The sequence below is a fragment of the Oncorhynchus mykiss genome, chromosome 30 (assembly GCF_057628025.1).
Source record: "Oncorhynchus mykiss isolate SJ-2025 chromosome 30, ASM5762802v1, whole genome shotgun sequence".
In the NCBI taxonomy this organism is placed as follows: domain Eukaryota; kingdom Metazoa; phylum Chordata; class Actinopteri; order Salmoniformes; family Salmonidae; genus Oncorhynchus; species Oncorhynchus mykiss.
The window spans coordinates 40,489,833-40,561,921 of NC_143051.1; the positions used below are offsets into that span (position 1 = coordinate 40,489,833).

Sequence of the window (72,089 nt, forward strand, 5' to 3'; positions counted from 1 at the left end):
AGCTAGCTACATTTGCTCAGACTCTTAGTACATTTAGCAAGCTAGCTAGCCAGCTGACTAAACCAAATTATTTTAGCAACAACTTGCTAACAAAAGACAAACTAGCAGAGAGTAGTTTGCGGACAGTAGATACACAAACTAAGTGTATAGAATGCTTGTGCAAAGCGGCATGTCACCAACTTTGTTGCATCAATCTGACCATGCAGAGTGAACTTCTGTTTGAAGAACTGCGCTCTCCTTGTGTGACAGGGGGCTTGGTGTGGTTAGCGGCATGCAGCAGCAGGAGAGGGAGAGACGACTCAAGTAGCAAATGGAGTAAACTATAAAAACTGACATTATACGTGGCGGAGTTGCATATCACATTTAGCAAAACAATGAAAGACGGTTATAAAAGGTAAAGTAAAAACTCAAACCGTTCCGTGCAGCATTGCCAGCAGATAGTGCAATACAGAATACCGCCCAGCCATCTGGTAAAGTTCTCTGCTGAGTGGACTTTTAACTTGCAGAAATTCTCAACCACTAACAAACATAAGTGTTGTGTAATATGTGCTGTGTTGACACAATCCTGTCAATATCTATAGAAGCTTTACCTTTCACTTACACTAATAACCTGAGCAGACACTAACTTTACGTTGCTCTGGTTAAGAACATCTGCTGAATGTAAAAATGTAGGCCTACACAGCTGAAAGTGCAGACAGACTAAAGTATTTTTTCTAGCCTTTCACTGTTAGTCTACACCTGTTGTTTATGAAGCATGTGACAAAATGTGATTGGATTTGACAGCTATGTGTGAAAATACCACAAACACACAGCCTGGTATGTACACAAGCCTTCAAGACAGCAACAATGAAAAACACACACTTTGAATTCAAATTCATTTTTATTATGTTTTATAACCCCCTGCATTAATTCCAATGTCATTAAACTACAGTTTAGGACAGAGTGATAGAAGTATAAACATTTAAAATACGCTTCTTGTATTGCTTGTGATTCTAGGGAGACAGGGGGGGGGGGGGGGGGTATTGTAAGTGAATCAATGATGCCACTTTACCCATCGACTTTATCATCAGATCAACCATACATGTTCCAATATCGTGGCTGACTGGCTGACTACTCGTCTGATTTGTAAGACATCAGAAAACTACCTGGTCAAAGTGTCAGTGTTAAAACTGATTCTGTAATTCTCACTCCTGGGGCTGAACAGGTTTGAAAAGAACAAATGAGAAAGAAAAAGTTATAGCCACCAAGGTGTACATTCCCACATACAATAACTACAGAAAAAACAGGACAACTGAATTCCAAAATGGCTTCTCCCCCTGAAAATGTCTACAGAAAATGTTTTACTCGTCATTCAAGGTGTTGTGAACATTTTCACCAAACAAGTAATTTTGCAGTTAAAAATGGGTCATTTAAGGGTGTGAATTTTAGCAAGCAAATTAGAATTTCAGGACCAGTCGTTCCTATCCAGGTTCCAGGAAGAGAATACAAATCATTCTCTCCAGCTTTCGCAGAATTCAGAGTCTCACAGTTTGAATGCAGTCTCGGCATGTAACATGAGTCTGCATTAGAAAAGCACAACACAGCTATACATCCAATTCAGAATTGGTGCAACTGGAGATACATTTGAGGCGTCACTGTCAATTAGCTGTATTGCAATTTGGGGATCAGGGATATTGTGGTTTCAGAATTCTCTACTAGTTTGTTATTTTCTCCAAAACCAATGCTGCAATACTATCATTTGTTGCCTTAATTGCATTGTACCCAAAACCCCTTCTACCATTCCCCGCCATAGGCCTTATTGGCTAGTTCTTACTCGTGTTCTTAAAGAGTATGAACATGATTACCCTTTCCAAACATCTTGAATTTAAACAATCGAACCCTCCCTCCCTCCCCCATTTGTACTCATTCACACGGTCACAACTTGACTCAATGGTCAAGAGCATACACAGGACTAGACAGTGACATACAAAGACATTTACCCACTGACAGACCAAATACTCGATCTCAACACCTAACATTGCCCATTTTCTAGCCCCCTTTGTGCCAACTGATTGGAAAGAACATTAGGTTAGGGGAATCTGAAGCAAACTCTACCTTGGGCAAGTTTGGGGTTTACACTAGTGTTGGCGAGTGTTGACCTATTCTGTCAGAAAACAGGCCAGGAAAACAGAAATAAGGGTATTAAGACCTTGTATGTCACTCTCACAATCACTGACAAACAAGCAGACAGAAACACAGTTGCATACAGACATTCACATTCAGCCAATTGTACACCCACCCAAACAATCTTACAGCACAGTCATTCATATTCAGACACACAGGCAATCACATCCACACCAACAAACAAACGTGACACTAACTTATTCTCAAACACACCAACCAACCTCGTCTCTCACACACCACCCTTCTCTCTACAACACACACGCACATATAAAACCCTTACTGACAGTCACTCACGCAAAGCACACAAAAACATTAAATTATTCTTTTTTTGGTTTAGGTTCAATATAAATCCTGTAAGTCAGTATAAAAAAATGGATATATTTAAACTCTACCAATGAAGCAAATTCATACTGTTTTGTAAACGACTTGTGTGAACTATGAATCATTTACAAACCAATTTCCTCAAAATGATACCAACCACCTCGTAAAAAGATTGACCTAGCTAACCAGTATGACTGAGCTGGGGTAGCACTCTCCAGTATAAAAAAAACATGATCGAAATAATATACTTTCTTTGTAGTTTGGGAGAAATTACAAATGTGTTGAGTTTCAGATCTGTTGCAAACCCTATTGGTTGGTCCACTGTCGTGCTGGAGTTCTTAAAGTGGAACTGACAGCGTTTTAACTACTTTATAAGAGGTACTATTTGACTTAATTCCATGACTTACAATAAGGCATTATTGGTTGTTGAAAGAATAGATGAATGCAGTTCCATGCATGATTAATATGCATTAGGTAATCACAGCTGGCCTGGTACATTGCTGGCTGCCACAACCCACCGTTTCAGTTTCAATGACTCAATATTTTGAACAGAAACGGACGGCTGTAACTAAGAATGAGAATACAATAAAACTTGCAGGGGCAATGATCACAAGTCAGTAATTTACCTTTATTTAACTAGGCAAGTCAGTTAAGAACAAATTCTTATTTTCAATGACAGCCTAGGAACAGTGGGTTCAGGGGCCGGGGCAGAACGACAGCTTGTCAGCTCGGGGATTCTGGTTACTAGTCCAACGCTCTAACCACTAGGCTACCCTGCTGCACCAGTAATAATGTAGGCTAGTGCACGTTCCAAACACAAGGCCCGCCAGCCGAATAGGACACACAAGAGTATAAAATCAGTCAACAGTTGAGTCTACTTTATGAAATTACAGCCTCGTGGGCTCACGTCGGTCAATTCAACTTACATTTCGCTGCTTTCGTGTGTCCCGTTTACAGTTCACAGTGGAGGGAAAGTGTACAGACATGCCACTATGGGGACAATGTCACACCATATGTATTGAATTCAAAATTAAACAAATTGTGAACATGTAAAATAAAGTTGAGAACGTAAACGTTATATATTCGAGGACGGGGTGAAATAATGGATGTTGAAATCAAAAACCCAACAATTGAAAGCAAAATGTATAGAATTGTAAACAAAAAGACATCAAAAGCAAAAACCCAAAATAATTTTCAAGCGAGAACAAAACTAACAAATGCAAAAAAAAATTGAAAACGAATGCAAAAATAGTTTTTGGTTAAAAACTTTCTAAGCCACTATTGAATAGATTTTGCCTACGCTCTTGCCAGCACGTACTACCTTTTGGTTACGCTACTTGTATATCTTTTCTTTCACGGCCAGTCTTTTCGATTGCGAGTTTGGCATTATTTTTCCGTGAAGGAAGGGGTTTAGAGGGAGGCGTAGACAATGAGTCTCCATTGGTCTGCTAGTTTATAGTAACGGTTCGTCTTAACCCAATCAATTAACGTGATACAGGCTTTTTTTCTATTGCATACTTAAGTCTGACGTCACCTCGTTTTAGGGTTTTAGCTAACATACTTCAAAATTGTCAGTCACAGGTCAATAACGTGCGGCTATTAGAAGCATGTATATCTAATACATTTAATGACAAACTAACTACTTAAGTAAACATATGAATTACCTGTTGCACAACGTTCGGCGCAGGTGTATGGCGAACCAGTTACCAACACCCGCGCCGAATGTTGTTCGACAGGGAATTCAAATATTTTGTCAGAGTTTTGCTTGCGCTTTAAAATTATTTGCTTACAAGTGTATGGGTTTTGCATTTGATGTCTTATTTTTGTTTACAATTCTATACATTTTGCTTTCAGTTGTTGGTTTTTTGACATGTCAGCTGGTCCTTTTGTGGCAGGCGGAAATGTTTTTTGGGGATTCAGTTCATTTGCATGGCAAACAGGGACTTAGCAATTAATTGCAATTCATCTGATCACTCTTCATAACATTCTGAAGTATATGCAAATTGCCATCATAGAAACTGAGGCAGCAGACTTTGTGAAAATGTATATTTGTGTCATTCAACTTTTGTCCACGATTGTGTATTTCTATATTTATAAAAAAAAATAAAAAAAAGTGGGACACACTGTATATTGTAAAATTAGACTGTGTGACACCACACATTTAATATCCAACTTTTTACCTAAATTATTCATATATGTTAGTATTAAACTTATTTACTTTCTCAAAAACATAAGATTTGTCTGTAAAGCAAATGAGACATGATTTGGTTAAAACACTGAAGATGTTGGTGAAGAACCATTTAAGTCTACTGGCAGTACGCAATGAAAAGTTGACAGGCAGGTATTTTTTATTTCACTGAAAGACTAGCCAACGCTTGGCCGCTTTCCCACTCTAAACTGCTATATAATTTTGACAAATGCCTTACTATGTCATTCCCAAACATTCTATGAATTTATGAAAATGTCCGTATCTAAGTGCTCGATCGTCAGAAAATATTAAATATTCTTCCTGGGGGTGTATATGAACAGATTAATAAGGTTTCATGTTGCTGAAAATCTCAGTTCCACTAAGTACCAGAGTAAAGAAAATATTCAAGATGCCTCAGCGCCTCATATTGAAGACAATGTGGCTCGCAAACCCACACAAACCTAGTGCCCCAAAGCACTGCCCCCTCCCTGCTCAGCAAACATTTCCAAAAATAATTTAAAAGCAAAATTTTTTTTTTTTTTAAATAAACATTTTTGCGGGACAAAGAAAATATCACAGCTGCCAGTTTGAAGATGCTACAATTCGCTTTCATATATAATTCCCTATGCCTTGCACAATAACAAAACTGTCTGAAATGTAATAAAATAAAATAAAAAAAAACACCAGGGTCCTCCCACCTAATGAATAGCAGAGATAACAAATGAGAGGTCTGCCAAGTTCTCAGCTCATATGTATCAGAGCCAGAGGAACAGCACACTCAAGAGCTCTGAAGATTTTAAAATAAAAGCATGGTTTGTTACCTCGTTTTTAGTCAAAATACATTTTGGGCTTGGCATGCACCATTGGGCTGCACAGTAAATACCAACAATTAATACATTTAAACTTTAAAATTGCCATTGTGGAGATGAAAAAGAAACACACTTAGGAGATTGATTCTAATTAGACTCTTACCCTAAAGACATACCCACAAAACTAGGCCAGTCTTACCAACATGAAACGTCTACCTAAAAAACAAAAAAGATGAATTAAGGGACCCTTACATTGAGAAAGAAAAAGCAGGTCTTAAAAATATGTTAAACCATGTTGTTTTGCACAAAGTAAACTGCAAGATTGCCTCTAGGGCAATTCAGGCAGAAGATCAAGTTTGTTTCATTTGATATTTATTTTCGTATTATTTTGTGTTTGCTTTTCAAGTATAGTGTAATTGATATGTATACTGAAAATATGAAATGCAACATGTTAAGTGTTGGTCCCATGTTTCATGAGCTGAAATAAAGATCCCAGAAATGTTCCATACGCACAAAAAGCTTATTTCTCATTGTTTTTATACACAAATCTGTTTACATCTGTTAGTGAGCATTTCTCCTTTGACAAAATAATCCAACCACCTGACAGGTGTGACATATCAAGAAGCTGATTAAATAGCATGATCATAACACACCTTGTGGTGGGGACAAAATGCCACTAAAATGTGCACGTGTCACAACGCCACAGCTGTCAAGTTGAGGGAGCGCGCAATTGGCATGCTGACTGCAGGAATGTCCAACAGAGAATTCAATGTTAATTTCACTACCATAATTTGCTTCAAATTTAGTTTTAGAGAATTTGCCAGTATGCCCAACCGCCCTCACAACCGCAGACCACGTGTATGGCGTCATGGGAGCGAGCAGTTTGCTGATGACAACGTTGTGAACAGAGTGCCCCATGGTGGTGGGGTTATGGTATGCGCATGCATAAGCTACAGACAATGAACACAATTGCATTTTATCAATAGCGATATGAATACAGAGATAACGTTACTAGATTCTGAGGCCCATTGTCGTGCCACTCATCCACCGCCGCCAACTCATGTTTCAGCATTATAATGCACAGCCCCATGTCACAAGAATCTGTACACAATTATTTGAAGCTGAAAATGTCCCAGTTCTGCATACTCACCCATTTAACATGTTTGGGATGCTCTGGATCAATGTGTATGACAGCGTGTTCCAGTTCCTGCCAATATCCAGCAACTTCACACAGCCATTGAAGAGGAGTGGGATAACATTCCACAATCAACAGCCTGATCAACTATGAAAAGGAGATGGGACCACCATTTGCCTCATGCAGCACGACAGACTGGTTTTCTGATCCATGCCTATTCATTTTTTAAAGGTATCTGTGACCAACAGATAAGTTTCTGTAGCCATAGATTATGGCCTAATAAATGTATTTCAATTGACTGATTTCCTTATATGAACTAATGCAGAAAAATCTTTGAAATTGTTGCTTTATATTTTTGTTCAGTATATATTAGATATGTAGTGTTTACTGATGTGTGCATGCAGGGCTCATCTAGGAAAGAGACCATGGTTTCAGCATGACTCCTTGCTTAAATAAAAGGTTAAAAAAAACACAAAAAAAACTGCTAATCGCCAACAATACCCTGTGCATCTTTCAGAAATTGGATGCGTACGACTGATCAGATGGTAAATTCCACCAGTTCTTTCCATAGCTGCAGACATGTGCCTATTTCATATAGTTCACTACTTTATGGGCCCTGGTCAAAAGTGCACTTTATAGGGAATAGGCTGCCATTTGTACCTAGCATCATAATAACAACATAATGGGGCCAGATCATGCACCCCACAAGTATGAAAGCCCAGAAAATGTTTACTAGTAAAATGCAGCACAAGCTCAGTAATTGGACACTACTGTAACTTTCTTTTTTCATGAACTGCTCCTGTACTGCTCTGAGATTGTTTATACATAGGGAAATTCTTGTCCTGTGCTATAGCAACCTAATTGTAGGCTACCATCCACAGTTTTTACAATGGGCCTAGTCTAGTTACCTATGCGGTCTTACATCGGATTTATATCTTATTTTCTCCACACAATTGATTACTGTGACAGGAAAACAATCACATTGCATCTAAGTAAAAGCTGCCCTTTTTTATTGCGAGGTTTATATTAAAAGTACTCACATTCTAGATGATGTCAGTCAGAGTTTGAGCCTTGGTTATTGAACAACATCTCGAACAGGAACAAGATTCCCTAGGAGTGCACACCGAACTTTCTACTTGCACAATGATCTCTGAATAAACCATTGTTTAGATTCAGCTTAAATTGTGCTTGTATTCTGTTTGTGGTGTGAGAGAGAAAGACAAAATGAGTGCATATGGGAGCGTAATCAAGGCACTTGAGTGGCAAAAGGCATGTGAATGTAAGCGGGATTGGATGGCTGGTGTGAGTGAGCCATTACAAGAATCTACAGTGAATTCAGAAAGTATTCATACCCTTTGACTTTATCCACATCTTATGTTGCAGCCCAAATCTAAAATTGATTAAATCCCCCCACACATGCATGCATGCATGCAAGCATACAGTTGAAGTTTACATACACCTTAGCCAAATATATTTAAAAACTCAGTTTTTCACAATTCCTGACATTTTAATCCTAGTAAAAATTCCCTGTCTTAGGTCAGTTAGGATCACCACTTTAAGAATGTGAAATGTCAGAATAATAGTAGAGAATTATTTTTTCAGCTTTTATTTCTTTCATCACATTCCTAGTGGGTCAAAAGTTAACATACACTCAATTAGTATTTGGTAGCATTGCCTTTAACTTGGGTCAAACGTTTCAGGTAGCCTTCCACAAGCTTCCCACCATAAGTTGGGTGAATTTTGGCCAATTCCTCCTGACAGAGCTGGTGTAACGAAGTCAGGTTTGTAGGCCTCCTTGCTCTCTCACACACACACACCTTTTCAGTTCTGCCCACACATTTTCTATGGGATTGAGGTCAGGGCTTTGTGATGGCCACTCCAATACCTTGACTTTGTTCTCCTTAAGCCATTGTGACACCTTTGGAAGTATGCTTGGGGACATTGTCCATTTGGAAGACCCATTTGCGACCAAACTTCCTGACTGATGTCTTGAGATTTTGCTTCAATATATCCACATAATTTTCCCTAATCATGTTGCCATCTATTTTGTGAATTGCACCAGTCCCTCCTGCATCAAAGCACCCCCACAACATGATGCTGCCACCCCTGTGCTGGATGGTTCTTTGGCTTGCAAGCCTTCCCTAGAAACAGATCTATTTTTGTTTCATCAGACCAGAAGACATTTCTCCAAAAAGTATGATCTTTTGATCTTTTTTATGGCAGTTCTGGAGCAGTGGCTTCTTCCTTGCTGAGGGGCCTTTCAGGCTAGTTCGATATAGGTCTTGTTTTACTGTGGATATAGATACTTTTGTACCCGTTTCCACCTGCATCTTCACAAGGTCCTTTGCTGCTGTTCTGGGATTGATTTGCACTTTTCGCACCAAAGTACATTCATCTCTAGGAGACAGAATGTGTCTCCTTCCTGAGCGGTATGATGGCTTTGTCCCATGGTGTTTATACTTGGGTTTGTACAGATGAACGTGGTACCTTCAAGCGTTTTGAAATTGCTGCCAAGGATGAACCACACTTGTGGAGGTCCACAATTTCTTTCTGGGGTCTTGGCTGATTTCTTTTGATTTTCCAATGATGTAAAAAAAAAGAGGCACTGAGTTTTAAGATAGGCGTTGAAATACATCCACAGGTACACCTCCAATTGACTCAAATGGCGTCAATTAGCCTATCAGAAGCTTCTAAAGCCATGCCATAATTTTCTGGAATTTTCCAAGCTGTCTAAAGGCACTGTCAACTTAATGTATGTAAACTTCTGACCCACTGGAATTGTGAGACAGTGAATTCTAAGTGAAATAATCTGTCTGTAAACAGTTGTTGGAAAAATTGTGTCATGCACAAATTAGATGTCCTAACCGACTTGCCAAAACTATAGTTTGTTAACAAGAAATGTGTGGAGTGGTTGACAAACTAGTTTTAATGACTCCAACCTAAGTGTATGTAAACTTCCGACTTCAACTGTACACACACACACACACACACACACACAACCCGTAAAAACTACAAAACAAAAACAGGTTGACATTTTTGCAAATGTATTAAAAATAAACTGAAAGATCACATTAAAATAAGTATTCAGAGCATTTACACAGTACTTTGTTGAACACCTTTGGCAGCAATTACAGCCGATTCTTATTGGGTATGACGCTACAAGCTTGGCACACCTGTATTTGGGGAGTTTCTCCCATTCTTCTCTGCAGATCCTCTCAAGCACGGTCAGGTTGGATGGGGAGCGTCACTGCACAGCTACTTTCAGGTCTCTCCAGAGATCTTCGATCGGGTTCAAGTCCGGGCTCTGACTGGGCCACTCAAGTACATTGAGACTTGTTCCGAAGCCACTCCTGCGTGGTCTTTCCCTCGATCCTGACTAGTCCCCCAGTTCCTGCCTCTGAAAAACACCCACACAGCACAATGCTGGCACCACCACCATGATTTACCCTGGGGATGGTGCCAATGTTTCCTCCAGACGAAACACTTGGCATTTCAGGCCAAAGAGTTCAATCTTGGTTTCATCAAACCAGAGAATCTTGTTTCTCATTGTCAAGAGTCCTTTAGGTGCCTTTTGACAATCTCCAAGTGTGCAGTCATGTGCATTTTACTGATGAGTGGCTTCTGTCTGGCTACTCTACCATAAAGACCTGATTGGTGGAGTGTGGCAAATATGGGAGAACCTTCCAGAAGGGCAACCATCTCCACAGAGGAACTCTGGAGCTCTGTCAGGTTCTTGGTCACGTCCCTGACCAAGGCTCTTCTCCCCCGATTGCTTAGTTTGGCCGGGCAGCCAGCTATAGGAAGAGTCTTGGTGGTTGCACACATCTTTCATTTAAGAATGATGGAGGCCACAGGGGACAGCCAATGCTGCAGAATTCTTTGACAATCCTGTCTCGGAGCCCTACGGACAATTCCTTCGACCTCATGGCTTGGTTTTTGCCCTGAAATGCACTGTCAACTGTGGGACCTTATATAGACAGGTGTGTGCCTTTCCAAATCATGTCCAATCAATTGAATTTACCACAGGTGGACTCCAATCAAGTTGTAGAAACATCTCAAGGATGCTCCATGGAAACAGGAAGCACCTGAGCTCAATTTCAAATATACTTTGTATGTGCAAACATTATGGAGTACTGTGTGGATTCAGGAAAAAAATGTATTTAATCCATTTCACAATGAGGCTTTAACGTAACAATGTGGAAAAAGTCAAGGGGTCTGAATACTTTCCGAAGGCACCGTATCTTGGGAGAAAGACAAGTTTAAATGTTTGAATGGGGCCATGTGTCCCTGCCAACAGCTTCAGTCCAGCGCACAAAGGGGGAAAGAAAAAGGAATCTCATTGAAATGCATTTATTTAACCTCTCTAGGGTAGGGGGCAGCATTCGGAATTTTGGATGAAAAGCATGACGAAATTAAACGGCCTGCTACTGTAAAACCAGTCTTCTCACAAAAACATTGGTTTTGGATGCACACTAATATGTCTCCTCTGTGGAAAGCTGAGACTCTCACGATGGTGTTCAGTTTTAGGACGCCCACAAGCCTCACGACTCGTCTGAAGGTCCCCGGTATCAGTAAAAAAAAAAATATTTTTAAGGAATGGAAGTATATGGAGATACTGTAGTTTAGTGCCTAAAATAAGAGAATAAGTACATGTAATAAAAAAACTAAAACATTCCCTGATCTTTCTTACATCTCTCAGATATAGGACTGAAACTTCTGAACAAACTTCCTTTACATTTTTGGGGCGACTATGTTATTCACTGCCTTTCTTTGACCATCTTAAACCAATTAAATATGTAGCTTAGAACCCACCCCTTTAGGGTTGGGTGCTATCCAGATTTTCATACCTTTTTTGTACCATACTGGGGTATACTGTATTACCGGAAGTGCACACAAGGGGCACTATTTGAAAAATACAATAGATTTTTTGAGACGCACAAAACAATTTAGGCAACAAGACTGACAAGACTGACAGACTGATTTTGTTTGGACAACATGTTTTAAGTTGCTCAGCAACCAGATACAAAAAAACTAGCAAAAAGATTAACATCCCTTTTTCAGGACACTGTCTTCCAAAGATATTTAGATTTTTTACGAATTAACGTCACAGATCTTCATTGTAAAGGGTTTAAACACTGTTTCCCATGCTTTGTCAATGAACCATAAACAATTAATGAACAGGCACCTGTGGAACGGTCGTTAAGACACGAACTGCTTACAGACGGGCAATTAACCTGTTTTGGAGGCTGGTTATTGTTCGGAATATCGGATGACTGACGTGCCCAAAGTAAACTGCCTGTTACTCAGGTCCAGAAGCTAGGATATGCATATACTTGGTAGCATTGGATAGAAAACACTGAAGTTTCTAAAACTGTTAAAATAATGTCTGAGTATAACAGAACTGATATCGCAGGCAAAAACCTGAGGAAAATATATCCGAAATATATATATTTTTTTGAGGTCATATGGTTGCCTATGGGATATACAAATAGATAGGACTCAGATTGCAGTTCCTATGGCTTCCACTACATGTCAGTCTTTAGAAAGGGTTTCAGGGTTGTTTTGTGAAAAATTTGCAGTTTGAAGAACTGTACTCTCTCATTAGAAAAGTGGTCTCGTTGGCACGTGAATGAGGTGTGCGCACTTTGTTATTCATCTTCCCTATTCAACATACTACACTCAGTCTTAAATATTATAGTTTATTTAGATATTAGAGTACCCGAGGACTAATTAGAAACATCGTTTGACTTGTTTGGACGAACTTTACTGGTAACTTTTTGGATTTGTTTGTATGCATGTTGAAAGAGTGGATTACTGAGATCATTGGCGCCAACTAAACAGACTTTTCTGGATATAAAGAAGGACTTTATCGAACAAAATGACCATTCACTGTGTAGCTGGGACCCTTGGGATTGCAAACAGAGTTAGATCTTCAAAAAGGTAAGTGATTAATTTAATCGCTATTTGTGATTTTGTGATGCATGTGCTGGTTGAAAAAGTATTTTGGTGTGGGGCGCTGTCCTCAGATAGATCACATGGTATGCTTTTGCCGTAAAGCCTTTGAAATCTGACAAGGCGGTTGGATTAACAAGAAGTTAAGCTTTTAAATGATGTATGACACTTGTATTTTCATGAATGTTTAATATTACGATTTTTGTATTTTATAAATCGCACTCTGCAATTTCACCGGCTGTTGTCGTAGGTAGCGGGTTAAGGTCACAGTTATGAAAACTTAGGACACTAAAGAGGCCTCTCTACTGACTCTGAAAAACACCAAAAGAAAGATGCCCAGGGTCCCTGCTCATCTGCGTGAACATGCCTTAGGCATGCTGCAAGGAGGCATGAGGACTGCAAATGTGGGCAATAAAGGGCAAAAAATTGCCATGTCTGTACAGTGAGACACCTAAGACAACGCTACAGGGAGACAGGACGGACAGCTGATCGTCCTCGCAGTGGCAGACCCTGTGCAACACCTGTACAGGTTTGGTACATCCGAACATCACACCTGCGGGACAGGTACAGGATGGCAACAACTGCCCGAGTTACACCGAACGCACAATCCCTCCATCAGTGCTCAGACTGTGCACAATAGGCTGAGAGAGGCTGGGATTGTAGGGCTGTTGTAAGGCAGGTCCTCACCAGACATTACCGGCAAAAACGTCACCTATAGGCACAAACCCACAGTCGCTGAACCAGACAGGACTGGCAAAAAGTGCTCTTCACTGACGAGTCACAGTTTTGTCTCACCAGGGGTGATGGTCAGATTCACATATATCGAAGGAATGAGCGTTACACCGAGGCCTGTACTCTGGAGTGGGATCGATTTGGAGGTGGAGGGTCCGTCATGGTCTGGGGCGGTGTGTCATGGCATCATCGGACTGAGCTTGTTGTCATAGCAGGTAATCTCAATGCTCTGCGTTACAGGGAAGACATCCACCTCCCTCATTTGGTACCCTTCCTGCAAACTCATCCTGACATGACCCCCCAGCATGACAATGCCACCAGCCATACTGCTTGTTCTGTGTGTGATTGCCTGCAAGGAAGGAATGTCAGTGTTCTGCTATGGCCAGCGAAGAGCCCGGATCTCAACTCCATCGAGCACGTCTGGGACCGGTGGATCGAGGGTGAGGGCTAGGGCCATTCCCCCCAGAAATGCCCGGGACCGCGCAGGTGCCTTGGTGGAAGAGTGGGGTAACATCTCACAGCAAGAACAGGCAAATCTGGTGCAGTCCATGAGGAGGAGATTAATGCAGTAGTAGTAGTACTTAATGCAGCTGGTGGCCACACCAGATAGTGACTGTTACTTTTGATGTTGACCTCCCTTTGTTCAGGGACACATTATTCCATTTCTGTTAGTCACATGTCTGTGGAACTTGTTCAGTTTATGTCTCAGTTGTGTAAATATTTGTATGAACATAAGATTCAACAAGTTTACTGAAAATAAACGCAGTTGATAGTGAGAGGATGTTTATTTTTTTGCTGAGTTTATGTTCTGTGGAGGAGGAAAAAAAAGTTGAGTTCCAATATTAGGATAACAGTTGTGATTGGAGGAGAGAGGTGGGGGTTATCGAATTAGGAACAACCCCTATGTTCTCCTCGAGCTCATTAATGATAGAATGTTCATATTTGAAGATGGCAGAAAAGCCCGTCTTTGGCAATGACAAGGAGTGGCAAGGAGTGGAAGGTTAGCTAAAAAGACTGGTACCCAGGTTAGAATGTAACCAAGAAGCTTGATCTTGACATCTAGCCACTTAGCAAGTTAGACCTAGCAAGTTAGCAAACCAAATGCAAAGCTGGAGACCTGAGGTGGATCTAAATTATAATGACATCATAGATTTCGTATAGTTATAAGCACACAACCCTGCAGCCCCCAGGTGCCCCCAATCCCCCCAAAAAACATAGTTTAAACAGTTTTGAAAATCAGTCAGTATTTCGAAATACCCCAGTGTATAGTATATATCGCCCAAACCTACTAGCCATAAAAGTGGATGATGTATTCAGCAGGAAACAATACAACTTGGATCAATATTTTGCATGGTTCTTACTTTTCTTTTTAAGGTAATGTTCTATCTCAAGTTTTTCAGCTGATTATTACCTTGCAATACCAGGATACAATCCAAAAAACATAAGCCTATGTGTCTTAAGCCAAAAAAGGACTGATAACTCAGTGTGCATTTGGCAAGTTACCTTTGGTGCAAAAAAACATGGTTAAGACTATTTTAGCCAAAAGATGCAGGCATCTCTTAATTAAATAAAAGGGGAACAAGAACAGGACATACAAATCAGCAAAAACAAATACATCCATGTGCCAGGTTCTGAAGATTGAGAAAAGATAAGTTGAAGAGGTGCCTGAGCTGCAAGAGCTGAATGTTGTGCAAAAGCCGGGTACATCCTGTTGTCCTGGATGGAAGATAAGGTGGCAAGGATTAAAAATATATGTCTCTCTCTCTCCCACACACACACCCAATTCAATATATCCCGTATCCCTTTTATAGCCACAATTATTTGATAGACATAAGGAAGATGGTAATCGAGTCAGCTTGCCATCTGAGGAATTTACCATATTCCTTACACCCATCTGACCATTTCAGATCCAAGTTAGGGGTGACCTAAAATATTAGCCATTTTCACTGGCATGTCAGACATACAGTGCATTCAGAAAGTATTCAGACTCCTTTACTTTTTCCAAATATTGTTACGTTATTCTTATTTTCTAAAAATGGATTAAATAAAAAATCCTCAATCTACACACACACACACACACACACACACACACAATACCACATAATGACAAAGCAAAAACAGATGACATTTTTGCAAATGTATAAAAATAAAATATTTTGCTCAATTTGCTATGAGACACAAAACTGAGCTCAGATGCATCCTGTTCCATTGATCATCTCATCCTTGAGATGATATGAAATAATCATCTCAAGGATAATATAATAATAATATAAGGATAATATGAAATAACACTTAATGACAGCTTTGCATTCTCTCAACCAACTTCATGAGGTAGTCATCTGGAATGCATTTCAATTAACAGGTGTGCCTTATTAAGTTAAATAGTGGAATTTATTTCATACTTAATGTGTTTGAGCAAGTCAGTTGTGTTGTGACAAGGTAGGGTTGGTGTACAGAAGACAGCCCTATTTAGTAAGACCAAAGTCCTTACTTTGGCAAGAGCAGCTCAAATGAACAAAGAGAAACGACAGTCCAACATAACGTTAAGACATGAAGGTCAGTCAATACAGAACATGCAAAGAACTTTGAAAGTGCAGTCGCAAAAACCATCAAGCGCTATGATGGAACTGGCTCATGAAAGGAAAGGAAGAGCCAGAGTTACCTCCGAAAACAATAGTAGGCTTGATTTCCAACAATTACAAGACAGCCTACAGGAAGGAAGTGAGGGCCCTAGGAGTGTGGTGCCAGAAAAATAACCTCTCACTCAACATTAACAAAATAAGCTGATAGTGGACTTCAGGAAACAGCAGAGGGAGCACCCCCCTATCCACATCGACAGGAGCGCAGTGTATAAGGTGGAAAGCTTCTAGATTCCGGTGTATACATCACCGACAAACTGAAATGCTCCACCCACACAGACAGCGTGGTGAAGGCGCAACAGCTCCCCTTCAACCTCAGAAGGCTGAAGAAATTTGGCTTGACACCTAAAACCCTCAAACTTTTACTGATGCACAATTGAGCGCATCCTGTTGGGCTGTATCACCAACGCTTCACTGGGGCAAACTACCTGCCCTCCAGGACACCTAAAGCCCCCGATGTCACAAGAAGGCCAAAAAGATTATCAAGGACAACAACCACCGAGCCACTGCCAGTTCACCCCGCTATCATCCAAAAGGAAAAGTCAGTACAAGTGCATCAAACCTGGGTCATAGAGACTGAAAAACAGCATGTATCTCAAGGTCATCAGACTTTTAAACAGCCATAACCAGTCCAGAGGGGCTGCTACCCCATACACAGACACTTGAAATCACTGGCCACTTTAATAGTAGAACACTAATAAGTTTTACATATTTTGTATTACTCATCTCATGTATATACTGTATTCTATTCTGCTGTATCTTAGTCTATGCTGCTCTGACACTGCTCATCTAAAGGTTTTTATATATTCTTGATTCCATTCCTTTAGATTTGTGTGTTTTGTTAGATATTACTGTACTGTTGGAGCTAGAAACACAAGCATTTCACTACAACCGCAGTAACATCTGCTATACACGTATGTTGCCAATAAAATTGGATTTGATTTGCAGAGGATAAGTTCATTAGAGTTAACAGCCTCAGAAAATGCAGCCCAAATAAACACGTCAGAGTTCAAGTAACTAACAACAACATCAACTGAATCAGGCCTTCATGGTTTAATTGCTGCAAAGAAACGACCGCTAAAAGACACCAATAAGGAGAAGAGACTTGCTTGGTCCAAAAAACAAGAGCAATGGACATTAGACTGGTGGAAATGTGTCTTTTGGTCTGGAGATCAAATTTGAGATTTTTGGTTTGAACCGCCGTGTCTTTGAGAGAAGCAGAGTAGATGAACGGATGATCTTCGCATGTGTGGTTCCCACCGTGAAGCATGGAAGTGGTGGTGTGATGGTGCTTTGCTGGTGACACTGTCAGTGATTTTTTTATTTTATTCAAAGCACACTGAACCAGCATGGCTGCCACAGGATTCTGCAGCGATACACCATCCCATCTGGTTTGCGCTAAGTGGGACTATCATTTGTTTTTCAACAGGACAATGACAACACACCCCCAGGCTGTGTAAGGGCTATTTGACCAAGGAGAGTGATGGAGTGCTGCATCAGATGACCTGGCCTCCACAATCACCTGACCTCAACTAAATTGAGATGGTTTGGAATGAGTTGGATTACAGAGTGAAGGAAAAGCAGCCAACAAGTGCTCAGCATATGTGGGAACACCTTCAAGACTATTGGAAAAGCATTCCTCATGAAGCTGGTTGAGAATGCCAAGAGTGTGCAAAGTTGTCATGAAGGCAAAGGGTGGCTACTTTGAAGAAAATAAAATATATTTTGTTTTGTTTAACACATGATTCCATGTGTTATTTCATAGTTTGGATGTCTTCACTATTATTATACAATGTAGAAAATAGTAAAACTAAAAGAAAACCCTTGAATGAGAAGGTGTCCAAACTTTGGACTGGTACTATATATAAATACAAATACACTGCTCAAAAAAATAAAGGGAACACTAAAATAACACATCCTAGATCTGAATGAATGAAATATTCTTATTAAATACTTTTTTTCTTTACATAGTTGAATGTGCTGACAACAAAAATCACACAAAAATTATCAATAAAATTTATCAACCCATGGAGGTCTGGATTTGGAGTCACACTCAAAATTAAAGTGGAAAACCACACTACAGGCTGATCCAACTTTGATGTAATGTCCTTAAAACAAGTCAAAATGAGGCTCAGTAGTGTCCCTACAACGCCTGGGCATGCTCCTGATGAGGACAGTCTGTGGTGGATGGAGCGAGACATGATGTCCCAGATGTGCTCAATTGGATTCAGGTCTGGGGAACGGACGGGCCAGTCCATAGCATCAATGCCTTCCCCTTGCAGGAACTGCTGACACACTCCAGCCACATGAGGTCTAGCATTGTCTTGCATTAGGAGGAACCCAGGGCCAACCGCACCAGCATATGGTCTCACAAGGGGTCTGAGGATCTCATCTCGGTACCTAATGGCAGTCAGGCTACCTCTGGCGAGCACATGGAGGGCTGTGCGGCCCCCCAAAGAAATGCCACCCCACACCATGACTGACCCACCGCCAAACCGGTCATGCTGGAGGATGTTGCAGGCAGCAGAACGTTCTCCACGGCGTCTCCAGACTCTGTCACGTCTGTCACATGTGCTCAGTGTGAACCTGCTTTCATCTGTGAAGAGCACAGGGCGCCAGTGGCGAATTTGCCAATCTTGGTGTTCCCTGGCAAATGCCAAACGTCCTGCACGGTGTTGGGCTGTAAGCACAACCCCCACCTGTGGACGTCGGGCCCTCATACCACCCTCATGGAGTCTGCTCAAACGGTCAGAAACAGACACATGCACATTTGTGGCCTGCTGGAGGTCATTTTGCAGGGCTCTGGCAGTGCTCCTCCTGCTCCTCCTTGCACAAAGGTGGAGGTAGCGGTCCCGCTGCTGGGTTGTTGCCCTCCTACGGCCTCCTCCACGCCTCCTGATGTACTGGCCTGTCTCCTGGTAGCGCCTCCATGCTCTGGACACTACGCTGACAGACACAGCAAACCTTCTTGCCACAGTTCGCATTGATGTCCGATCCTGGATGAGCTGCACTACCTGAGCCACTTGTGTGGGTTGTAGACTCCGTCTCATGCTACCACTAGAGTGAAAGCACCGCCAGCATTCAAAAGTGACCAAAACATCAGCCAGGAAGCATAGGAACTGAGAAGTGGTCTGTGGTTATCACCTGCAGAACCACTCTTTTATTGGAGGTGTCTTGCTAATGGCCTATAATTTCCACCTGTTGTCTATTCCATTTGCACAACAGCATGTGAAATGTATTGTCAATCAGTGTTGCTTCCTAAGTAGACAGTTTGATTTCACAGAAGTGTGATTGACTTGGAGTTACATTGCGTTGTTAAAGTGTTCCCTTTATTTTTTTGAGCAGTGTATATACAAATAAAATACTGCTTTTTAAACAATTAAGTACTGGATCCAACTAGTCTTCTGAGGAATTTGCCATATTGCATGTCAGAGGGAATGACTCACCAGTTTAGGAGTTCTAGGGCTCCACCTGTTGGCGGCCAGTCACCTTCAGCCCCTCCTCGCAATTGGGGTTGGTGGCGTGGAATTCTGCCACGTACAGGCTCTTGTCGATGCTGCCAGGGATAGGCTTGATGTCGGTGACCAACTGGTCCTCGATGGACTTCAGATTGAAGCGGTCTTCAGAGGTGATCAGGTTGATGGCCAGGCCCAGGTGGCCAAACCTCCCTAAGAGACAATATCACAGAGGGATAGAATGAGCATGTGGCCATGTTCTCAAAACAAACCATTCAGAAATTACAAGAAGATAAAAAGCATTGACATAATACCAAAAGAAGCACATAAAAAGGTTACCATACCTGATCGTCCGATGCGATGCAGGTATGTCTCAGCATTCTTGGGGAAGTCGAAGTTGATGACGACATTGACGGCCTGGATGTCAATACCTCTGGTGAAGAGATCTGTTTCAAACAGTAAACCATAAAACAGTTTAATCAACTGTACTACATACCCATGTAAAATCTGATACAACCAAACAAAACATTTCTGAGTTTGGTTGGGTCGCTCATTGGTATAAAACCACTGTGCAACTTCACATGCATCCCAATCAATGACGACTAGCGTGGGCCAATTTCTATTGTAAATTCTCAAAAAAGTTAGTTCCAGAAGTATTCTAAAGGGTGATTATTAGGTTTCATAAACATGATTAGTGCTTCCCCTTCAAATCAGTTTTAGAAAATAAATAGAGGATAGGTTGCTGCTAGGGATGTGGCGGTCACAAAATTTTGTCAGCCAGTGATTGTCACACAAATAAAACTGGTCTCACGGTAATTGACCGTGAATTAACACACACACATTTAGCATCTCCTGGCTTCCTAAATCCATGTTATATCGCCTACACCTTCACAATAAATACATTATTTTAGACAGGTCTAAAGAAGCATATGAAAAAAATGTAGTCTATTTCTGAAGAACAGAATAGCATACTTTGAGTTTTCCTTATGTTAGGTCCTGATGTGGCTATGGGCTACATTTAGCAGACAAGATTTGCTTAGAATTATTATTAAAATAAAAAGGATATTCTCTCCACAAATGATTTGAGGGAGTGTGCGTGCACATGCGGCTATTCTGTGTTGAGCGGTTAACAAGAAATAGGTATTCCTATATGCTTAAATTTAGAGTTATTCATGTAACTTCAGTTCTACAAATGTTGGGCTATATGTTTGGATTTTTAATACATTGTAAGGCTGCATGATGCGACTAAAAAGTAGCTTGAAAGGCATGAGCGCTGCTTAGTTTTTTTTGCGCAAACTGCACACACTACATCAGATCACTCATTCACAATTTGACAAGCACTTGATATTGCCAAGAATTTCACGGTGGCATCCCTTCGGTGGCCGTAACGCACCCTAAAAAAAAATCCATGCCTTTTGCGGCCAGTGGCCGTTGTGCACCTCCCCCTGAGTGCTGGCTCCACACCAACCCCGCTAGATGTGTGAAAGTGTATAAGCTAATGATCCATCATGTATGACATTCCTGGGAGTGTGTAAAATTATATTTTGTATTACCATATCATTTTTGTCTGTTCTCTATAGTTATGTACTTGAAAATGTATCAATTTACCAATTCAGCACATTTTGGCAGACTTGATACAAAATATTGTCCGGTATTGCAATGCTTCATTGGATCAATCTGAAACTTTGCACATACGGCTGCCATCTAGTGGCCAAAATCTAAATTTCACCTAAACTGCACTATATTATGGCCTCTCTTGCATTTCAAAGATGGAACAAAAAATAGAGCAGTTCGATTTGTGTATGTGATTTTAGGCACAAAAAAAAAAAAAAAAAAAAATTATATATATTTTGAGGTATGCTACTTGAGGTATGCGACTGATTATAAAAAGTCGCTAGAAACGGCACCATTTCTTATGCTGGGCATCATTTACAAGTGATGATATGATTCCCAAGTGATAGGCTAATATTGTCACCCGTCAGACTAATTTTTCTGGACACAATGGTGCTCCCAAATTATTATTCCAGGTCGCACAGCTAAATATTTAGGAGCATATGCCAAAATGGTCGCACTTTAGAGCCCCGTGGACACGTACCAGTGCAGACAAGATTTCTGCAGAGTCCATTTCTGAAGTCGTGGAACACACGATTTCTGTACTCCTGTGAGGATTAAAAGAACACTGCATGAGAGCACTGAACACAACCTCAGAATTGCATATTTTCTCATGGCTCCCATACATTGACTAGCACAAACTCATATATTCCTCATATTTCTGTCCAAAGGTAGTCTCCTCGTTGGTCAGATTTTTCTCTTGTATGACAATAAAAACAAATCTGTTCATCATTAAATCTGGTATGGTGTGTAGACCATAATAATAAAAATCAGGAGTTGGAACCGGTTCAGGGAACAGAATCACAAATGAAAGTGATCTATACAGTTTTATTTTAAAAGCATGGGAACCGGTTAATAACATTTTACACATTCAGGGCAAGTCCCACAATAAAACAAAGCCCACTCTGTCACTCAAACGTATTCCAGTGTCTGCCTGCCAGAAAATCTTTGCCAGTGTGTGCAGGCAACCTGCCCCTCAGAAGCATAGTCTAGTAGCCTACTGACGTTACAAGCAGAAGTTAGGAAGATATATTTTTAATTAAAGATTGAATTAACCGTTTCAATGCTAGTTAAGAATAATGCAGTGACCATGGGATTTATTAACTACAGTAAGGTAAGACATTTTTATTTTAATTCTGTTGGCGCTCTGCACACAGAAGCTTGTTACTTCGAATAACATTCAAAGTTCCTTCATAGAAGCCACTCCTTCGTAGGTATAATTCTATGGGCCTAATTCAGATGCATGTCATAAGATGCCCGGCGCTTCAAGCAAAGCCTCCTCCACCCTCGCTCGACCTGGCAAACTTAAGTCGCATCCTTCACTCGTCTGTCCAATGCATGTAAATAGCTTGCCTGCTCCATAGCAAGCTGATCTATCTACACTGATTAAATTACTTCAAATGTCGAGCAAAAAAATATATACAATTTCAGAAGTTTAAAAAAAGGAACAGAAAGGAAAGATAAGCCGTTACTCTTTTGGGGATTAAATGGGTTCAGAACCATATTTTGCTGGTCGGAACAGTGAAAAAAAAAGATTGGAAAATAATTTTGGTTCCAACCCCTGATAACGTTTCCCCTCCTTTAAAGTGGCTGCAGATTTTCCTCTTATAGGACAATAAACGTGAATCTAAATCGATGACCTGCATCATCTTGGCGTGGATATAGAAGCAGGAGTAGCCCAGCTGGGTGATCTTCTTAGCCAGCAGCTCAACTCTCTGGGTGGAGTTACAGAAGATGATGGACTGATTGATCTGCAACTGAGAAAGGAAATGTTAAAACAAACAAACAATCAAGAGATGTACTTCATATAGCACTTTTCATCATAATGAGAATCTCAAAGCCTTAAACAAAAACAAATACAGGGTTCTGGCAGGTCTTAGGCAATGGTTTAACATGAATGTAAACACATCTGAAGTGGGTTTAAAAGATCAGTGGCTGTGGTTCCAACTTTTCCCGGACATTGCAAAGAAATTGGCCTTTCGGCAATCTCAACGTTCATTTACGGCAGAGTTGCTCATTGGAAATAAGATTAATATGTTCCATGACAACATTTGGCCCTCAAAAATTGAATGTAAAAAAAGTAGCTTTTAGCTAGGCAAGTTTTTGTATTTAGTGTGAGAATTTAGACATGAGCTAGCAAACTTCGACAGACTTTCGTCTGGACAAACAAAAAAAGTTCCAATATTTACATAATCAAATCCTCTGTTCTCCTCAAATTCATTATAGAATATTCATATTTGAAGATGGCAGGAAGGCCAGTCTTTGGCTGGATTAGCTAAAGAGACTGGTTCCCAGGCTAGTAAAGAACAGGCTACTCAGGCAAATGGTGCGTGTTAATTAAAGTTAGATCAAATGTCTGCAAGATCACAATAGTATTCCTACATAGAAGCAACAAATATAAAAGCATAGAATAAGGTTACAGTAAAACAAACACCACTGCATCGCTCATGTGGCCAAAACTCAACAGTGCGCGCCACTAAGCAAAATACATAGGTAGGCTATGCTAGTTTGTTAACACTATTTGCTCTCAAATTCACTCACCCATTCAAAACACTGTCGCCTACTTTGAAACATTGTATAACTCAAGGATATCTAAATCAGGAGTCTGCAACCTTTTCTAGCATGAGAGCTACTTTTAGAAAAAAATAGAAGAAAAAAAGAAATCTCCAGCTACTCTTTTTTTCCTAGCCATTAAATAGGCACATTATTCTTCCCCAGGTCCTTAGTGTACAAGAGAAAGTAGTGCACTGTTCTGCCAATATACACAGTCAAATAATGGGAAATAAAACAAAGGGGGGCCCTAAAAAAAAAGAAATCAGACATGTTTGATATTTACTCAAACTATACTGCTGTATTTTGTTTAAATTCATTTTTGTTTTTCACTCTCAATATCAATTGTTGATAGAGAAACATTGGATGTTTTGAGTCCATGTCAATGGTGAAATTACATCAGAGGACAATTTATTTATAAGGCTGGAAGAGAAATAACACATTTTGATTGAAGTTGAAATCCCCTTTAATTGCGCATCTAGCAAGTGAGGAATGTGCCATCTAATGTGCCGGTCCGGCGATGGTTCTGTACTGCTGCTGCTCATTTCATGGCAAAGTGTAAAAATAACAAATAGATACAAATGATAAACTTACTCATGGTATACTTCTGCCAGGTAAGCTTACTTTGCAATTAACATTTAATTGAGAAGGTTTGGGGGAAAGTATTTCTGTCAACCCAAAAGACAGTTTTCACATCAACTGGCTACAAATAGAGTGATAGACAAACGATTGGCCTAGCGTTGTCCGGGTTAGGGAGGGTTTGGCCGGTAAGGATATCCTTGTCTCATCGCGCACTAGCGACTCCTGTGGCGGGCCGGGCGCATTGCACGCTAACCAGGTCGCCAGGTGCACGGTGTTTCCTCCGACACATTGGTGCGGCTGGCTTCCGGGTTGGATGCGCACTATGTTAAGAAGCAGTGCGGCTTGGTTGCGTTGTGTTTCGGAGGACGCATGGCTTTTGACCTTCATCTCTCCCGAGCCCGTATGGGAGTTGTAGCGATGAGACAAGATAGTAACTACTAACAATTGGATACCACGAAATTGGGGAGAAAACGGGGTAAAAAAATATTTTTGTTAAATGATGTGTTGGTATCTGTACTGAAGATGCAAAAGCCATAACAGGGAGACATCGTGGAGTGGTAACATGCGTGCAAGCAGTTGCTCCCGACTTCACTTGGGTACACTGTAGCATCCACTGAGAGGCTCTTGCTGCCTGAAAGCTTGAAAGACGTTTTGGACACTACCGTGAAAATGGTTAACTTTGTTAAAGCAAGGTCCCCGAACTCTCGTGTATTTTCTGCACTATGCAATGATATGGGCAGCGACCATATAACGCTTTTACAACATACAGAAGTGTGCTGGTTATCAAGGGGCAACGTGTTCACATGTTGTTTTTTTTGATTGAGAGATGAGCTTAAAGTACTTTACTGACTATAATTTTCACTTGTCTGACAGCTTGACTGATGAGGAGTTTCTCACATGACCGGCATATCTGGGTGATTTTTTTCCCCTCACCTGAATGATCTGAATCTAGGATCACAGGGACTCTCCACAACTATATTCAATGTGCGGGACCAAACTGTGGCGATGATTAAGAAGTTGGAGCTCTGTCTGCATTAACAAGGACAACACGCATGTCTTCCCATCACTGTATGATATTTTGTGTGAAAATGAACTCAAGCTTACGGTCTATGTCAAATGTGATATAGCGAAGTACCTGAGTGAGCTGGGTGTGCAGTTACTTTCCAGAAACGGACGACACAAACAACTGGATTTGTTATCCCTTTCATGCCCTGCCTCCAGTCCACTTACCGATATCTGAACAAGAGAGCCTCATCGAAATTGCAACAAGCGGTTCTGTGAAAATGTAATTTAATCAGAAGCCACTGCCAGATTTCCGGATAGGGCTGCGCTCAGAGTATTCTGCCTTGGCAAATCGTGCTGTTAAGACATTTATGCCATTTGCAACCACGTACCTTATGTGAGAGTGGATTCTCGGCCCTCACTAGCATGAAAACTAAATACAGGCGCAGACTGTGTGGAAAATGATTCAAGACAGACTCTCTACCCAATACAACATTGCAGAATTATGTGCATCTTTTCAAGCACACCCTTCATTGCCCTGTGGTGAGTTATTCACAATTTTGTATAAACAAATACGATTTTATATGTAAGATGGATAAATAAAGAGCAAAATGATTGATTATTAGGGGCGCAGTGGGCTGTGCCACCAGAGACTCTGGATTCAAGCTCAGGCTCTTTCGCAGCCGGCCGCGACCGGGAGGCCCATGGGGCAGCGCACAATTGGCCTAGCATCGTCCGGGTTAGGGAGGGTTTGGCCGGCAGGGATATCCTTGTCTCTTCGCTCACTCCTGTGGCGGGCCGGGCGCAGTGCACGCTGACCAGGTCACTAGGTGTACGGTGTTTCCTCCGACACATTGGTGCGGCTGGCTTCCGGGTTGGATGCGCGCTGTGTTAAGAAGCAGTGCGGCTTGGTTGTGTTGTGTTTCGGAGGACGCATGGCTCTCGACCTTCGCCTCTCCCGAGTCCGTGTGGAAGTTGAAGCGATGAGACAAGACAGTAACTACTAACTGGATACCACAAAATTGGGGAGAAAAAGGGGGTAATTAAAATTTTTAATTTTAATTGTTGATTATTATTATTTGTGTCCTGGTCCTATAAGAGCTCTTTGTCACTTCCCACAAGCAGGGTTGGGACAAAAACCTCACACTCACTCTTATGTTTAACTTTTTATGGCTGGGGGGCAGTATTGAGTAGCTTGGATGAATAAGGTGCCTAAATTAAACGGCCTGCTCCTCAGTCTCAATTTCTAATATATGCATTATTAGTATTGGATAGAAAACACTCTAAAGTTTCTAAAACTGTTTGAATGATGTCTGTGAGTATAACAGAACTCATATGGCAGGCAAAATCCTGAGTTGAAATCAAAACAGGAAGTCAGAAATCTGAGCTTTGTATGTATTCACCAGAGTCCCCAATAAAATCCTCTTGAGATATGAATGATGTTGCACTGCCTAGGGGTTCCACTAGATGTCAACCATCAATATAAATTCTAATGAGACTTCTATGATGTTGTGGGAGTGAATGATAGCAGAATCAGTCAGGTGTCTGGCAGTCAGCCATTTTCTGATCATGTTTATTCCTCATGGTAGTCACTTGCGTTCCATTGCTCACGAAGACAAGAAGGAGTACTCCGGTTGGAACTTTATTGAAGCTATATGTTAAAAACATCCTAATGATTGATTCTGTACTTAGTTTGAAATGTTTCTTCGACAGGTAATATTACTTTTTGAAGTTTTTGTCCGATATAACACTGACCAGAATTAGCGTTTGGATATGTATACCAAACGCGCTAACAAAATAAGGTATTTGGACATAAATAACGGACATTTTTGAACAAAACAAACATTTATTGTGGACCTGGGATTCCTGGAGTGCTTTCTGATGTAGATCAAAGGTAAGGGAATATTTATCATGTAATTTCTTGTTTATGTTGACGCCATCTTTGCGGCTGTGGTGATTTTACTTCTGAGCGCCGTCTCAGATTATTGCATGGGTTTCTTTTTCTGTTTTTTTTTAATCTGACACAGCGGTTGCATTAAGGAGAGGTATATCTATAATTCCATGTGTATAACTTGTATTATCATCTACATTTATGATGAGTATTTCTGTTGAATGATGTGGCTAAGCAAAATCACTGGATGTTTTTGGAACTAGTGAATGTAACACGCCAATGTAAACTCAGATTTTCGGATATAAATATGAACTTTATCAAACAAAACATGCATGTATTGTGTAACATGAAGTCCTATGAGTGTCCTCTGATAAAGATTATCAGAAGGTTAGTGATTCATTTCTCTATTTGTGCTTTTTCTCTCTCTTTGGCTGGTAAAATTGGCTGTGTATTTTAGTGAGTTGTTGGTGACCTAACAATCATTTGTGGTGCTTTCCCCGTAAATCTTATTTGAAATCGGACACTGTGGTGGGATTAACAACAAGACTACCTTGAAAACGATATAAAATACATGTATGTTTGAGGAATTTTAATTATGAGATTTGTTCTTTTGAATATGGCGCCCTGAACTTTCACTGGATGTTGTTATATCGCTCCCGGTAACGGGATCTCAGCCATAAGAAGTTAAGACATGTATTATTGTATAGCATGTGTGTGTGTGTGTGTGTGTGTGTGTGTGTGTGGCAAGCTTACAATGATGGCAAAAAAAAACCATTTGAGTGCACTGAACCTGGTGCTATAGAGGGGGTACACAGCTGAAGGTTTAATGTTTGAAGGTGTACAGGACTATACAAGTTTGGGAACCACTGAGTTAGACAAATGTTAATAAAGGTTGCCTGTAAAGGCTCTATGGTTATGGTATACTAATCTGTGCCCACATTCCAGACTACATGTACATTCACATGCGTTTGTGGTGATTAGTGCCAAGGCTTACCCTGGAGAAGAGTGTGTTGAGACAGTGGACCTTTTGTCTCTCAGTGACGTAGGCGTAGTACTGGGTGATGCCCTTCAGAGTCAGCTCCTCCATCAGGTTGATCTCATATGGCTTATGCAGGTGCTTGGCCTGGAGGAGAGAGGGAAGACAGGGAGTGGGGATAGGGAAATAAAAAAAGGGAGAGTAGAGGGTTATGGAAGTGCCTGAGTAAATCAATGCTGGAATAACTACAAACATGTGCGCCTGCCTACACACACGACTAGACCCTTGTAGCTAGACGAAAAAAATAGCCTTTTCTGCTGGCAACCAAGAACTGAAAACCCTGCAAAGGACAGAAAAAATACATATAACCCAAGCTAAGGACAACTACAAAAAGCTAGTGGAACCATGTTCCACACAGTGAACCTCAAGCAGGCCTGGCAGGGCCTTGCAAACCCTACCGGGGCAAGCCAAGAAGAAACCCAAGGGAAAAACAAAAAGGACAAGGATCAGTTTGTCAATAAACAACACTTTTATAATGATGACTTCTCCACTGTAACAGAAAGCCAGAGGCAGCAACTGAACCTCTACGCCTTGGATGGAGAAAACCATTGGAGGTGGTGAGACAGGTCTTCAAGAGTCAAATCCAACAAAGCGAAAAGGACCAGACACATTTTTTTTATCAAGGGACAGCTACTGAAGGAAAGCGCAGATGAGCTGGCAGACATCTAAGATCTGTCTAAGCTGGGGGGGGGGGGTTTACCAAGCTACAGTGGGGCAAAAAAGTACTTAGTCAGCCACCAATTGTGCAAGTTCTCCCTTTTAAAAAGATGAGGCCTATAATTTTCATCATAGGTACACTTCAGCTATGACAGACAAAATGAGAAGAAAAAAATCCAGAAAAACACATTGTAGGATTTTTAATGAATTTATGAAAATTAAGCACATTAATCCACTTTACAAGGGCTGTAGAGCCTAACTGGTATACACATAAGCAGTGCATGAGTTTCAAGTTTGGGGAAGTTCATTTTCACCATAAAAATGCCCCTTTATAATAAAATCATTACATACATAATTTAATTTGCGGTCACCTTTGATAATGTTTTCCGCTAACGGAACATGGATAAGGACACGGACACAGCGGGGACGCAACTGCGCGTCTTCACTTGTAGCCTGTGAGAAAGACCCAGTCACATGGAGAGCCATGTGAGTGAGAGGTGCTTCGGAGCACTCAGGGAGAAGGGCACAATGGCCACTGGCCGTAGACAGCATGGTTTCTTTTAGGGTGCATTACAGCCACATGAAGGGGATCCCGCCATGAAATTCTAGGCATTATCAAGTACTTGTTAAATTGTGAAAAAACAATGCAGAGTTCATGCCTTTCAAGCTACTTTTTTCAAATCATTAGTCGCATCATGCAGCCTTACAATGTATTAAACATCCAAACAGAGCCCAACATTTGTAGAACTACTAAAGTTACATTAATAACTCTAAATTAAGCATATTTCTTTGTTAACCGCTCAACACAGAATAGCCGCATGTAAGCGCTCCCTCAAATCGTTTGTGAAGAAAATATCCTTCACATTTTATTCAGCTTTGTTCAATTGTATTCTTCATACTATAAAATAATGCCCCGGAATTCTAAGCAAATCTTGTCTGCTAAATGTAGCCCATAGCCACATCAGGACAACTCAAGAGTACGCTATTCTGTTCTTCTGAAATAGACTACATTTTCTTCATATCTTATTTATTTTAGACTTGTCTAAAGAAGCAAGGTATTGAAAATGTAATATAAGGTAATGCATATTGTTAAGGTGTAGGCTATATAACATGGATAGACATTTAGACATTTTTTTAAAGTAGATGTTCCAAACGTCTGCATTAGTAGCTTGTAGGCTATGTGAAAGCCAGAAGATGCTAAATGTTATGTTAATGAACTGTCAATTACTGTGAGACCGACAGTTATTTGCTTGACAATCACCGGCTGACGAAATTGTGACTGCCACAGCCCTACCAATGATCTAAGAGGCTCCGAAGGGGACTGCTTGGCAGTGAAATATGAAGATGACAGCGTGTCGACCTCACCGATGACACACTGCATTTCCAAACAGAAGTAAACATGGTTCATGACTAGTGCAATAACTACCTCAGACTCAAAACAAAATAACTGCACATTGGGTCTGCCTTCCTCCGGAAATCAATGAGCCACCTAGTCCTGGGTGGTGTAGAGATTGAGTTAAGTACAAGGGAACAAACATGGATAGCGCACACTTAAGGCAGAACATCAATAAAAATAAAAACACCAACAACAACGGTACCTCCTGTGCAGACTCAGACAACTGACTGTCAACACCAGGATACTCTCCAACTATGCCTGCCATATATAGTGTGTGCAGACTTTGCTTCCTGGCTTGTTAGTGGGCTGTCAGTGGATAATAAGGCTATGATCAGTCAGACTGAACATGTGGTCCAAACTCTGCGGGCTGCAGTGCAGGGGGCACCTTGTCTTCTCCGGACAAGCTTTTGTCCGGATGCCCCAAAAAATCGGAAATGGGATTCATCAGAAAATGACTTTACCTCAGCAGTCCAATCCCTGTACATTTAGCTGAATATCAGTCTGTCCCTGATGTTTCTCCTGGAGAGAAGTGGCTTCTTTGCTGCCCTTCTTGACACCAGGACATCCTCCAAAAGTCACCCCTCACCGTGCGTGCAGATGCACCACACCTGCCTGCTGCCATTCCTGAGCAAGCTCTGTACTGGTGGTGCCCCGATCCCGCAGCTGAATCAACTTTAGGAGACGGTCCTGGCGCTTGCTGGACTTCCTTGGGCGCCCTGAAGCCTTCTTCACAACAATTGACCCGCTCTCCTTGAAGTTCTTGATGATCCGATAAATGGTTGATTTAGGTGCAATCTTACTGGCAGCAATATCCTTGCCTGTGAAGCCCGTTTTGGGCAAAGCAATGACAGTGCGTGTTTCCTTGCAGGTAACCATGGTTGACAGAGGAAGAACAATGATTCCAAGCACCACCCTCCTTTTGAAGCTTCCAGTCTGTTGTTCGAACTCAATCAGCATGACAGAGTGATCTCCAGCCTTCCAGTCCTCGTCAACACTCACACCTGTGTTAAAGAGAGAATCACTGACATGATGTCAGCTGGTCCTTCTGTGGCAGGGCTGAAATGCAGTGGAAATGTTTTTGGGGGATTCAGTCCATTTGCATGGCAAAGAGGGACTTTGGAATTAATTGCAATTCATCTGATCACTCTTCATAACATAATGGAGTAGATGCAAATTGCTGAGGCAGCAGACTTGGAAAATTTTGGCCACGACTTTACAGTGCATTTGGAAAGTATTCAGACAACTGGACTTTTTCCACATTTTGTTATGGTACAGCTGTATTCAAATTTACAAAACTGAAATACCACATTCTCAGTATTCAGACCCTTTTACTCAGTGCTTTGTTGAAGCACCTTTGGAAGCAATTACAGCCTCAAATTGTCTTAGCTATGACGCTACAAGCTTGGCACACCTGTATTTGGAGAGTTTCTCCCATTCTTCTCTACAGATCCTCTCAAATTCAGATGGATGGGAGGGACGCTGCACAACTATTTTCAAGTCTCTCCAGAGGTGTTCGATCGTTCAATTCCGGGCTATGGCTGGTCCACTCAAAGACTTGTCCCGAAGCCACTCCTGAGTTGTCTTGGTTGTGTGCTTAGGATCGTTGTCCTGTTAGAAGGTGAACCATTGCCACAGACAGGTCCTGAGCGCTCTGGAGCAGGTTTCCATCAAAGATTGCTCTGGACTTTGCTCGGCTCATCTTTCCCTTGATCCTGACTAGTCTCACAGTCCCTGCCACTGAAAAACATCCACAGCATGACTCTGCCACTACCATGCTTCACCATAGGGAGGAAGCCAGGTTTCTTCCAGATGTGACGTTTGGCATTCAGACCAAAGAGTTCAATCTTGGTTTCATCAGACCAGAGAATCTTGTTTCTCATGGTTTGAGAGTCCTTTAGGTGCCTTTTGGCAAACTCCAAGCGGGCTGTCATGTGCCTTTTACTGAGGAGTAGCTTCTGTCTGGGCACTCTACCATAAAAGGCCATTATTGTTGGAGTGCTGCAGAGATGGTTATCCTTCTGAAAGGTTATCCTATCTCCACAGAGGAACTCTAGAACTCTGTCAGAGTGAGCATTGGGTTCTTGGTCACCTCCCTGACCAAGGCACTTCTCCCCAGATTGCTCAGTTCATATTCATGAAATCACAAGTGAAATATATTGAAACACAGCTTAGCCTTTTGTTAATCACCCTGTCATCTCAGATTTTGAAATTATGCTTTCCAGCCAAAGCAAGACAAGCATTTGTGTAAGTTTATCGATAGCCTAGCATAGCATTATGCCTAGCTAGCAGCAGGCAGCTTGGTCACGAAAATCAGAAAAGCAATCCAATTAAATCGTTTACCTTTGATGAGCTTCGGATGTTTTCACTCACGAGACTCCCAGTTAGATAGCAAATGTTCTTTTTTTCCATAAAGATTATTTTTGTAGCCGAAATAGCTCCGTTTGTTCTTCACATTTGGCTGAGAAATCGACCGGAAATTGCGGTCACGACAAAAATATTCCAAATTATATCCATAATAGACAGAAACATGGCAAATGTTTTTTATAATCAATCCTCAAGATGTTTTTCAAATATCTATTCAATAATATATCAACCGGGTCAGTTAGCTTCTTATAGTAGGAGCGAGAGAAACAATGGCTGCATTTGTCTTTTACGCACATATCACTCAGAGCCACCAGGTGACCACTGACGCAATGTTGTCGCTCACGCTCATTTTTCAAAATAAAAGCCTGAAACTGTGTCTTGTGACACAAGACACATTAGGGAAGCCATAGAAAAAAGAATCTGTTTTGATATCCCTTTCACTGCTCAATAGGGACGCAGAGGTTTCTAAATAAGAGTCACTTCCTGATTGGATTTCTCTCAGGCTTTCACCTGCAATATCAGTTCTGTTATACTCAGACTATTTTTTTTACAGTTTTGGAAACTTTAGAGTGTTTTCTATCCCAAGCTGTCATTTATATGCATAGTCTATTATCTTGTCCTGAAAAATAGCCTGTTTACTTTGGGAACGTTATTTTTCCAAAAATGAAAATAGTGCCCCCTAGTTTCAAGAGGTTAAGAATGATGGAGGCCACTGTGCTCTTGGGGACCTTCAATGCTGCAGAAATGTTTTGGTACCCTTCCCCAAATCTGTGCCTCGACACAATCCTGTCTAGGTCTACGGACAATTCCTTCCACCTCATTCCTTGGTTTTTGCTCTGATATGCACTGTCAACTGTGGGACCTTATATTGAAAGGTGTGTGCCTTTCCAAATCATGTCCGATCAATTGAATTTAGCACCGGTGGACTCCAATCAAGTTGTAGAAACATCTCAAGGATGAGCAATGGAAACAGGATGCAGACTTCAAGTCTCACAACAAAGGGTCTGAATAATTATTTACATAAGGTATGTTTTGTTGCTTTTTGTAATAAATTTGCAGAAATATCAAAACCAGTTTTTGCTTTGTGTGTATAAGTGATGTATATTTTTTCATTAATTTTGGAATAAGGCAAGGGTCAAGGGGTCTGAATAAGGCACGGGTAAAGGGGTCTGAATACTTTCCAAATGCACTGTATATCGTATCATTATGGAAAAGCAAAACAGACTGGCCTGTTGGTGAGACCACATGGCTGCCAACTTGTGGCTCAGCGCCATGTGGCACTACTCACCATGAACTTCTGCACGCTGATGGGGAAGGTGGCAGAGTACAGCAGGATCTGACGGCCCTTGCCCAGGAAGCTGATGATATCCTCGATGAGCACCACAAAGTCCTGAGACAGCAGCTTGTCCGCCTGTGAGGAATATATTACATTATTATTAAGAGGAGCATTAGCAGTGTTCTAAAAAGTAGAAATTAATTTGCTACTACTAGTATGTAATTGACATACAGCGCTGGCTGCAGGGGAAAATATTACATGTAGCCCTTTGAACCTCTTTGGTAGATAGATACACCAGAACAGATTTGATGGGCCCTGATGAAGAATATTGAGTGGCTTGTAACAAAATAGCTCATGGACTGATTCTCTGGAGTCATCTACAGTAGCTGAGTATAGTGAGTGGTTGATTGACTCAAGTGCCACATGTATTCACACACTCACCTCATCCATCACCATCATCTGAACTCTATCCACTTTGGCCACGCCCTTCTTTATCAAGTCCAAGATCCTGCCAGGTGTGGCTATGACCACATGCACTAAGAGTGAAAAATAAATAAATATCAGAAACACCACCATTACAGACGTGCAAGTGTACAGATTTGAGATTGTGTGACTTGCTTGTAGTGTACAGTGGGGTCCATAACTGACATCCTTGATAAAGACTAGCAAAAATGACAAATAATTCAAATACAGCACTATATCAAATGCGCAAAACAAAAATCGGGAAATTATATTATACAATTGCTCAGGAGATTTTGTTTAACAATTAGTAGTAATTAACAAATAACTTTATTCTCAAAAAAGGTAGGGGGTCAAAATGATTGACACACGTTTGCAATACCATACCTTGCAAGGATAACGGCACTGAGCCTTTTTCTAAAATGTTCTACAAGCGTTCTTAGACCATTCCTCCATACAGAATCCTTCCAGATCGTTGATATCCTTTGGCTGAGCTTACAGACTTGCCCTTTTAAATTCAAACCACAGATGTGTTTCAGGTCCAGAGAGAGAAATGGCCATTGCAAAATGTTGATTATGGCCAATTGACAAATTCTTTGTGAATTTTGATGAGTGCTTGTGGTTACAGTCTTGCTGGAAGATTGCGTTCAAGTGTCAGCCTCCTGGGCAGAGGCAACCAGGTTTTTGATAAATGTCCTGGGTACTGGATAAGGTTGATGATGCGGTTGACCTTAAGGACCCCAGGACCAGTAGAAGAAAAATTACATCAAAGACCACCCCCCCCACCATAATTTACAGTACGTATTGGAATCTTCTCTGCACATGCACTCATGTCAATGCCAAACCCACCACTGGTGTGGCCAAAGAGCTCTATTTTGATGTCATACAACAAATAAACATCTGGAGTTTGCTAAATGACATTGGCACTTGAATTAGAACCGGTGCTATTGTCAGACGTCATGAAAATAGAGCTCTTTGGCCACTCACATCAGAGGCATTGAAATGAGAACGCATTAGCAGAAAATAATCCCAGACACACTAAAATATTGTGGTGGATCTTTGATGTTTTGCTTCAACTGGTACTGGGGCCCTTGTTAAGGTCAATGGCATCATGAACTTTACCCCGTACCAAAACATTTTAGCCAAAAACCCAGATGCCTCTGCCAGGAGGCTGACACTTGATTGCAAGTTGATCTTCCAGCAAGACAATACCCCCAAGCACACATCAAAGAAATGGCCAGTTGGCCACAAAAATAAAAATTTTGCAAAGGCCATCTCAGTCTCTGGATTTTAAACGCATTAAAAACCAGTGGAGGGCAGTCCATAAGCGCAGATGAATGATAAAATATACTGTATGGAGAAATGATCTAAGATACCTTCCAATGGTGTTAACCAACTCGTAAAACTTTTGAGATTTTTTAAAATACATTTTTAAGTCATTATTGCTCATGTTTATCAAGGGTGTCTATTTCAAACCCCACTGTATATTGTACAATTGTATTTGGAGCTTCTCCCATTCTTCTCTGCAGATCCACTCAAGCTGTCAGGCTAGATGGGGAGCCTAGCTGCACAGCTATTTTCAGGTCTCTCCAGAGATGTTCAATCAGGTTCAAGTCCGGGCTCTGGCTGGGCCACTCAAGAACATTGAGACTTGTCCCGAAGCCACTCCTACATTGTCTTGGCAGTGTGCTTAGGGTCATTGTCCTGTTGGAAGGTGAACCTTCGTCCCAGTCTGGGGTCCTGAGCGCTCTGGAGGGAGCTGGTTTTCATCAAGGATCTCTTTACTTTGCTCTGTTCATCTTTCCCTTGATCCTGACTAGTCTCACAGTCCCTGTCGAATAAAAACATACCCACAGTATCATGCTTCCACCACCATGCTTCATCATAGGGATGGCGCCAGGTTTCCTCCAGACGTGACACTTGGCATTCAGGCCAAAGAGTTCAATCTTGGTTTCATCAGACCAGAGAATCTTGTGTCTCATGGTCAGAGTCCTTTGGGTACCCTTTGGCAAACTCCAAGTGGGCTGTCATGTGCCTTTTACTGAGGAGTGGCTACCATCTGGCCACTACCACAAAGGCCTAATTGGTTGAGTGCTGCAGAGATGGTTGTCCTTCTGGAAGGTTCTCCCATCTCCACAGAGGAACTCTAGAGCTCTGTCAGAGTGAGTTTGAGTACTTGGTCACCACACTGACAAAGGCTCTTCTCCCCCGCTTGCTCAATTTGGCCGGGTGGTCAGCTCTAGAAAGAGTATTGGTGGTTACAAACTTCTTACATTTAATAATGGAGGTCACTGTGGTTTTGGGGACCCCTTCAATGCTGTCTCGGAGCTCTACGGACAATTCCTTCGACCTCTTGGCTTGGCCATTGCTCTGACATGCACCCTCATCTGTGGGACCTTATATAGACAGGTGTGTGCCTTTCCAATCATGTACTATCAATTGAATTTACCACAGGTGGACTCCAATCAAGTTGTAGAAACATCAAGGATGATACATGTTAACAGGATGCACCGGAGCTTACATTTTGATTCTCATGGGAAAGGGTCTGAATTCTTAAGTAAAAAGGGTATTTATTTTTTTACACTGCTCAAAAAAAATAAAGGGAACACTAAAATAACACATCCTAGATCTGAATGAATGAAATATTATTTTTAAATACTTTTTTCTTTACATAGTTGAATGTGCTGACAACAAAATCACACAAAAATGATCAATGGAAATCAAATTTATCAACCCATGGAGGTCTGGATTTGGAGTCACACTCAAAATTAAAGTGGAAAACCACACTACAGGCTGATCCAGCATTGATGTAATGTCCTTAAAACAAGTCAAAATGAGGCTCAGTAGTGTGTGTGGCCTCCCCGTGCCTGTATGACCTCCCTAGAACATCTGGGCATGCTCCTGATGAGGTGGCGGATGGTCTCCTGAGGGATCTCCTCCATGACCTGGACTAAAGCATCCGCCAACTCCTGGACAGTCTGTGGTGCAACGTGGCGTTGGTGGATGGAGCGAGACATGATGTCCCGGATGTACACAATTGGATTCAGGTCTGGGGAATGGGCGGGCCAGTCCATAGCATCAATGCCTTCCTCTTGCAGGAACTGCTGACACACTCCAGCCACATGAGGTTTGTCTTGCATTAGGAGGAACCCAGGGCCAACCGCACCAGCATATGGTCTCACAAGGGGTCTGAGGATCTCATCTCGGTACCTAATGGCAGTCAGGCTACCTCTGGCGAGCACATGGAGGGCTGTGCGGCCCCCCAAAGAAATGCCACCCCACACCATGACTGACCCACCGCCAAACCGGTCATGCTGGAGGATGTTGCAGGCAGCAGAACGTTCTCCACGGCGTCTCCAGACTGTCACGTCTGTCACATGTGCTCAGTGTGAACCTGCTTTCATCTGTGAAGAGCACAGGGCGCCATTGGCGAATTTGCCAATCTTGGTGTTCTCTGGCAAATGCCAAACGTCCTTCACGGTGTTGGGCTGTAAGCACAACCCCCACCTGTGGATGTTGGGCCCTCATACCACCCTCATGGAGTTGGTTTCTGACCGTTTGAGCAGACACATGCACATTTGTGGCCTGCCGGAGGTCATTTTGCAGGGCTCTGGCAGTGCTCCTCCTTGCACAAAGGCGGAGGTCGCGGTCCTGCTGCTGGGTTGTTGCCCTACTACGGCCTCCTCCACGTCTCCTGATGTACTGGCCTGTCTCCTGGTAGCGCCTCCATGCTCTGGGCACTACGCTGACAGACACAGCAAACCTTCTTGCCACAGCTCGCATTGATGTGCCATCCTGGATGAGCTGCACTACCTGAGCCACTTGTGTGGGTTGTAGACTCCATCTCATGCTACCACTAGAGTGAAAGCACCGCTAGCATTCAAAAGTGACCAAAACATCAGCCAGGAAGCATAGGAACAGAAGTGGTCCCCACCTGCAGAACCACTCCTTTATTGGGGGTGTCTTGCTAAATGCCCACCAGTTGCCCAATTTCCACCAGTTGTCTATTCCATTTGCACAACAGCATGTGAAATTTATTGTCAATCAGTGTTGCTTCCTAAGTGGACAGTTTGATTTCACAGGAGTGTGATTGACTTGGAGTTACATTGTGTTGTTTAAGTGTTCCCTTTATTTTTTTGAGCAGTGTATATGTAATAAATTTGCAAATATTCCTAAAAACCTGTTTTTAGTTCTCTCATTACGGGGTATTGTGTAAATTGCTGAGGAAAATGTTTGATTTCATCGACTTTAGAATAAGTCTAACGTCACAGAATGTTGAAAAAGTAAAGGGATCTGAATACTTTCTAAAGGCACTGTATACAGTTGAAGTCGGAAGTTTACATAGACAAAAACCATTTAAAACGCAGTTTCACAATTCCTGACATTTAATCCTAGTAAAAATGCCCTGTCTTAAGTCAGTTAGGATCATCACTTTATTTAAGAATGTGAAATGTCAGAATAATAGTAGAGAGAATTATTTATTTCAGCTTTTATTTCTTTCATCACATTCCCAGTGGGTCAGAAGTTTACATACACTCAATTAATATTTGGTATCATTGCCTTTAAATTGGTTAACTTGGGTCAAACATTTTGGGTAGCCTTCCACAAGCTTCCCACAATAAATTGGGTGAATTTTGGCCCATTCCCCCTGACAGAGCTGGTGTAACTTCGTCAGGTTTGAAGGCCTTCTTGCTCGCACACACTTTTTCATTTCTGCCCACAAACTTTCTACAGGATGAGGGCCATTTTTCAAAACTTTGGATGCATGCTTGGGGTCATTGTCCATTTGGAAGACCCATTTGCAACCAACTTTAACTTCCTGACTGATGTCTTGAGATGTTGCTTAGTGGTGTAGCCTAGTGGTTAGAGTGTTGGACTAGTAACTGGAAGGTTGCAAGTTCAAACCCCCGAGCTGACAAGGTACAAATCTGTCGTTCTGCCCCTGAACAGGCAGTTAAACCCACTGTTCCTAGGCCATCATTGAAAATAAGAATTTGTTCTTAACTGACTTGCCTAGTTAAATAAAGGTAAATATATATATAGTTTGGTCTTTGAGCGCTGTACTCAGATTATTGCATGGTGTGCTTTTTCCATAAAGCTTTTTTGAAATCTGACACAGCGGTTGCATTAAGGAGAAATATATCTTTAATTCCATGTATAACACTTGTATTTTCATCAACATTTAGTTGAGTATTTCTGTAAATTGATGTGGCTCTCTGCAAAAAACATGCCAATGTAAACTGAGATTTTTGGATATAAATATTAACTTTTTCAAACAAAACATACATGTATTGTGTCACATGAAGTCCTATGAGTGTCATCTGATGAAGATGATAAGGTAATTCATTTTCTCTCTATTTCTGCTTTTTGTGACTCCTCTCTTTGGCTGGAAAAATGGCGGTTTTTCTGTGACTAGGTGCTGACCTAACATAATCGCATGGTATGCTTTCGTCTTAAAGCCTTTTTGAAATCAGACACTGTGGTGGGATTAACAACAAGTTTCTTTAAAATGGTGTATAATACTTGTATGTTTGAGGAATTTTAATTACGAGATTTCTGTGAATTCTGAATTGTAATACAGTGAATTATAAGTGAAATAATCTGTCTGTAAACAATTGTTGGAAAGATTACGTGTCATGCACGAAGTAGATGTCCTAACCGACTTGCCACAACTATAGTTTGTTAACAAAAAAATTTGTGGAGTGGTTGAAAAACTAGTTTTAATGACCAAAGTGTATGTAAACATCCGACTTCAACTGTGTACGTCGCAAGACACCACTCTTGGTATGAAGTGACAATGTGATGCTGTTGGGTCTTTACCGGTCTCGTCCAGGCGCATGATGTCATCTCGCAGGTTGGTACCACCCGTGGTGGCCATGACTTTCACTCCGCCCAGGTGCTTGCTGATCTGGATACTGATCTGGCTCACCTGCAGGGTCAGCTCACGAGTGGGCACCATCACAATAGCTTGGGAGAGAGGACGAAGTGGAAGACAATGAGGTTTGACAGAGAGGGAGGGAAAAGTAGGAAGAGGGGCGCAGTAGGGCTGGGCGGTATACTGTATTTTACGATATACCGGTATTGATGCAGGGGCCAGTTTGGGTTTTTACTTTACCTTCTATAAATGGTATTTGCATGATTGGTTTGTTAAAATGACATGCTGTGCGCAATGTCCATTTTTATAGTTTACTTCGTTACTTGAGTCACCCCTCTCTGTGCTCTCTCCCTCCATTCCTCCTTCCAAACAGACGTAGCCCTGCCCCATCACCCAAGGAGCGCACCGTTGATCCTTAACCACTAGACACTTGCTTTCAGTCTGCATGGTCAATGCATGCAACAATTTTGATGACAACAATGCCGTTTTCACTTTGCTTCTTAATGTAGATCCACTAACGGTTTAGAATTACACCATTAGTTTGTTTCTTACATCTGCAAACAGCTAGTTTGTCTTTTCTTAGCAAGTTGGGCCAAATATTGTTAGCCGCTAATGTGAATCGCAAGCTAATTAAATGAACTGAGTCAGAGCAAATTTAATTCGCTATACAGCCTGATAATGCCAGTGATGGTTTAGACCAAAATCAGCATGTTGTTTGTGCAACAGTATCTTCTAAATCAGTGGTTCCCAAACTTTTTATAGTCCAGTATCCCTTCAAACATTCAACCTCCAGCTGCGTACCCCCTCCAGCACCAGGGTCAGCGCACTCTCAAATGTTGATTTTTGACATCATTGAAAGCCTGCCCCACACACTATACGATATTCTTATTTTAATAAATGTGAGTTTGTCACAACCCAGCTTATGGGAAGTGACAAAGAGCTCTTATAGGACCAGGACACAAATAATCAATCATTTTGCTCTTTAACCATCTTGGATATAAAACCTTATTCGTTTATACAAAAGTGTGAATAACTCACCACAGGGTAATGAAGGGTGTGCCTGAAAGGATGCACATAATTCTGCAATGTTGGGTTGTATTTGGGGAGACAGTGTCATTTTCCACACAGTCTGCGCCTGTATTTAGTTTTCATGCTAGTGAGGGCCGAGAATCCACTCTCACATAAGGTACGTGGTTGCAAACGGCATAAATGTCTTAACAGCACGATTTGCCAAGGCAGAATACTCTGTCCGGAAATCTGGCAGTGGCTTCTGATTAAATTACATTTTCACAGAACCGCTTGTTGCAATTTCAATGACGCTCTCTTGTTCAGATATGGGCAAGTGGACTGGAGGCAGGACATGAAAGGGATAACGAATCCAGTTGTTTGTGTTGTCCGTTTCTGGAAAGTACCTGAGTAACTGCACACCCAGCTCATTCAGGTGCTTCGCTATATCACATTGGACATAGTCCGTAAGCTTGAGTTAATTTTCACACAAAATATCATACAGAGATGAGACCTGCGTGCTGTCCTTGTTAATGCAGACAAAAAAAAAAAAAAAAGAGCTGCAATTTCTTAAATCAGTGCCTCAATTTGGTCCCGCACATTGAATATATAGTCCCTGGCGGGTCCCTGTAATCCTAGATTCAGATCACTCAGATAGGCCAGTCGTGTGAGAATCTCGTCATCGTGCAAGCGGTCAGACAAGTGAAAGTTATGGTCAGTCAAGAACTTTAAGCTCTCAATTAAAGAAAATGTGGATCGATTCCAGGCTGTATCACAACCGGCCTTGATTGGGAGCCCCATAGGGCGGCGCACAATTGGCCCAGCGTCGTCCGGGTTTGGCCGGGGTGGCTGTCATTGTAAATAAGAATGTTAACTGACTTGCCTAGTTAAATAAAATGTTGTAAAAGCATTACATGGTCGCTGCCCATATCATTGCATAGTGCAGAAAATACACTTGAGTTCAGGGGCCTTGCTTTTACAAAGTTAGCCATTTTTCACTGTATTGTCTAAAACGTCTTTCAAGCTGTCAGGCATTCCTTTGGCAGCAAGAGCCTCTCAGTGGATGCTGCAGTGTACCCAAGCGGCATCGGGTGCAACTGCACGCTCGTTACCACTCCACTGTGTCTCCCTGTCATGGCTTTCGCGCCATCAGTACAGATACCAACATAAGCAGGAGCTACGTTTGGCTCCATACGGACCGTTAGTGGTATTCCCGCGAGAGAGTAATGGTTAATGTGATTGGATGTTAAATTATTTGACTAAGCTACCTGTATTTGACATTGTGGTGTTATTTCGTTGAACACTAGATGGTTCAATTTTATTTTTGGGCAGTGAAACGAGGATACTCGGGTGAGAAAAAAAATCCTCACCCAAATGTATAGCCCCGTTGGAAGATATAAATGGACTCTTTGAAAATGTGAAGAGAATAAAAAAATTAAAAAATTATTATATGAAATGTGAATCACATTTTAATTTACGTACCCCCGACAGCATTGCACGTACCCCAGTTTAGGAATAAATCAGAGAGGAATACATGAAGCAAGAATATGTTAGCTACATGAAGTAGCTAAGAGAAAACATTCACATTCAGTGTAGCCAAAGATTATAGCATCCCCTAGGAAACAGACATTTTGGTTCCTACCCTGTCACAATAACTGCTCCCTGGCATTTTCATTTGTTGTCAAGTCAAACACTGTATTCAAAGTGCCCACTATTATATTCTAACAACGGAATTAGAAAAATCTTCTATTTCCATGATTCCAAAGGTTCACCCAAGTGTTTTGCTCAAAGGTGGAATTGCAAATTCAAATAAAATGTTATTTGTCACATGCGCCGAATACAACAGGTGCAGACCTTAAGAAAAAAACTTTAAAAAGTAAGAGAAGCACAAATAACTAAAGAGCAGCAGTAAATAACAATAGCGGGGCTATATACAGGGGATACCGATACAGAGTCCGCGTGTAGGGGGAGCCGATGTCAAAGTAATATGTACATGTAGGTAGAGTTATTAAAGTGACTATGCATTTGTAGAGTTATTAGTGACTATGCATGCGTTAAAGTGACTAGATAATAACAGAGCAGCAGCAGTTTAGAAGGGGGGGGGGCAACGCAAATAGTCTGGGTGCCATTTGATAGCTGTTCAGGAATCATACGGCTTGTGGGTAGAAGCTGTTTAGAAACCTTTTGGACCTAGACTTGGCGGTCTGGTATCGCTTGCCATGCAGTTGCAGAGAGAACAGTTTATGACTAGGGTGGCTGGAGTCTGACAATTTTTAGGGCCTTCTTCTGACACCACCTGGTATAGAAGTCCTGGATGGCAGGAAGCTTGGCCCCGGTGATGTACTGGGCCGTACGCACTACCCTCTGTAGTGCCTTGCGGTCGGAGGCCAAGCAGATGCCGTACTAGGGTTGCATCACTGCCATCAGGATGCTCTCGATTGGGCAGCTGTACAACCTTTTGATGATCTGAGGACCCATGCCAAATCTTTTCAGTCTCCTGGGGGGGAATAGGTTTTGTCGTGCCCTCTTCACCATTATCTTGGTGTGCTTGGACCACGGTAGTCTGTTGGTGATATGGACGCATAGGAACTTGAAGCTCTCAACCTGACTTCCTCCCTATAGGCCATCTCATCGGGAGTGAACACGGAGTACAGGAAGGGACTGAGCACGCACCAGAGGGGCCCCCGTGTTGAGGATCAGTGTGACGGATGTGTTGTTAGTCCATGATCCAGTTGCAGAGGGAGGTATTTAGTCCCAGGGTCCTTAGCTTAGTGATGAGCTTTGAGGGCACTATGGTGTTGAATGCTGTGCTGTAGTCAATGAATAGCATTCTCACATAGGTGTTCCTTTTGTCCAGGTGTGAAAGGGAAGTGTTGAGTGCAATAGAGATGGCATCATCTGTGGAGCAGGGGCAGTATGCAAATTGGAGTGTGTCTAGGGTTTCTGGGATAATGGTGTTTATGTGAGGCATGACCAGCCTTTCAACACATTTCATGGCTACAGATGTGAGTGATATGGGTAGGTAGTCATTTAGGCATGTTACCTTAGTGTTCTTGGGCACAGAGACTATGGTGGTCTGCTTGAAACATGTTGGTATTACAGACTCAGGGAGAGGTTGAAAATGTCAGTGAAGACACTTGCCAGTTGGTCAGCGCATGCTCGGTGTACACATCCTGGTAAGCCGTCTGGCCCTACGGCCTTGTGAACATTGACCTGTTTGAAGGTCTTACTCACAGTCCTCCGGAACAGCTGAAGCTCTCATGCATGTTTCAGTGTTACTTGCCTTGAAGCGAACATAAAAGTAACTTAGCTTGTCTGGTAGGCTCGTGTCACTGGGCAGTTCTCAATGACGTCGTCCCCACAGTGACTGTACGTACACACCCCAACCAGAAGCCATGAATACAGGCAACATTCGCACTGAGCTAAAGGGTAGAGCTGCCGCTTTCAAGCAGCGGGACTGTAGAGTGCATTATCCTCATGATTCCTGTAATGAAAGTGTTTGCCCTGACACTCTCCCAGTCTCTCCCACTTCGCTCCTGGGGAAAATAAATAAACGCACCCTGGATTGCATAAATGTAAAAATCCACATTTTGGGAAAAATTGTTATCCTCTGTAATACTTGTTGCTACAACTGGAGAGGTTCTCAGATTTCTGCATGTAGATGTTTTATTTCTCAACTGAATTTTGATCTCTATAGCAAAATATTTGATATGGTTTGAGATACGGAGAGCACATTGGCCATTACGAGTGCATGGGCCTCATTGGGTAGTAGGCTACGACAGCTAAGTTTATTTAGGGCATTACATTTACAGTCAGATTAATATGGCTATTACCAGTGGGTATTACATTTAAGTTAGCAATCTAGCTAATGTGATTTGAGTTTCCACTTAAGTGGTGAATTACATGCTGACCAGACAGCTCGCATGCGATCAGGAAACACAGGTTAAAATATCAAAATGGACTCTGAACCAACGACATAAATTTGGGGACAGGTCAAAAAGCAAACATTTATGGCAATTTAGCTAGCTAGCTTGCTGTTGCTAGATGATTTGTCCTGGAATATAAACATTGGGTTGTTAATTTACCTGAAATGCACAAGGTAAATTTAGTTAGTTTCTAGTAATCTCTCCTCCTTCAGTGCTCTTCTTTGGACTTTCTATGGCGGTTGGCAAGCAACTTTAAAAGGTGCATACCACCAACTGGACTGGAGTGTGGACCTCAGTTCATCTTTCAATCACTACGTGGGTATATGCTCCTAAAAACCAATGAGATGGGAGAGGCAGGACTTGTAGCGCATCCAGCATCACAAATAATATCAAGTTTGAGTTTAGTGCCTAGCTACACAGACGCTCACGAGCAGTGCAATGATTAAATAACGTGTAAATGTAATTTTGCAACGCTCACACATGCGAGCGGTGTGGTCAGCATGTTAGCCCCAAACAGCCTATATTAGTGCACATAAACATGTAGGCAAATTAATATCTATTGAACAAAAAACTGGAGTACTATTTTAACAGTAAAACCTAATTGTCAACTAAAAATTCATGACTATCACTGGATTAGGTTGTACATCAATGTCTTGAATCATGCATTCCTACTTAAACAGGAACACATGATGAAAACGTATAACTTAGACTACTGAGATGGTATTTAACACTTCAATAAAGCACTGCGAAAGACAACCCAAAAATGATATTGAGGGATGAAAGATTGGTGCGACCAAGTCATGGCCCGCTGCCACCAAATGAAAAAGTTAATGGCACCAGTAGGGCTGCTGCGGTGACGTATTACTTTCATGACGGCAGTAAAATTCCATGTGACCGCTGAGTCACGGTTATCTCTTCTTACGCACACTGGACATGCATTGGTAAAACAACTTGCTAACGATCATCACGTTGCTAATGGCCTGGTAGTCAGGGCTCTATTGTCCCTCTAACCCAGGTGCGTGGTATGAAATAACTATAGTAGCCTACCCGGATGGCTTGAAAAACAAACCGGAGGGAAAGCGGCCTCCAAACGCTTTTCGAGTGCATATGGATTACTTATTTTTTTCCCCTGCCAATTTGATAATGGGCCATTCTAAATTGAAACCAATTTGACATATTAGTAAAGATTAAATTGGGAATAGTCAGATGGGTGAAAATATGATCACTTGATGATTGCAGCCTTTCTCAAATCAATAGCCTATGCAGGGCAAGGACATGCAACTTTTTGCCTTTTTTTTTAACTTGTCGGAAAGCTCAAGTCACCCCCCCACAACAAAAGGTCTAACACCATTGGCCAAAAAAGGTGACTGAAAATTGTGTTGTATGATGCAAGGAACCACTTCAGGAAATAACATTCATTATTATCACTGGTATTGTGGCCTTGAGTAAGGCAAGGCCTGCACACCCAGTAGCTCTCCTGGAGGATGGTTGGTCACCCTGCAACATTACAACTAGGGATGCACAATATATCGTTGAAGATATCGTAATCGGACAATATTAGCTAAAAATGCCAACATCGGCCCGATGTCTAGTTTAACGCCAATGTGCAAAACGATGTCAAACCGTGCATACCTATATAACGTAAGTACATGACGTAATGACGCCACAAATTTTGCGCTCCACGTGCAACACAACCTAGCCCACAATGTCTGCTGTGTGGATCGAGCAGTCAACAAGTCGAGCAGCCATTTGAAACAGTAAGAAAATTTCAGCGAGAGAACTCAAAGGCTTAATCCATTAAAGCCAAGGTAATGGAATTCATTACCCTTGACAATCAACCATTCTCTGTCGTGGGTGATGTTGGCTTTCGCCAACTGGTCGAGCACTGGTACACAATACCAAGCTCTATTTTTCAGATGTTGTCCTACCGGAGTTACACAGTAATCGTGTCACTGCTATTAACTTCACGACTGACATTTGGACCAGTGATATTAGCCCCATGAGCATTCCGAGTCTGACAGCACAGTGGGTTGTCAAGGATTTTGTACTGAGGAAAGTCTTTCATGCGCATGAATTGTCATAGCGTTGCTGCCATTTCAATGGCATTTGAGAACATGAACACACTATCTAGCTCCATTCGAACAACTGACTAGAGAAATAAGCTCATCAACTGCGCCTGCAGCAGATGTGATACCCTCTGTCATGGCATTGAAACGCCTGCTGAACAAAACTGCCGTCACAGACTGTGAACAAGCAATTCGGTGGCACTCTCTTTACTGTGCCACCACCATGCTCGATGCTATGTACAGGAATGGCTACTTTGATGCAGACAAGGAACAGGCTTTACGTGAAATGTTACAGACCCAGCTGGACAAGATGGAAACGGACACAGTAACCATGCGCACCGAGGAAGAGGCGCCACAGACAGACAGAGCTGAAACTTCACCACTTGACATGTATGATGAAATGACTGAACAACGAAACAGCACAGCAAGTGAAATAAATAGGTTTTGATTATGTTTTACTGGTAATGGGGACATACGTAAATGCCAACAAAATATATTTTTGGTCAGTGTGGTGTGTGTGTAACCTTTATTTAACTAGGCAAGTCAGTTAAGAACAAATTCTTATTTACAATGACAGCCTACCCCGGCCAAACCTGGATGACGCTGGGCCAATTGTGAGCCGTCCTATGGGACTCCCAATCATGGCCGGATGCGATACAGCCTAGATTCAAACCAGGGACTGTAGTGACGCCTCTTGCACTGAGATGCAGGGCCTTAGACCGCTGCATCTATGTGTGTGTGAACAATTTAACTGTACTAGAATGCTTAAAAAGGCCACAAACTTTATATATCGGTATCAGTTTTTTTTGGGCTAGGAAAATATCTGAATCGGCCAAAAATATCATATCGGTGCATCACTAATTACAACCAAATACTTTCCATGTCTTTATAAAAAATTATTCCCTCAATGAACCAGGGATCAGATGGCTAAGGTGGACGAGGTAGCTGTCTAAGCTGTTTATCTATTTGTAAAGGTTAAAATATTCAGTGTTCAGGGGAGATCTTGAAAGCATAAGAGTTACTTGTCAATTAGCCTATTCTAGGAATATTTTTGTAACTTTGTCAGAATTACATAGCCAGTATTGAATAGAGGAAAATCCTAGCCAATTTCAGCGCTTGAGAGACTTTCACAACTGGAGTATGCAGCATTGGTTTCATCAACTGTGCGCCCCTACCAACTACATGTCGGCCATTTGTGATTATACACGAGTGGCGGTGGAAAGTTATTTTAGGACATGACAATGATATTAATATATGCTAATAGCTAAATAGTTAACTAGCAAGAACCAGCCAAACTACACTATTAGTTTCTAACATACAGTGCCTTGCGAAAGTATTCGGCCCCCTTGAACTTTGCGACCTTTTGCCACATTTCAGGCTTCAAACATTAAGATATAAAACTTTATTTTTTTGTGAAGAATCAACAACAAGTGGGACACAATCATGAAGTGGAACAACATTTATTGGATATTTCAAACTTTTTTAACAAATCAAAAACTGAAAAATTGGCCGTGCAAAATTATTCAGCCCCTTTAAGTTAATACTTTGTAGCGCCACCTTTTGCTGCGATTACAGCTGTAAGTTGCTTGGGGTATGTCTCTATCAGTTTTGCACATCGAGAGACTGAAATTTTTTCCCATTCCTCCTTGCAAAACAGCTCGAGCTCAGTGAGGTTGGATGGAGAGCATTTGTGAACAGCAGTTTTCAGTTCTTTCCACAGATTCTCGATTGGATTCAGGTCTGGACTTTGACTTGGCCATTCTAACACCTGGATATGTTTATTTTTGAACCATTCCATTGTAGATTTTGCTTTATGTTTTGGATCATTGTCTTGTTGGAAGACAAATCTCCGTCCCAGTCTCAGGTCTTTTGCAGACTCCATCAGGTTTTCTTCCAGAATGGTCCTGTATTTGGCTCCATCCATCTTCCCATCAATTTTAACCATCTTCCCTGTCCCTGCTGAAGAAAAGCAGGCCCAAACCATGATGCTGCCACCACCATGTTTGACAGTGGGGATGGTGTGTTGCTTTTACGCCAAACATAACGTTTTGCATTGTTGCCAAAAAGTTCAATTTTGGTTTCATCTGACCAGAGCACCTTCTTCCACATGTTTGGTGTGTCTCCCAGGTGGCTTGTGGCAAACTTTAAACAACACTTTTTATGGATATCTTTAAGAAATGGCTTTCTTCTTGCCACTCTTCCATAAAGGCCAGATTTGTGCAATATACGACTGATTGTTGTCCTATGGACAGAGTCTCCCACCTCCGCTGCAGATCTCTGCAGTTCATCCAGAGTGATCATGGGCCTCTTGGCTGCATCTCTGATCAGTCTTCTCCTTGTATGAGCTGAAAGTTTAGAGGGACGGCCAGGTCTTGGTAGATTTGCAGTGGTCTGATACTCCTTCCATTTCAATATTATCGCTTGCACAGTGCTCCTTGGGATGTTTAAAGCTTGGGAAATCTTTTTGTATCCAAATCCGGCTTTAAACTTCTTCACAACAGTATCTCGGACCTGCCTGGTGTGTTCCTTGTTCTTCATGATGCTCTCTGCGCTTTTAACGGACCTCTGAGACTATCACAGTGCAGGTGCATTTATACGGAGACTTGATTACACACAGGTGGATTGTATTTATCATGATTAGTCATTTAGGTCAACATTGGATCATTCAAAGATCCTCACTGAACTTCTGGAGAGTTTGCTGCACTGAAAGTAAAGGGGCTGAATAATTTTGCACGCCCAATTTTTCAGTTTTTGATTTGTTAAAAAAGTTTGAAATATCCAATAAATGTTGTTCCACTTCATGATTGTGTCCCACTTGTTGTTGATTCTTCACAAAAAAATACAGTTTTATATCTTTATGTTTGAAGCCTGAAATGTGGCAAAAGGTCGCAAAGTTCAAGGGGGCCGAATACTTTCGCAAGGCACTGTATAAATTGTCCATGCTGAACAAAATGTAATTTCTCTCGCAACAGCTCACTGGCACACGCAGATGATGCACATACCATGACTTTTCCTGGACTTTCATTGCTGACCAAAAATGAGCTATAACTGGGCAAATGACTCACTAACTAGCAATGAATATCAACAAATGTGCACACGCAGCTTGCTTTGAATTCAAAACGCATCTCACGACTGCATGATATAAAGACCGCTGGGGCCTGTCAATGCAGGTCTACAATATATATTTTTTTAAATCGCCTGACAAAAATATAGATTTAAGTTGTCCGTATGGACAAATAAATAAAATCTCACGCAAAAACCACTATCAAAGCTGCCAAATAACTACTGAATGGGAAAAATCCTTTCCATTTCATTCAGCTATGTTCAATTATATTCTTACTATAAAATCATAATATAAAACAATGGCACAGGCCTTAAGCACACTATCTTGTCTGCTTAATGAACAAGAATATTGCAGGAATGGGCAACTTCGATTGGGGGTCATAAAAAGAAAATGGAACTGAGGGGCCGCAGTTGCTCATGGGTCTGCGTGCCCACATCCGTACATAAAATACATTTCCTGCAATTAGAATAAATGTTGCCGTTTTAAAGCAAGTTCGCTGCAATTCTACACATTTTGCCATGGGGTAGAGAAAAAAAACATTGCAATTTTATAACTAAATTCACGCTATTCTGTGAAATTGGTCCACAGGTCTACAAAAGTTGCCCATCCCTGGCCTATGGCATGGCGCATAGCCAGATAACATACAGTAGGCCAACTCATTCTGAAATACATTTTCTTTATATCATGTTTCTTTAGACCCGGCTAAAATAATGGATGTATTGTGATGGTGTATATCAAATTGATGTATTACTTTTTAAAACATAAGGCGCGCATCAGCAGCTTTTGTATGTGGAGGCCAGGAGATGCTAAATGTGTTTATGTTAATTAACAGTCCATTACTGTGAGACCGGTTGTCTTTATGACCGCCACAGCCCTAAGTACCAGGGGAAAATGTTAGCCTGGAGCCGTGAGTAGTAGAGATAAGTAGAGTAAAAAAAGGAGGGAAAGAGTAATGTGAAGCGCCTCATCTCACCCTGTATATAATCCTTCTTCAGGTCTATTCTCTCCAGCATGGGGATGAGGTAGGCCCCACTCTTCCCTGTTCCATTCTTGGCTCGGGCCAGGATGTCTCGTCCTGACAAGGCTATGGGAATGCTCTCCTCCTGAAAGGTGACAAACTCTGGTTTAACATACTGTAGCACAAAAAAAAAAAAACATGGCTATTGTCAAAATATGTAACATTATCACTTTGACAAACTACCAAAAGTCAAGACTTCAGTTATGCAGAACTTTAAAGACTTTAAAGAAAGTCCAGGATCTTAAGCTCAACAAATTATTAACATATCATATGAAATGGATGATGTAGTACACAAAAACGGGGACCCGTTATGGCTCGTGAGCACCACTCAAAACTATTGGCTGAAATGATAAAGTTAAGGCGCATCACATTAAAGTAGCTATATAAGTTATAGGCATCAGAAACAGGAGCCAATTTACAGCAAGGGAATCCCCCAGTTTCAAAGGTGATCGGTGGGCAGAGAAGCTCCCAGTGAGTGTCGTACCTGGATAGGGGAGGGCTTCTCCCAGCCCATCTCAAAAATGCCCATCAGGAGCTCCCGTTTCAGACAGTAGTCCTCAAACTCATTTCCCTTAGTGGATGTTACATCCTGGGACACAGCAAAGAAGAGGTTAGACATCAGAAGTACCAGATTTGATTAAAATTACACTGGGAAAATCCTGTGAGTTTGTGAAACAAAGTATGCTGCATTGTACAATGACTTACAGAGGTTCTGACTCTAGTGTCTTTGGGAGGGAGCTGTAGGCTCTTTTTCCAGTCATCTCCAAATCTGATGAAGGGCACCAATGAAAAGAGTGCAATTATCCAGTTAAATGCAACCGAAAATGTCATCTATGTAATCCCCAAAAATGTGGGCCCTCGAGAGGGCTAAACAATAACTAGCAATGCTGCATGCTCAAAAGGTTACAATCCCACCTTTCAGGTAAAAAAAAGTTGTCACTTGAGGACACAAGCTAAAGTACAAATATGATAAAAATGAAATATTTTATGTATTTCCTATTCAAAACTGTATTAATAAGGCTTGAAATGACATGTTTCTAAATATAGTATTATCAAATTAGAAAACCAGCATCTATAAGATTTAACCTTCCTTATACAGTCGGGTCCATAAATATTTGGACATTGACCAAGTTACTATTATTTAGCTGTCTACCACGGCATATTGGAGTTGAAATTAAATAATGAATACGAGTTGAAAGTGCAGACTTTCACATTTAATTTGAGGGTACCTATATCCAAAATCGGGTGAACAGTGTAGGAATTACAGCACTTTTTCTATGTGGTTGTCCCCTTTTTAAGGGACCAAAAGTTATTGGACAATTGGCTGCTCAGCTGTTCCATAGCCAGGTGTGTTATTCCCTCATTAGTTCATTTACAAGTAAGCAGATAAAAAAAATTTTTAAAGTCTCGAGTTGATTTCAAGTATGGCATCTGCAATCTGTTGCCGTTTACCCTCAATATGAAGTCCAAAGAGTCATCACTGCCAGTGACGCAAGCCATCATTAGGCTGAAATCAAAACAAACCCATCAGAGAGACAGCAAAAACATTAAGCGTGGCCAAGTCAACTATTTGGTACATTCTTAAAAAGAAAGAACGCACTGGTGAGCTCAGGAACACCAAAAGGTCTGGAAGATCACAGAAAACAGTGGTGGATGACAGAATAATTATTTCCCTGGTGAAGAAAAAACCCTTCACAACAGTTGGCCAGATCAAGAACACCCTCCAGGAGGCAGGCGTATCTGTGTCAGTCAACAATCAAGAGAAGACTTCAGCAGAGTAAATACAGGTTTACCAAAAGATGTAAACCATTGGTAAGCCCCCAAAAAAAGAATAGCAGATTAGAGTTTGCCAAAAAACATTAAAAAATAAAATAAATACATGTACATTTCTGGAACATCATCCTATGGACAAAGATAAATTTGTACCAAAATGATGGGAAGAGAAGAGTATGGAGAAGGGAAGGTACTACCCATGATCCGAAGCATACCACCTCATCTCTGACGCATGGCGTGGGCATGTATGACTGCCAATGGAATTGGTTCCCTTGTATTTATTGACGTGACTGCTGACAAAGCAGCAGGATGAATTCTGAAGTGTTTAGGGCTATATTATCTGCTCAGATTCAGCCAAATGCTTCATAACTCATTGGACGGTGGTGGAGGTAGTGCAGATGGACAATGACCCGAGGCATTCTGCGAAAGCAACCCAGTACTTTAAGGAAAAGAAGTGGTATGTTCTGTAATGGCCAAGTCAATCACCTGAATCCAATTTAGCATCCATTTCACTTGAAGGCAAAACTCCCCAAGAACAAGCAGGAACTGAAGACAGCTGCAGTAAAGGCCTGGCAGGGCATCACCAGGGAAGAAACCCAAAATCTAGTAATGTCTATGGGTTCCAGACTTCAGGCAATCATTGAATACAAAGAATTTGCAACCAAGTATTAAAACTCACAATTTAATTTATGATTGTTCGTTTGTCCAATTACTTTTGATCCCCTAAAATTGGGGGGGCTATGTATATATTTAAAAAAAAGTAATTTCTACACGGTTCATACAATAATTGACAAAACCCTTCAATTAAAAACGAAGTCTACACTTAAAGCACATGTTGATTGTTTCCTTTCAAAACCATTGTGGCGGCGTACAGAGCCAAAATTAGGCAGTGTCACTGTCCAAATGCTTATGGACCTGACTAACTAAAATACATATTTGTAAGTTTAGTGGAGAATATATAGATGTGTATATTTTCTAAAGGTCCCTCTTGATCAGAATGTCTGCCCCCATCGCTGTGAAGACTTCAGATCTCTAAAATCTGAAATCTACAAATCGATCTCTGAATGTGCTACCGTGATGAAACCACTCACTCCTGCTGCACTACGACGTAATGACTGCAGGCATGTGTGATGTAGGGTTCAACCAGAAGTTGGACAGTCAGAAGAGCGAATTAAATGGTAGAAGAGACATCCCAGCTTCAAGTGGTTTCAGATGTCACATCCTGCATCACACAGGCTCAGAAAACAACAGTGTCCGTGGGAACCAAGGCTATTGCTCAACACAAGCCAATTTGATCTATGGTATCCACAGAGCGATTTATAAGTGAAAATATTGGTCGGAACCAGTACCAGAACCACGCAGGTCTTCTAAGAGGGTATTAAGAAAACACCTGAACACACTCACTGTTGATGTAAAAAAAACTAAAAAACTCTACTGGGTAATCACTTGGTATGAAAGTAAAATATACTATACGAGCAGCACACAATTGGGGTGAAACAGGTGTGTAAGAGAAATGTGTACCTAATGCCAGTTTCCTCCAGGGAAGCGCCTGCTTTCTGGGGTGCACCTACAGCCTTGCTTAACAGAGAGCCCAGGACAAGGGGTCCTGATTGAGGAGAGGCCGGTTTAGGCACTCCCCTAAGCTGCCCGTTCTGCTTGTTCAGTCCCATGCCGATAGGGCCAAGGTTCTCCGTTCTTGCGGATGCCATGTCTTTCCTTTGTTTTTACTCTCAAAGATTTACGTCTTACCCTCCCTTAGCTTTTTCTTCCTTTTCTTAAAAAGCCTCTTCGAAAGTAGATGTCTAAAAAAAGCATTCAACAATATTCTCCATTATTTTTAGTCCAAAGCTTTTACAACAGAAGTATATTTGTACTTCTTTCATATACACACACACGTGCAGTTTAGTCCCCTTCAGAGTTTACTGACGTATGAAAAGTCTTAACACAAGAGCTCTTCCAAATGAAGAGCTATATGCATTCAAATGCATAAATATTTTATACCTGCACACAATATTTTAAAAATGGTACGTAAACAAGTATCAAGGAGTTTAAGTCTTGCAATAGAACTGCTAAGACAATTTGAACCGAGGGAATAGTATCAGTAATATAATCTTTGTTCAAAAGTTAAATCTCTTTCTTTGATTAAACATTTCCTTGCTTTGCGTCGAGTCCCTTTGAATTGCGCAACATCGATGACCTTGTAAATGGTTTTTCAAACCTTTTGTACAAATATTTCTCCAAAATAATATGGTCCCTATTGTTCAATATTTGTTTTCCATTCTGTGTGTATATACATGTCCATCCACATGTGAAAGTAGTTTCCTGATGTTGAAAATCAAATAAAGGGTAATTGTAGTCCAAAACGCAGAACAGCTTTACGATCCCCTCTGTCTGTCCTGTTTGTTTCAGCTGGGTCTCCCTCCTCTCTTGTTGACACCACAGGTCTTCTGTCAAAGTGTGTAGAGTCAGGCGGTATTCAGCTCAAGCCTGTGTCACCTGACAGGAAGAAGGAACAATTTATTTAGTAGTCAGGATGAACACTATATAGGCCAAGCCCTAGACTTTGCTTTAAAACTTAATACAATGTAGAATAGATGCCCAAACATTTTGTTCAAGTCCCCAACTACATAATATAAAATACGTATTTGGCTGGCAGGCACAAGGTCTAGTGTTGGCTCGGTGGATCAGTCTGTAGTGTATTCCAGTCAACTCGTGTAGGGCATGACCACAGATGACAAAAGAGTTGCCTACACTACAAGCGCATACAGTTAGGGACCAGATCATAGACGTGCGAAACTTCAGGCTATAATGTCAACAGAATGTGGGACCCATCGAAACGTTATAACGTGCAAAGTTTGAAATTACTTTGAAGATATTAGAAGCATCTGCATTTAAATGAAAGTTAAGTCCAAATGTATGGACAATTTAATAAAAAGTAACTGGCATAACGTTAGCTACGAAAATGAATAGTTAGATGCGACCTACCTAGCTAGCCAAATAACGTTAGTAGCTATGCTAGCACTGACATTCAATGTTCAAGTTAGCTCATTTTATAGCTAGAAAACTGATTGAACAACAGGGGTGCCCTTCTAGGCCAGCTAATGTTCCAGTCAGTAACAGTTAGCTTCAGCGCGATTTGATTTAGTGCGACAAAGGCCATTCATATTGCCAACTTTAGAGGAATATATTTAGTTAGCCAGTTAACTTTGCCATCTAGCTAGCGTTAGCTAGCTACTGACGTTACGTTAGCCACGCCAGCTTTGACGAAAACATGCAAGTTGGCTAACGTAGCTACAAAACAGTACTGTAAATACCAATTTATTTAGCTAGCATTACATCACAGATGAAAGTGGTTATATATGATTTATTTATATATGCCAGGTTAACGTTATAGTTAATTGCCATTAGCCAGCTAGCTCGCTCGCTATCTAGCCAGTTTTGTCAACTTGGATGGCTACCCGGCAGTCGTTTTCAATGTCTGACAGGATTAGCTAGCTTGCCTAGCGAAAGTCGACTCATTTGAAATATTTATAGCTAATGCAAATTGAACATGAAAGACCGAAACGCTCACCTTTCTCTCCCTCTGATGTTATATATCACATTTTTTTTTGCGGCAGATCAACACTTTACCGTTAGATTACATTCACTCCAAATAAACCGTCTCTATTGTGTTTGTTCTTGCTAATTCAACATGGTCGCATTCTTCTTCGTCCTCTCCGATTTAAATCACATGCCGTTCCAAAACGATGCTGCCATCTACTATTGCAATACGATACCTACACAACATCATCTCCACACAGATATTATATATGGAATATTCGGGATATATTGTATAATTGTATAAAAATACTTATTTGTTTTTAGAATATTGGTTCCGAAATAATATCTGATTGGTGAGCCAACTGGTAAATGCAGAGGGTCTTTTACTCAGTTATAAGGAATTCTTATCACTTTACAAGGTCCCTCCCTCCCTGTAACACCTAAAGATTTTGCAATTGTTTTAGATGTCATTCCCTCAGGTGTTGCTTTTTTTTAATTCAGGAACGTGAATACGCCTACCTTCCGTTGACCCTGTTGACTCATCAGTAGGAAAGATTTGTTTATCTTTTGGTCCATTCAACAACAGAGCAATACGAACCTTGTTTCAGGAGGATGTTGTATCTATCTATACCTTATGTCATGCCTTATTGGAATGGATTTATTGATCATATCTGTTGGAAAAAAGTTTGGATGTTGCCACACACATACCTACTTGATAACAAAATGAAGGACGTTTCCTTAACATTATTCATAAATATTATCCTGCCAACCACTCACTCATATGAAGAAATTTAAGGAAAACATCAACTCAAATTGCTCCTTTTGTAATGACCACCCAGAAACAGTGTTGCATCTTTTTTGGAATTGTATTCATGTAAGAAAACTGTGGCAAGACATCAGTAGATTTATAATTGAACACATTTATGAAGATCTTACACTATTGTGGAGAGATGTACTGCTTTGATTCTACGATAGAAATAAGCTGAAACATTTTTATGTAATTCATTTAATTATTCTTTTGGCCAAATTTCATATTCACAAATGTAAATTTACAAACAAAAAAATCACATTTTCTTACCTTACAAAAATAAATTGAACTGTATTTTAAGACAATGAAATACTCTACTAACAAAAAAGCTGTTAGAATAATGAATGCATGTCCCTTAATTAAGGTCCTTGTGTAATGTGATATTGTAACCCCTAGCCCCGATTGTCCATTGTATATTATTCACATATAATTGTGTTCCCACGTGTACTTCCTGTATTGATTTGTTGTTAATAATAACATTAAAAATAAAAATTAAAAAATACTACAAATAAAAACCTGCACAAAGGATTTCCAGATAAAAGGTTCACAGCATTCTGCTTCCGCCGAACTACTACTGTTTTGAGCAGTTGAGCAGCATATGTTAGTATTGCTAGAAGTATCGTGTATAAACACTGAAAATATATATATAAACACACCATGTAAAGTTTTTGTCCCATGTTTCATAAACTGAAATAAAAGATCCCAGAAATATTCCATAAGCACAAAAAGCTTTTTCGCTCAAATTTATTGCACAAATGTGTTTACATCCCTGTTACTGAGCATTTCTCCTTTGCCAAGATAATCCATCCACCTGACAGTTGTGGCATATCAAGAAGCTGACTAAACAGCATGATCATTACACAGGTGCACCTTGTGCTACCAACAATAAAAGGCCACTTTAAAATTCCACTTATTTAAGTGTATCTAAGTGCTAAGGAACTAAATTGAGCCATTACATCACTTTCTTTTTTACTAGGGTATAAAAATTAGGTAACACGCATGCAATATCCCTTTGTCATCCAACACCATGAAGAAAATAAAATAACTGTCAGTTCAAAAGGGACAGATGGTCGTAGACCTTCATAAATATGGTAATGGCTACAAGAAGATCCACAAACGATTGAATATACCACTGAGCACTGTCGGGGCAATTATTAAAAAATTCAAAAGATATGGAACAGTTGAAAACCTCACGGGTAGAAGACACAAATGCATTTTGCCCCCCAGGATAGGGAGGGGGATCGTGAGAGAAGCAACAAAAATCCCCAAGAATCACTGTGAAAGAATTGCAGGCCTTGGTGGCGTCTTGGGGTCACCAGATTTAAAAAAGCACCATCATACGCCACCTCCACAACCACAGGCTCTTTGGAAGGTAGGTAGCAACACATCTGCCACGCTGATCCTCAACACTGGAGCTCCACAGGGGTGCGTGCTCAGTCCCCTCTTGTACTCCCTGTTCACCTACGACTGCATGGCCAGCACGACTCCAACACCATCATTAAGTTTACAGACGACACAACAGTGGTAGGCCTGATCACAGACAACGACGAAACAGCCTATAGGGAGGTCAGAGACCTGGCCGTGTGGTGCCAGAATAACAACCTATCCCTCAGCGTAGCTAAGACTATGGAGATTATTGTGGACTACAGGAAAAGGAGGACCGAGCAGTGGAGCAGGTTGAGATCTTCAAGTTCCTTGGTGTCCACATCAACAACAAACTAGAATGGTCCAAACACACCAAGACAGTCTTGAAGAGGGCACGACAAAGCCTATTCCCCCTCAGGAAACTAAAAAGATTTGTCATGGGTCCCTAGATCCTCAAAAAGTTCTAGAGCTGCAACATCGAGAGCATGGCTGGTTGCATCACTGCTTGTACGGCAATTGCTCAGCCTCAAACCGCAAGGCACTACAGAGGGTAGTACATACGGCCCAGTACATCACTGGGACTAAGCTGCCTGCCATCCAGGACCTCGACACCAGGCGGTGTCAGAGGAAGGCCCTAAAGATTGTCAAAGACCCCAGCCACCGCAGTCATAGACTGTTCTCTCTACTACCGCATGGCAAGCGGTACCGGAGTGCCAAGGACAAAAAGGCTTCTCAACAGTTTTTACCCCCAAAGCCATAAGAATCCTGAACGGGTAATCAAATGGCTACCTGTGTCTGTATGTAGCCTCGCTACTGTATATAGCCTGTCTTTTTACTGTTGTTTTATTTCTTTACTTGCCTATTGCTCACCTAACACCTTTTTTGCACTATTGGTTACAGCCGGTAAGTAAGCATTTCACTGTAATACCTGTTGTATTCGGCGCACGTGACAAATAAACTGTTTTTATTTGAGATAAGAATCTGTTTCAACCTAGTCAAAAGACAACTTGGCCTCAGGAGTCCACTTAATGAGGTCATTCGCCACCATCTTGTGGCCGTAGATGAGATCAGCAAGTGGTTGTACTACTTGAGCATATTCGGCCAACCATGCCATGCAGTACCCTGCTCTCCCAGTAAGGGGGTACATATGCTGCTTAGTAACATGCAACCGTATAGCCAAAATAAATTGAATTCTTTCAGCATTCAACTGTCTCCCATTAGAAGTGACATCATGTCCAAGGTCCCTATTTTGAGACTTTGTGGCCATTCTCAGCTAAGAACATTAACAGAGCTCTGGTGTCGACTTCGCATGCTTTTAGAGTTTCAGAACACAGTAAGAGGTCGTCTACATACTGAATTAACTTACTTCCTTTGGGGGGTATGGAACCCTCTAACTTTTGTGCCAAAGCGTCTGGAAATACTGCCAGAGAATCGAAATAGCCTTGGGGCATCACAGATCAAGACCATTTCCGATTTAAAAACATAAAAGCTAACCAGAACTGTGACCCACCATACAAGTGGTCTGCAGTTGTGAGGCCGGTTGGACGTACTGCCAAATTCTCTAAAACGAGGTTGGAGGCAGCTTATGGTAAAGAAATTTAAATTAAATGATCCGGCAACAGCTCTGGTGAATATTCCTGCTGTCAGTATACCAATTGCACACTCCCTCAAAACCTGAGATATCTGCACATTTTAGAGGGGCCTTTTATTGTCCCCAGCACAAGGTGCACCTGTGTAATTCTCATGCTGTTTAATCAGCTTATTGATATGCCACACCTGTCAGGTGGATTGATTATCTTGGCAAAGGAGAAATGCTCACTAAGATGGATGTAAATAAATTTGTGCACAAAGTCTGAGAGCAATATGCTTTTTGTGCATATGGAACATTTCAGGGATCTTTTATTTGAGCTCATGAAACATGGGACCAACACTTTACATGTTGCGTGTATATTTACCCCAAAATATATTGGGGATTGGAAAGGATGCAGATAATGAAATTGATGGAATCCACAATCTATCCGCAATATTGAAGCGGATCTACTCCCTAAAAAATAAATTGATTAACAATGGCAACACTGCCATGTTGATCTGAGCCCTGCTGTCGGAAAATCACATTAGTGTCGGTTCTTCCGGCTGTCACAGTTGCACCTCCCCTGACTTCACTCCTAGACTTTCGTCTATTTGGTTGCTTTGGCCTTACCACCCAAACGCGCCCTCTCCCTCTCTGCTGTGTCCACACTGAGCCGTTGGGCCCGCCCTGCGACCTCATTGGAAAACGCTGGGCTTCACAGGATGGAATGGAGTGAATGGAATGGTATAATATACATGGAAAACGTGTTTGTGTTCAATACAATTCCATTGATTACATTCCAGCCATTACTGTGAGCCCGTCCTCCCCAATTAAGGTGACACCAGCCACCTATGCTGGGCAGGACACTAGCTGTCACTCAAATGCGAGGGGAAGCTCATTGGTTAGAACTCAAATTACTAGGGAGCTCGCCCACGTTGGGGGAAATGTAGGGAAAATGGCTTGGCACAGCTTCAAGAAAACAGTCACTTTCAAACAAGAGATTTTGTGGCTAATCAAGGTAAAACAGTAATTATGCTCAGATTATGCATATATGAACTACACATTGACACATCCAGCACAAAGCTGGAGGTTTAAAAAATACTTGTAGTCACCAAAGTAACAGAGCATGTCTTTAAATGAATTATTATTACAATCCAGATAAAAATACATAACTTCAATAAATGGTTAGCTGTGTCAATGTTGACAGTAGCTAGGTTTCCTTCCATCCAGATAAAGAAAATATACAGTTGTGCACCAGTGGTCCACCAGTGGTGCATTTCCAACAAACAGACTTGTTTCGGATAAAAATCAGTGCATGGTGACATAGCGCACACAAAATGTACTTTTTTGATAAAGTTTTCATGTACCAAATAAAAATCTAAAGTTCAATGTGTTTCCATTGCATTTAACTCTACCGATAGTTGTCACTTGTCACAAACACTGTTGCGTTAAATAACAAATGGGCTGTCATGACTTTGGCCTCTTTGGGTATAGCAAGCCCATCCCCCTGTCCCTGCCTCCCCCTGTCCCTGTCTCCCCCTGTCCCTGCCTCCCCCTTTCCTCCTTCAACTAGGTTGCTGTGGTCAGAGAGACGTTGTAAATTCTTGAGAATCTCCTCATGGACACACAGTATAGAGAGAGTAGATTTTCATGGAGAACAAAGGAATTCCTTGCACCTTCCTTCCAGAACTTGAGGTACGAACACATTTCATGTTCCGGAGAAAGTATAAAAGATCGGTGAAGAATCCAGCTACGAACTGGTCCGTTTGTCACAACTTGCGGAAGCTCATGGGAGACGGTGTGGCCACATTACCATAACGCTGTTTATATAATAGCCTCAGATATGAGGTTTACATCTAATTGTTGTATAAGATGAATGATACTGTTTGTATAATATGATTTTGGACTGTTTAATGAAGAAAAATACAATTCCCTTTTGATTTGAACTAAATCAGAGGACTCCCCTGAGCCCAGTTAGGGTCAGACATCCTGGGACAGCCCTCTTCGGCCCTTCCGAATAAAACCCCCACTCGGGTTTTCGATCAGCAGACCGACCTTACCTCAATTACGAGATGGCTAAAGGTTGCAGACCATGTTTTTCTCCATTAGGAGGACAAATGTTGTAGACCATTGCTGAATATTTTAAAAACATCCATTCTATAACGAATGTCACTCTGAACAATCCCCTCTAACCACGAGAGAGAGAGAGAGAGAGAGAGAGAGAGAGAGAGAGAGAGAGAGAGAGAGAGAGAGAGAGAGAGAGAGAGAGAGAGAGAGAGAGAGAGAGAGAGAGAGAGAGAGAGAGAGAGAGAGAGAGAGAGAGAGAGAGAGAGAGAGAGAGAGAGAGAGAGAGAGAGAGAGAGAGAGAGAGAGAGAGAGAGAGAGAGAGAGAGAGAGAGAGAGAGAGAGAGAGAGAGAGAGAGAGAGAGAGAGAGAGAGAGAGAGAGAGAGAGAGAGAGAGAGAGAGAGAGAGAGAGAGAGAGAGAGAGAGAGAGAGAGAGAGAGAGAGAGAGAGAGAGAGAGTGAGTGAGTGAGTTCCGGAGAAAAGTTAAGAAAAGTTTCAAAGGTTTGTTGATGGGACAGAACCATGAATGCCTGTTTGCAGATCTTACCAGTTACAAAACAAGAGCAAATTGAATTTTTAATACCAATCGAGGGAACATATGGAAAAAGGTTATTTGCAATCATTTCCCTTTCTCAAAAAAGAGGGGCATCAGCCAAGGATGTCAGATCAGCATTTTTGAAGAAGCTGACCAGAGCAACACATATCAAACAGTAAACTTATATAATAATGGAACTGTATTGATACAAGGCAATGATTCAAGCCTCCAGGCTTTTGAGAATAGGTTTGCTACCCTAAAAGCAGACGCTGACATCATTTCAGAAAATTAGGAAAAAGTCAAGGAGGGAGATGGCGAAAAGCAGACCCCAATGGTCTCTGTGACCCAGCAGGAAGCCCTCAATGTCCCTTTACCTACCTCACCTGCAGCAGACAGAGTCAAGGACATGACAATTTCAATAAGAACACCTGCTATGCAACGTTTCCACAACACCCTCTCTCTAGTCGAAGCAGAGGTCATAGAACTCAGAGAGAACAAGCTTCAAGAGGAGGACACTGTCCAGAAACTCAAAGAAGAGATGAAACAGTTCAGGGAGGAGAGCAGCGCATCTATAGCTAAATTAGAAAGCAGAATGGACAAGCTGAGTCAGACAAATGATGACCTCAGAGACCATCTGAGCACAACAAGAAAGGAGCTCGAACAAAAAGAGAGGTACATTGACACCCTCAACCGGCAGAGAGTCATTGTGTCCTCTGCATCTAGAGAACATGTCCACCAGCTTGGTACAACACAAGCAGAACCTGAGACCAGCATGGCCTCCACTACACAGCCGGATGACACTGCACCAGCCTACCAGTCTGCTCCAGCCCAGGTCAACCTACCAGCCTCTCAGTCTGCTCCAGCCCAGGTCAACCTACCAGCCTCCCAGTCTGCTCCAGCCCAGGTCAGAATACCAGCCTCCCAGTCTGCTCCAGCCCAGGTTAACCTACCAGCCTCCCAGTCTGCTCCAGCCCAGGTCAACCTACCAGCCTCCCAGTCTGCTCCAGCCCAGGTTAACCTACCAGCCTCCCAGTCTGCTCCAGCCCAGGTCAACCTACCAGCCTCCCAGTCTGCTCCAGCCCAGGTCAGAATACCAGCCTCCCAGTCTGCTCCAGCCCAGGTTAACCTACCAGCCTCCCAGTCTGCTCCAGCCCAGGTCAACCTACCAGCCTCCCAGTCTGCTCCAGCCCAGGTTAACCTACCAGCCTCCCAGTCTGCTCCAGCCCAGGTCAACCTACCAGCCTCCCAGTCTGCTCCAGCCCAGGTCAGAATACCAGCCTCCCAGTCTGCTCCAGCCCAGGTTAACCTACCAGCCTCCCAGTCTGCTCCAGCCCAGGTCAACCTACCAGCCTCCCAGTCTGCTCCAGCCCAGGTTAACCTACCAGCCTCCCAGTCTGCTCCAGCCCAGGTCAGAATACCAGCCTCCCAGTCTGCTCCACCCAGACAATCACCCACAACTGCAATCCTAATTGATTCAAATGGGAAGTTCTTAGTCCAGGAAAGATTATTCCCTAGACACCAGGTGTATAAGTTCTGGTGTCCTACAACTGAGAGTGCAATGCAGCTACTCAGTCAGACCAGGATTGACACCCCTGACAACATCATCATCCACACTGGCACAAACGACCTTCATGCCAAAGGTGAAAATGTATCTGGGGCAGTGAGAAGAGTGGCAGAACGGGCACAGGCTATGTTCCCAACAACCAATATAGTTGTGTCCACCCTCCTACCAAGAAAAGACTTCCCAGGAAAGTTGATCGACAAAATAAATCAACAGATCACTGTGGACTGTGCCTCACTGCTCAACGTCAGAACGGCTCACCACCCCACTCTGACATGTCAACACTTATATGATAATATACATCTTGATCAGGACAGTATCAGAACCTTTGCCAAGGACCTAAAAGATGCAACACTTGGCAGGGACCCACACACCCATCACCCCAGCAACAAAGGTCCCCCGCCCCACCTTCTGAAACAACAGTACCTCCACCATCCCGAGGAGAAAAGAGCCAGACATGGCTTATTACAGCACAGCTCTACTAGACCAGGCCCAACACAGCACAGCTCTACTAGACCCGGCCCATCACAACACAGCTCTACTAGACCCGGCCCATCCCAACACAGCTCTACTAGACCTGGCCCATCACAACACAGCTCTACTAGACCTGGCCCATCACAACAAAGCTCTACTAGACCCGGCCCATCACAACACAGCTCTACTAGACCCGGCCCATCACAACACAGCTCTACTAGACCCGGCCCATCACAACACAGCTCTACTAGACCCGGCCCATCACAACACAGCTCTACTAGACCTGTCCCATCACAACACAGCTCTACTAGACCCAGCCCATCACAACACAGCTCTGACCACTACTCCAGGGTCGGTCAGAACACTGCCCTTCAGGGAAGTAGACCACATGATGCAGTCCACACCATGTATCAGTCAGATCGTCAGCCTACATATGCTGAGGTAACCTCTGGCAGAAAACCCCTAGAACAATCAGAGATAGGAGAGGTGCGCCAACTACTGCAACTAATATGCAGACTACTGAGCTAGACAGTCCCTTTAATTCGCGCACACACACACACACACAAACACACAGGGTTGCAGATTGCACATAAAATAAGTACAATGCAATCTTATTCCATTCTTATTAATTTGTTTACAAATATTCCTAAATGTATTGACACCGGTATTATAATAATTATTATATGTAATGGTGTGTGTGTGTGTGTGTGTGTGTGCGCGTGTGTGTGTATGTATGCATGTATGTATGTGCATGTATATATATGTATATATATATATATGTATATATGTGTATATATATGTATATATATATGTATGTATGTATGTGTGTGTATGTATATTGTATGTGTATGTATGTATATATGTATGTATGTATGTGTGTGTATATGTATATATATGTGTATATATATATATATATATATAGTATTTTATTTTTTTTGTTTTTTTCGATGTACTTTACTCAAACCAGTGAATATCACTTATTATAAATGAGATCATTAACTATCAGCTCTTGGAATATCCAGGGCCTATACTCTTCACATTTTGGTTATAAAACAACTAATCCAGAATTGATTAAAAACATCAAGGGACAGGACATCATAATCCTACTGGAAACATGGTGTCGTGGAGACAGATACTCAGTGTCCCTCAGGCTATAGAGAAAGTTTACTACCATCAATCAAACATAAAAATGTTAAACGGGGCCGAGACTCAGGTGGAATCATCATTTGGCATAAGCAGGACTTAGCACTGAATGAAATGAAAAAAGGTACCACTCACATTTGGCTAAAACTTAACAAAGGTACAATCTATTGTGACAATGATGTATACATATGTGCAGCTTATGCTCCTCCTTCAGATTCATCATATTATGATGATCAGTTTTTTGACAATCTCCAGACAGAAATCATTACATTTCAGGCGCAGGGTAAGGTGCTTCTTTGTGGAGATTTCAATGCAAGAACAGGTTCTGAGCCTGACTACACTGATGCGGGAGGTAACCACCACATATTTGGACACCCCTCCTTGTACAGTAGCCCTATTATAAATAATAGAAACAGTCCTGACCAAATACTGAACAAAAATGGAAAAGAGTTAGTACATCTCTGTCGAGCCTTAGGCCTGTACATGCTTAATGGTAGAATCAGAGGGGACTCTTTAGGTCAGTTTACTTACTGCTCAGCTCTTGGGACAAGTGTAGTCGATTATGCCATCACTGACATTGACCCCTCCTCCATTAGTGCATTCACTGTCAGACCACAGACACCATTGTCAGATCACAGTCAGATCAACGTGTTTCTGAAGAAATTAACCGGCAATATTCATTCAAAAAAACAGCCCAATAAACTTTACAACATAAACCAATCGTTCAGATGGGCTCCAAACAGTGCAGAGACATTCATTGAAACATTGAACTCAAATGAAATGATGAACTCTATACAGTTTTTCAATAACTCACAGTACCAAAACAATAAAGATGGTGTCAATTTGGCTACTCAAAACATCAACTGCATATTCCAAAAAGCAGCATCGAAAGCAAATTTGAGAAAACCAAAGCAATGCAACATCAGAAGCAAAAATCTAAATGTTTCTGACAAATGGTTTGATAATGAATGTAAAACAATTAGAAAACACCTAAGACAAATGTCAAACAAAAAACATAAGCAGCAAAACAACCCAGAGCTACGATATGAATACTTTGAAACTCTGAAACAGTATAAACAAACACTGAAATGCAAGAAATTGAATTATACCAACAAGACACTTGATGAAATTGAAAACGCAATTGACCAAAATCAGTTCTGGGACATGTGGAACAATTTAAGCACAACAAAGCCACAAGAATTAGCCATACAAGATGTAGGAATTTGGAAAACTTACTTTGATAATCTATACAAAAACATCCCACAAAAAGACTTACAACAGAACCAATTAGAAATTAAAGAAAAATTGAACATCCTGGAATCAGTCATTAAAAACAACCAAAATCCATTAGATTACCCAATAACCCAACAAGAACTAAATGAAAAGCTAAAATCTATTAAATCAAAAAAGGCTTGTGGTGTAGACAACATCAGAAATGAAATGCTGAAAAACAGCACACCTGAGTTGCAAAATGCTGTGCTTAAATTGTTCAACATGGTGTTAACTTCTGGCTGCTTCCCTGATGTCTGGAACCAGGGGCTCATCTCCCCTATCCACAAAAGTGGAGACAAATCAGACCCCAATAATTACAGGGGAATTTGCGTCAACAGTAACTTGGGAAAGATTTTCTGTAGCATTTTGAATTCAAGAATTCAAACCTTTCTTCAAGAAAAAAATGTAATAAGTAAATGTCAAATTGGCTTTCTCCCTAACCATCGCACTACTGACCATATATACACCTTACACACACTAATTAAAAAACACGTCCACCAAAAAAAAGAGGGCAAAATCTTTGCTTGCTTTATTGACTTTAAAAAAGCATTTGATTCGATTTGGCACGAAGGGCTATTCTACAAAATTCTACAAAGTGGGCTTGGTGGTAAGGTGTATGACTTAATAAAATGTATGTACACAGAAAACAAGTGTGCAATAAAAATCAAAAACCAAAGAACAGAATTTTTTTCACAATGTCGAGGTGTGAGACAAGGCTGCAATTTGAGTCCAAATCTTTTCAACATTTATATCAATGAATTAGCAGACATGTTGGACCAATCTCCAGCCCCAGGACTCACACTATTTGACACAGAGGTGAAATACCTGCTATATGCTGATGACTTGGTACTTCTATCACCAACCAAAGAAGGTCTTCAACAAAACATTAATATTCTGGAGCAATATTGCCATAATTGGGCCCTGGCAGTAAATTTCCAAAAAACTAAAATCATGATTTTCCAAAAAAAACCCAGATGTCAGAAACACAAATGTAAATTCACCCTGAACAACACCTTAATTGAACACACAAAAAATTACACCTACCTTGGTCTGACCATATCTGCATCGGGAAACTTTAATATGGCAGTGAAGGCACTCAAAGAAAAAGCCCGCAGAGCAATGTATGCAATAAAAATGAAATTATTCAAAATCAACATCCCAATTAGAATTTGGACTAAAATATTTGACAGTGTAATCCTACCAATAGCACTTTATGGAAGTGAGGTTTGGGGGCCACTCAATAAACTGGATTTTAAAATGTGGGACAAACATCCAATTGAAGCCCTACATGCAGAATTCTGTCGGAAAATTCTACAAGTCCAGAGAAATACACCAACTAATGCATGTAGGGCAGAATTGGGCCGTTTTCCAGTAATAATGAAAATACAGAAAAGATCATTAAAATTTTGGCTACATCTAAATTCAAGTCCAAATTCGAGTCTGCAATTTAAAGCACTTCAAGACCAAGAGCTGAGCCCAGAAACGAGCCCTCTCAGTCAGCTGGTGTTGGACCTCACCAACCAAGCTGACACCAGCACTGCTTCAAAAGAAAGAATTCCAATAAGCAAAATCATGAACCAATCAAAGGAATCATATTTACAATACTGGAAAAACGAAACAAAATCCCAAAGCCGACTAAATTGCTATCTGACCCTAAACAGAGAATATGAATTGGCTGATTATCTCTACTCTGTCAGAGATACGAAGCAGAGACAGATCCTTACCAAGTACAGGCTGAGTGACCACCGATTGGCAATAGAAACCGGCAGACATAAAAAGACATGGCTACCCAAAGAGGAGCGTGTATGTGGTCACTGCATGACAGGGGAGGTAGAGACAGAGATGCACTTTCTCCTTTACTGTGATAAATATTCATCACAAAGAGATTCATTATTCACAGAAATGACTACATATATTCCAAATTTTTACAAATTGAACCCAGAGGAAAAACTAAGAATACTCATGGGCGAAGGAGCAATGGCTCCTCTTGCAGCCAAATATGTATTTTCCTGCCATAGCCTGAGGGACACTGAATAATAACATCTGCATAGTAAACAGTAACTTACTTATTATTACTATTATTGTTATTACTATAATTATTAATGTTTACTGTAAACTGTTACCATTTTATTGTTATTATTTTTGTATTTAATTTTGTATTATTATTTACTACCATTTTATATTATTATTTGCTATCATTTATAATTTTGTTACAATGTATATTGTATACATTGTTGCTTTGGCAATATTGACACAATGTTTTTCATGCCAATAAAGCAGCTTGAATTTGAATTAGAGATAGAGATAGAGATAGAGATAGAGATAGAGATAGAGATAGAGATAGAGATAGAGATAGAGATAGAGATAGAGATAGAGATAGAGATAGAGATAGAGATAGAGATAGAGAGAGAGAGAGAGAGACGGACAATTCTACAAAATAAATGAACTTTTCACCAGCGATCAAGACGACACACTGAGCGTAAATATATATATTGATTGCAATTGTTCCCGAATGAGTGAGTGTTCATGTGTAAAGGATTAGCATTTCAATTGTTATAATTATCACTTTGTAGTGACTTCTTAGTCGACCCCCACTTCCCCTTTTGTCTAACAAGCCGCCATGCCGGTTTAGCCCACTAGGGCACATTCTCCTATCATTTCATGTAACCACATTTACCTTGTTTGTTTGTTTGTTTATGCATTTCTGTGAATTACTTAGTAATAAATAAATGATTTAAGACAATTTATGTATTGATGACTCATAGTGAAGACTGGGTTCGTGCAGATAACCAACCATTTACGACGTTTGGAATGAGATTAACGTGAGGTAAAGTAAATAATTCATTCATTCGAAGACTAATTGATCAGATAAAATATCTGAAAAGTTATTTTAAGGAAATTATAACTTTATAATCGGATTATTTTTTCTTGGTGCCTCGACTTCCTAGTAATTACGGTTACATGATTAATCAGTCTAATCGCGTAATACTTATTACAGAGAATCTTTGATAAAAACTATAAGTCTTCAGTTAATGATAAAGACACGACAGTGCCTACTCTGGTCTTGGCACGTGTGCACTAGCCAACAGCTGGCAGATACTGTGCAGGTAGGCTAGTCTACATGATGAGATTATTATGGATAAGAGCAAGAATATTTGTATTTGTTAAACGGCAGTCAAGCACTGATCATCATGTCACCAGAATAAGACCCTCGATATTTAATGGAAAGGAGCATCAAGATCACTGTGCATTTTCACCACTCTGAAGTTCATAATTTATTTAATCTGTAGCCTAATAAACTGTATGGTTTCCCTAGTCGCAGTGGGAGCACCACATACCATATCATCCCGTGATTCAAGTTTACTTTACTTGATGGTTTTTATATTTTTAAAAATTGCGCATAAAAAGGTGTTTTCACTGCCATTTCTCACATAGTTAATTTTACAGACAAAAAAACCCATGTTGAACGAACCAATTATCTGTCTGCATTTTATAAAACCTCCAGAAATGGGTCTAATAACATTTTGGTAAAAAAGGTAGAAAATATATTTTAACATTGTACCAGCCTATGCACAGTCTATATTATCAGATGTGCTATCGGCAATAAGAATTATCACCTGTAGACCAACTGATGAAGCGTAGTGGCTATCTGCATTTACCCCATTGGACACTATGAACGTGGTAGTAATGTAAAACTGGGATCCCCTCTTTCTTTTAACAAAGGCCAAAACGGCTTTCAAAAGTTCCTGCGATTGCATTAAACATTGTTGTGCATTGACTGCTTGTCAGAATACATCTGTCCCTCCTATGGCTCTAGCAATTTCAATGAGCCTCGAGAATGAACACACAAGCTGACTAGGTAAATCGGTCAACTATTCTACTATGGGGTTGTTTGATTTTGTTTCATTAATAACATTACAAAAATAGTAGCACTGAAAAGTTACATCCAGAGTGATAGGCTTTGAATACATTTCCCCAGCAGCTACAATAGGCTACACACCGCTGTCGGATTTGAGCACTGTGTGGTGCGCATTATAGACTACTTCATTCCCTTAATCTGAACATCGGAGTGTCATCAATACTCATGCATGTCAGTTCAGTGCACACAGAGTAACAGAGAAAATAAAATATTTGAGAATACATTTATTTGAGAATATATTTCATAGAACAGACATGCTTCTGTCTGTATTAGGCATCCCCAAGCCACAAAAGATGACTGGTGTTCCAAAGTTTGTCATTCATGAAAGGTAATAGATCATCATTTTTGTGTTCTGTAAGTAGTAAGTACATTTGACATCTAGCCTTAAATACAACATATTTTTTTAAAACAGTAACCCAAACAAAAACATGTCCATGTTCAACCAAGTCATTTCCACACTCATCCGCTGCTGGTCAACATCACCTTGTCAATACAATACTGTAGCTCTATCTTGTAAATACATAAACAAGCTTCACCACACACACACACACACACACACACACACACACACACACACAGTACCTACAGTGACTTCGGAAGTATTTAGACCCATTGACCTTTTACACATTTTGTTACATTACAGCCTTATTCTAGAATGGATTAAATAAAACAAGTTCCTCAGCAATCTACACATGACAAAGCGAAAACAGGTTTTTAGAAATTTTTCAAATTTATACGTAACAGAAATACCTTATTTACATAAGTATTCAGACCCTTTGCTACGAGACTTGAAATTGAGCTCAGGTGCATCCTGTTTCCATTGATCATTCTTGAGATTGTTAAGTACTAAATAATGACTGGTAACAGGTGTAGGAACTACCTTATTTCTGGA

General features: G+C 41.2%; 1 protein-coding gene across 4 annotated transcripts; it reads right to left on the reverse strand.

Annotated features, from left to right (window-relative positions):
• Window positions 1-7,959: 7,959 nt before the first annotated feature.
• LOC110531058 (putative ATP-dependent RNA helicase ddx6) lies at window positions 7,960-56,730 on the reverse strand. Of its 4 annotated transcripts, none has more exons than XM_090228313.1 (14): window positions 56,517-56,730; window positions 54,467-55,441; window positions 51,878-51,941; window positions 51,657-51,761; window positions 51,128-51,257; window positions 40,039-40,185; window positions 34,201-34,295; window positions 33,772-33,894; window positions 28,025-28,153; window positions 22,646-22,756; window positions 21,490-21,553; window positions 19,739-19,840; window positions 19,386-19,607; window positions 7,960-10,013 (listed from the first exon to the last, which is right to left on the reverse strand). In XM_090228313.1, exons 2-13 carry the CDS (start codon window positions 54,652-54,654, stop codon window positions 19,399-19,401), a joined length of 1,467 nt encoding a protein of 488 aa, XP_090084439.1. In that variant the 5' UTR covers window positions 54,655-55,441; window positions 56,517-56,730; the 3' UTR covers window positions 7,960-10,013; window positions 19,386-19,398. The 4 variants fall into 4 exon arrangements, with proteins under 4 accessions (XP_090084439.1, XP_036826869.2, XP_090084438.1 ...); XM_036970974.2 differs by having other exon boundaries at window positions 22,646-22,762; XM_090228312.1 differs by lacking the exon at window positions 7,960-10,013 and adding an exon at window positions 14,067-15,016.
• Between the last annotated feature and the right edge of the window lie 15,359 nt (window positions 56,731-72,089).

What these genes read in the sequence shown, in the direction of transcription:
- LOC110531058 (XM_036970974.2), bottom strand. Translation starts at nt 54,654, where the DNA reads ATGGCATCCGCAAGAACGGAGAACCTTGGCCCTATCGGCATGGGACTG. An exon ending in TCAGCGTGCAGAAGTTCATG is followed by an intron (nt 28,154 to 33,771) that starts GTGAGTAGTGCC and finishes TCTCTCCTCCAG; the next exon opens with GCCAAGCACCTGCATAAGCC. An exon ending in TCCACGCCAAGATGATGCAG is followed by an intron (nt 21,554 to 22,645) that starts GTCATCGATTTA and finishes TAATCCTCACAG; the next exon opens with GAGTACAGAAATCGTGTGTT.